Here is a 72089-nt window from a genome sequence, read left to right as displayed (position 1 = left end):
GCTACTTCTCTGGAAGTCTACTGATTCTCTTAAAAGTTTATCTTATTTGTGGCATAAATTTGTAGATGACCATTCGATATTGTCCTTTAAAATTATGTTAAAATCATATATCAAGAAACATAATTTTGCTGTAAGCACAAGTAATTTAAGGATTTTATTATACAAAACTAATATGTTATTTTTCTTTTTCAGATACTGGTGCATAAATCAGTTAAATCTACAAACATTTTCTTTCTTTTCTGAAGACTATTTCACTCAGTTAAATTAAAGCTATCAGTCTCACCTCATTGATCAGTTGTGATAGTTTTTTATAGGACTTAATTTATTTTGAAGTAATAGTGTGTTTTTTTCCAATTCAAAATATCAAAAGCCTACTTCCTAAAGATGTAAATAATTGTCATAGATTTGAGCATATGATGGTAATAAGTGCTTTTCTTTTGAGTTCTATCTAAAAAAATACAATACAAATAGCTTTCTTTAATATTGTATTTCCAAATTCTTCTCCTACAAGTGGACAGGAGGCAGTTAAAGGAAAAACAACCTTCATGGCTTTCCTATCATTCTCTTCCCCCAAAATGTTTCATCTACTTTTAAAAAAAAATATTTAGCATCAATTTATATAGCACTTTTCAATGCTAGGAGCTGTTCTAGGCTCTTAAAAAAAATATTAACCCATGAAGCTCTGGCAGGTGGGGGCGTGGCAGGGGCAATATATGTAGCCCTGACAATATTTGTGCTCTCATAATATGATGAAATAAAAGAAGGGGGAAAAAAGAAAAAAATATTAACCCAAATCTTTATATTATAATAACCTTATGAGGTATGTATTATGATTGTCCTCATTTTAAAGACTGAGAAACTGAGTAACAGAGAAGCCAAATGAGTTGCCAAAGATAGTTACATAGAAAGTGTCAGAGGCAGGATGAGAAAGCATACCAATAAAATGTGGAATTTGAGCTTTATTAGAAGTTAGAAGATGACACAAATTAACATGAAGTTAAGAATGGTGGCTCTATCAGTTCCTTCCAGCTGTTGCAACAAAGTGCCACCAAGTTGGTAGCTTAAAACAACAGAAATTATTCATTCTCTCACAATTTTGGAGGCCAGAAGTGCGAAATCAATTTTAGTGAGCCGAAATCAGCAGGATTGTGCTCCTTCTGTGGGTTTTTGGGGAGATTTTCCTCTTCTGTCTTCTGTCTGTGGCTGCTAGCACTCCTTGGCTTCTCCTCACTGCTCATTATTTAATAGACTGTCACATGATCCCAATGTACTAATAAGTGTACCTGAGTAAAACTAGATTGGTGAGTTATATAGCCAGTCTCCCACATCTTACCCTGTTAATTAAAATACAGGTTAAGCATCCCTTATCCGCAATGCTTGGCACCAGAAGTGTTTCAGATTTAAGACTTTTCAGATTGGGGACTATTTGCATATGCATAATGAGATATGTTGGAAATGGGGCCTACCAAGTCTAAATGCAAAATGCATTTATTTTTTATATGCCCCTTATTTACATGGCCTGGAGGTAATTTTATATAATATACTTAATAATATGTGCAACCTGTCACAAGAGGTCAGGTATGGAATTTTCCATTTGTGGTATCATGTCAACACTCAAAAATTTACAGATTTGGGAGCATTTTGAATTTTGGATTTTTGGATTAGGGGTTCTCAACCCATGCATTGGACTTCACTCTTCCTCCCAAGCATAGAACATTGTCACTTTCTTACCAAGTAATACAAGTCAGGATTCTGATCATCCACCATATCAAAATGTGAATCTACGTGTTTCTAAAAATCGAGCTAAGCTATCTGCCCCCTAAATTCATCAAATGTACGTGGTGAAACTTAGACTGGGTGACCAAATAAACACTCCCATTTAGAAGCAGTTATCACTGTCCATAACATACCTATATGTCATTTTGATAAAATGAGAAAAATGTTAAATTTCCATGGCAAAGTCATCTTTCAATAGGAAAGTTAATTTAGAATTAATTGGTAGTACAGTTAATTTCTTTGTAATTCACTACTTTAGCTGTAATCCCCATCTCATCCCATATTTATCTCATCCATCATTGAAAATGGTATTTAAGGTATTTTATATACCCACCAGTCTTTTAGAAGTTTAGAATGGTTGTTGTAGACAAGTAGACAACAAAGATAATCTCAAGTGTCCTTTAAAAGTTGAGAAGGTGGGGATTTTAGAGCTTTGTAAAGAAACAAGCAGTGATATAAGTGGCCCCTTTTCACCTAACATCAGATGACATTATTTTAGGTAACACTAAGAAAGAAAAAAATCTCCCCAATTAAGCAATGCCACCAGGTCTTGCTAATAGTCCTGCATCATGTAAGATTGAGCCATGCATCTCATTGTTTGAAATTTCTTTTATTAAAAAATATTATAATATTTTTATCTTCATGTGCATGGCTTGCCATCTGGAACAAACCTTTTGTATATATGACAATAAAAAAAACAAACAACCCCCCCCAAAAAAAACCAGTGTAGCTTCTTTTACTTAGGGGTGTTTATATTTTTCCACTGAGAGACAGTACCGCATGGGTTTCATTACTCAGACAACAAATATATGCCTCATTAATGTCAGAATTACAACCTGCCACATCCTGTCACCCTCTTCCTGTGCCTTTCTGTTTATACCTTTTTGTGTCAATGCCAAATCTTATGTAACTTCTTACAAGACATTTAAATGTCAATTTACAAAAGAATTCACTATAAAAAAAGTCAAACTTAACACAGTAAGAAAACATCCATTATTAAATATATCCTCAGTTTGGCCATATTTATTTATTTATTTATTTTGAGACAGAGTCTTGCTCTGTTGCCTGGGCTAGAGTACCTTGGTGTCAGCCTAGCTCACAGCAACCTCAAACTCCTGGGCTAAAGCAATCCTTCTGGCTCAGCCTCCCAAGTAGCTGGGACTACAGACATGTGCCACCATGCCTAGCTAATTTTTTCTATATATTTTTAGTTGGCCAATTAATTTCATTCTATTTTTAGTAAAGATGGGGTCTCGCTCTTGCTCGGGCTGGTTTCAAACTCCTGACCTTGAGCGATCCACCCGCCTAGGCCTCCCAGAGTGCTAGGATTACAGGCATGAGCCACTGCGCCCAGCCAGTTGGGCCATATTTAAATGTGAAAATTGTGCAACAAAGAATTAAAGAAAGGCATCATCATTGCGCCAATGATGAAAGATGATGAAATGGTAAAACAGAGACAATTTATACATGGAAGGTATCAGAGGAATTATTAGTGATTTAAACTTTTCTTACCTGTAGCAGGAATAACTAAAGTATTACCTAATAATTTTCTTAAGATACATGAAGAATAGTAACATATAAGAAATTAACCTCCATCCACACGATGGGGGGAGTAGAATTAAATAGTCTTAATCCAAATAAGAAAAGAACTAAATAAATGTACAACAATAAATATGACAATTGGCACTTGTGGACTGTTCTTCACAAGAGTCTTAATTCCAACCTTTCCACTAACTCTCTGCCAACCACCTAGCTCCTTTGAGCCTCAGGTTCCTTATCTTCAAAAAGAAGACAATGGCTTACAATCTTACAAATTTATATATGTAGAATTGGCGGGAAAAATATTGTATAGAATTTAGCATAGTGTAATCACTCAAAAATGTTTCTTCATGTTAAAATTGTTATTAAATCATTTAACAGGATATAAGCCAACACATATAAATAAAATAAAATCAAAGGTCATTGTCAAGCAATAGTCTTTAAATATATGCATGATTTAATGCCTACCACCCAGTTTCAATGGTTTCATATAAGTTATTTAATGCATATGTGATATAATCAAAACCCTGAAATTATAACAGAAAGTTCTTGGAAAAGGAGTGAAAATAAAAAATTAATGAGTGAGAAAAATCAATAAATTAATTATATCAATTGAATAATTAGATGGTATTATCATGTCCAAGTACCTAACTCTTTTGACAGTGATAAGGTCTTTATAAGTATTTCTCTTGAAATAGTTCTATTAACATTTCACTAACATCCAATTAGCATTCAATGTGAATTTAATATTTTATAAATGCATTGACTAGTTTTATTTACTATGCTGTTTTACTGCTGTTTCTATTTCAAAATATAATTGGAATCTCATTTCTTTTAAATGACAGGAAAAATTGCTTTATGAGCAGATATTATTATTAAAGTAATTTATCAAAAGTATATCTTAATTTCAACTGTATATTTTTAAACATTTCAAAATTCTAACATAATATTGACAAGCAGAAGCTGGAAAAGATTTGTATGGATTCTCGCTGTCTATCAAAGAACTTCATAGGTGAGTCCCTTTCATAAAACATTGTGACGTTCACAATCACGGGCTCTGTGCATGAGCAATTTAACACATTGTTAAAAGTTTTTGCCAGAACTAATTTTTGATGGTCTAATCATGATATCCGTGATCTCTACCTCTCCAGTTAGGTCCCATAGACATTTTAATTTGCAACATCTGTAAATAACGACCATGGAAAATTCAAGTGCCCTATAGAAAAATTTATCTGAAAAATCAATAATAAAAGTATGTTTAAATATTACATGAAACTTAACCATATGTTTTAAATCACAATACCCAGAATAGCTTTACTAAATACACAAAATAAAAGCTGTTGGTACTGTTTCTTTTCTTTTTCTTTTATTTATTTTTTTTTTTAGCGTATTATGGGCATACAAATGTTAAGCTTAAGTATATTGCCCATGCCCCCCTTCCCCTTCGAGTCAGAGCTTCAAGCGTGTCCATCCCCCATACTTTGCACATCTTACTCGTAGTGTTTGCATGTTTCTTGATTTTAGTGCGAAACTTCTCATTTCTCCAATACAGCCCTGGCCCTACTGCCCTATAGCGCCACCTAGCGGGAAACACAGCAGTGAGCTTTCCACACCGAACTTCACTTTTGTAATCGGGAACCTAGAGGGAGTATGTCACACACACTCACACACACACACACACACACACACACACAGATTAATAGTTTACCTAAAATTTAAAAAAGCTTAGCTGAGAATATAGAGTCACTGTAGTAAAACAAAAGAGGTACAATAGCGTCTGACATGCTTTGCAAAACATATCCTTGGAAACTCTGTATCTCATTCTCAAAGATGATTCATAATGTTCTCATCTCATAAAGAAAAATTCCACATTTTGAGGGCATTTCCGTAACCACAGCAGTTTAACATCACATGAAACATCAGAAAACATGCTGGGGAGGTGTTTGAGGTGTCAGAAGATTTCCAGTGGGCTTCTCTGTAGTAAAGTTCTTCGCCTAGTCTCTGTTAACAGTCCACTTCTAGGAAAGCGCCGTGTGCTTACCCTGCCTGCCTCTCACCCATCACAAATCTGTGAAAGCTTCTAAGCAAGATGCAGAGGTTTATATGGAAAACCTCCCACCTTCATGGAAGAAAGGACTGGTACCAACACTCCAGACAGAATGTATTTGAGGATCCAGAATTAAAATTAGCAGACCACATGGGAGAATGTTATTCTATTCGTCAACATAGACATGATATATTTTTCTTTTTTCCTTAGTATTTAAATGACTATGAACATGATCAAAATGATGATCCTATTTAACATCTGACTAAATAATAGACTCTTCCTGGTTTTCTGGTGATCAATATATCTGTTTTGTGCACAGCATTAATGGGTACAATGTAATTTATGATTTATCCCTGAATATGATATACAAGTTCCAAGTTGTTTTGCTTTAAAATGTTGAATAAGTTCAGACTAAATATGTGTAATAGGTAGCATAGTATTCTGGTTTAATGGTTAGATAATAAGGATACCAGAATCTGATAAAATAGGTTAAAATCCCAGGTTCAGCAATTAAAGACAATGTAACTCAAGCATATTATTTCTCCAGTGTTTTCTCAAATACCATTGGGAAAATACTAGCACAACAGGTCCTGGAATAGCATAGTTTAGTTCAATGTTGTTTCATTATAATGTTGATGAGAAAAAAGTCAATTCCCAGTTGGGCCATTGTCTATGTGGTTTCTTCGGGTACTCCAGTTTTCTCCCACATCCCAACAGTGTGCCAGTTGGGCGAATTTGTGTGTCTACACGGTCCCAGTAGGAGTATGGGTGTGTGTGTGAGTCTTTTCTCAACATCAGCATCATTGCAAGAGTGATCTTTTCAGAATATCAGCCATACCTTGTCACTCTTCTAAACTCAAATCCTTCCACGAGGTTCCTATAACAAAACAGAGGTTAAAGTCCCTTTAAATGGGACTTTAAATGGCTCCCTTGGTTCTTTGACTATGTCAACTAGTGAAAATGTGATTATAATAAATTTTCAAATTGCAAAAGAATTAAGTGAACTCAGTCTTCCTGCAAAGAAACAAGTGATGCCTGCGAGCAAAACACAGAGTAGAGACTGTGATTAGCGTGTCTTAACTGTGGCTAAAATTGTCAAATATTTACGGAAAGGAGAAGTTGATCCACTCTGACAAATGCAATGGAAATGCAGGATGATGCCCAAGAAGAAAAAGATTCAAGTACAATGTCTGAAAATTCTTTCATCTTCCTCTGATTGTGCATCTTCCTCTGATTGAAGATTCATAGGTACAAAGGAATTGTCACATGCAAATATATGAAAAATACTTCTTATCTTGTCTAATTTTAATCCCTGAAGTTTCTTTGTAAGGTCCATTTCTATCATAAATTCCTCCTAAAGAAAGAAAACAAATCCTACCGCGGTGGTTAGAGAAAGATCTCAAAAGTAGTTTTCATACTTCAGCACTGGAAGGAGGGTGGTGTGGAGAAGAGTACAAGCATCATTTTAACTTTATGCAATGCAATTTCAAATACTTGCGGTACTTGGAGGACCTATTTTATATGGGCCAAAAAAAATAATGTCAATTTTTTAATCTATATGCATAAGTCAGTTTCCCAGACATTTAATGATCTTAATTATCTCCCTTAGAGTCTCTATAAATCCTCCCTTCAAGTTACAAATCTAGACACAGTAATCTAAAGACTTGGCCTTTATCTGCCTAATTTCAAATGAAATTTCTCTTATCTCAGGAGAATTTTTCTTCAATAATCCAACAGGTCAGAAAAATGACAATACATAAAGGACACTCTTCAAGGATGCCAGCCCCAGGAATAATTGTAAAATGGTGAAAAGATGTCTTTAGTACACGCAGGCTCACTAATTTGTTCTATTTTGCCACGACATTTTCTCACTGTCTTCTTATATATTCCTATCTAAATATGGCCTCTCAAAGGTGCCTTAGCAATATGACTGACCTTTTACAAGGCACTTCTTTCTGGGGGCAGGCTGCGCATTCATCTCCAGCCTTCTGAGATTCTAAGTCCTTAGCACTTATTCATTTAAGTAAATGTTTAAGCATTTCTTTTCAAGAAAAGAGCATTTAATCAGAGCTCAAAGCTCCACTACGCTAAAGCTGCATTTGATCATAGTTCAAAAGCTCCAGTAAAAATGAAATCATGATCTATCATGATCTTCTGGAGGAAATTGGGCTATCCCTGAGCAAGTGATAAGCAGAACACAGGGATGCAAAAGAAATCTGGGCCTTGAAATTACCAAGCCACATAAACAATTGGCAAAAATACAGTTCAACTGTGCCTTGGGGCACATACACAGTTGGCTGGCTTCTGGGTTGTCTAAGCCCTAGTGTACCAATAATAGCATTGTCCTTGAACTACATTGAGGAAGCCACTGGGTGGATTTGGGGTCAATTCAATTCCCCTTAATTTCCTCCTGTCTTTGTTTTCTTTGGCTTTTCTCTGGTTAGCAAACAAGGTGTCTCTGTTCTTGTTTGTGAATGTCTTTATTGATTTCTGTCGTCACACTTATTTTCCTTGTACTAAACATTAATCCCTGGTATATACCTTAGGTGAATTTGTCCTTTGTTGCCATAAATAACCTATCAGTCTATGACCTTTTTAGTGGAACTCCTACGGAAGCTGGATATACCTCCTAATGTTGTCATGGGGCTTGGGGATCGTTTTGTAAGTTTCTGAGTTGGCACTAAATTTCTTCTAGCATTTAACATTTTAAAAACCTATGCATTTAAAAAAATTATGCTTAGACTTTAACTGATTCTCACTGTAAGAGATTGCACTCTGTTACCTCATCTTTCATAATGTATTGACACTATTTAATAAACAGTAAAAACCAAATAAATAGCATGTATCTATCAGATACTAGATTTCATAATTAGATTTGGATGCACAGTTCTTCTAACAGAAGTAGTTTGAATAGTTTATTTTTATACTTCCAGTTTACTTACAGAGAAATTGTTAGATATATATGCACATTTATGATTAACACCCACCAAGCGTAATCTGTCCCTTAGGCCTAGGACTTGTAGCTTTTCACATTTCTTCAGTATATCCAATGGACTAAGATTAAGTTGAGTTATCTATAGAATCTGGAGATATATTTTATATGGCATGGATCTAGGATGTCTGTAAAATTTATAATATTGCATGATATATTGAAGTTTGTATTTTTTTATTATGAAAAATAGAGTAGCTCTGAAGGAAAAGGTAGAACACCAGATATGTATAGATCTGATGGAAAGAGCGCCCTCATGTGGTCATGTACAGCAGAGCCTGAATGCATTGACAAAGGTACCTAACCTGCTTAATGGTTGACAGTTTCATAATATTAATACCAGTCATGGGGTCCCTCCTGTGCTCATTGCAGCCATTAAAATTGATTTAGCCTTAAAATCCATCTCAGCACAACATTCTAACTAGCTACATACAGTCAGCTGTGACAGATACTTAAGACAAAATTTTAATTCCTTTAGTTAGCCACAGGTACATTTAGGTAAAATGCCCAAAGGTAATCAGATTCAACAGAAACTAATAAAACTCATTTGTTCAAGTCTCTCATTTCATATTGCATTTAGTTATATTTTTTATCTTTTAATATTTCAATGGGAAAGACTTGATTGTCCATAACAAGCAGGTCAAAAGAAAAACTTAATTCTGCACTTTGCTAACTATGTATTCTCTCTCTCTCTCTCTCTCTCTCTCTGTCTCTCTCTCTCTCTCTCTCTCTCTGTCTCTCTCTCTGTCTCTCTCTGACACACACACACATACCCTACCCATACACACACCCTACACATATGTGGTTGGACATAATTTCATTCAGGGAATCCATCGGCCTATTACCTGTAGTTCGCTCTTATCAAGATTGTCTGACGATATTTATTCTACCATCACCCCATCAAGCACCTACATACAAATGGAGTCATACAATGTGTAAACTTGACTGGCTCTATACACAGTTCTTGGACCTGAGGATTTTGCATCCTAATGTAAAACTGTTGACAAAGTATCTACCGCCTATAATCATTAATGAGAACTCTCAAGTAATCAGCACTGTTTCAAGACTGAAGTCACAATTAAAAATCATAAAGGACTGATAGTATCAAGACTACCATTAGATCAGTGGCACTCAAAGAATGCTGAGAAACAATAACAGAGTTATAGGACATGAAGTCCAAAGGAGACTGTGATCAGTCACTGAGTAGACTAAATTTTATGAAAAGTCAGCCCCTTGCATTACAAAACACCAAGAGTTGAGAGGTTGAGATAAAGTGGATTTAGCAATATTAATAATAATGACAGATATGGCTACTATTTAATAAGTATTCATTATATGTCAGACAGTACACAAAGTACTTCCTAGAATGTGTTTTAACTCTCAAAATAGTCCACAAAGGCACATATTATTACTCTCATTTTGCAGATTGGGCCTGAAAAAGTTAGATAGCTCACTTGAAGCACTACAGGTAATAATACCATATATCGCAGAGCTCGGATAATCTGATGCCAATGTATTCACTGACCCCACTGGAAGGTAAGAGGGAAAAATCAATGGATAAACCCCTAACTTACGCAATCAATAATTTCCTTACAGATGTCAAGTGACTTCTAGATCTTACAGGTAGTTAATGGCAGAGTTGAAATCAGAACACAGTTGAGTCCTGCGTTCCTGCCACAGCACTAACTCGGGCACACGTCGTGATGGTGTCCTGCCTTCGTGTTCGCTTAATCCAGTCTGTCCATAGCACTCCGCCTGAGTGATCTTGCAAAAATATAAGTCTGACATGGCAATAATTAAAACAAGCTAAATTATGCTGAAGTAACAAAGAATCCCCAAATCCCAGTGGTTTGAAACTACAGGATTTATTTCTCCATTACACTTCACTTTCATTGGGTCAGTTTAAAGCTTAGCTCCACATTGTTCTCACCAGAGGATCCAGATTAAAGAAACTCAAGTTGATGGAAGAGCTACCATCTAGAACATGGCCAGTGGGCACAGCAAAGAGAAGGAGGGAGTGGCGAATTATCTTAAAGTTTCCAGCCAGAAAAGACAAATGCTATTTCTTATTTATATTTAATCGGCCAAAGCAAGTCACTCAGTTCAAGGGCTAGAAACTAGAACTTTACATACACCCAGGAGGAGGAATGGAAATATTTGGTAGACGTAATGAGCAACACCATACATTCCCTTGCTTAATTGATTGATGCCAGCTGCCAACAAGTTAAAACTCAAGCACATTTGTGTTAGAAAAACACTCTGTGATGTGGCCTCCAACTACCTGCCATTCCTCCTCTCTCATGAATTTTCCACAGGTAGTCTATATTGCAATTATCTGGGATCAGTAATTATCCCCCAGAATATCAAGCTATGTCATGCCCTGTGTATTTGCACATGATGTACTCTCTGCTTGGAATTTTCTCTCCACTGATGTCTGCCTGCTAGAATCCTACTTCTCCTTCTTGGCCTAGCTCAGGGCTTTTCTGCTCTGTAAAGTTTTATCAGGTCGCTCCATCCCTGATCCACACACCCACCATCATCCCTCCCTTCCGTCCCCACCCCAGGGTGTCGCGCTCATTTGTTCATGCAGAATACTCACTTATTAAACTGCAAGTGCTCTGAGTGCAGTGTTTCTGGATCATTGCTAATACTCAGTGCATAATTTTTTTTTTATTTCAGCATAGTATGGGGGTACAAATGTTTAGGTTACGTATGTTGCCCTTGTCCCCCATCCCCCCTCGAGTCAGAGCTTCAAACTTGTCCATCCCCCAGATGGTGCGCATACACTCGTTATGTATGTGTATACCCATGCTCTCCTCCCCCCTCCCATCTGCCCGACACCCATTGAATGTTATTCCTATATGTCCACTTAGGTGTTGATCAGTAAAACCAATTTGCTGGTGAGTACATGTGGTGCTTTATTTTTCCGTTCTTGGGATATGTCACCTAGTAAAATGGGTTCCAGCTCTATCCAGGAATATACAAGAGGTGCTAGATCAACCATTGTTTCTTATATCTGAATAGTACTCCATGGTATACATATACCGCATTTTATTAATCCACTCCTGTATTGATGGGCACTTGGGTTGTTTCCACTTCTTTGCAACTGGGAATTGTACTACCATAAACATTTAAGTGCAGATGTCTTTTTGTTGAAGGAAAAAAGTCATCTACACTCTAATAAGGGATCTCAAGATTTAGCAAAATGAATATCTACAAGAAGCAGGAAAGATTTGACAAAAAGAAATGTGAGAGCACGAGAGAGCAGGCACATGGGTGGTAGCTCCTTTTTCTCTAGTGATAAAGCTAACTCTTTTATCTAAGTAATTTTTCAATGCAACCTGGTGATTTTAGATTAGCGTGGAGGATCCCATATAGGTGAATCAGTTTCGGTAGCTCTTTCAAACTCCATCTCTTAGAGACTTCTCCCTGGAAGATTAAGGTGTGTTGTTTCCTCAAAAACAGTTTATTGAGAATCATTAATGTGTTGAGCAATGCGTTTTCCCATTTGGTGGCATTTACTTTCTGTAGATATCCTGAAGATAAGTATATAATTTGCCCCATTTTACAGGGAAGGCAATAGGTCCAGAGTAGTTTAACTTGCCCAGAGTTACATGATTAGCAAGTACCTAAAATGAAGTTCAAATGTAAGATTCTTTGATGGTGAAGCCAGGCTATCCACATGCCATCTACACAATAAATGCAGGTAGATGTAAAGTGTTTATATAAAAACATCATATTCATGCATCAATGGGAGCTAAAGTGGTAATGAATCACCATACCATTTCATCAGGGGTTCTCTCCTAACAACTTTTTTATCCAAAGAACATTGATAAGTCATAAATTTCAGGCATTACCACTTATGTAGATGATGGTTTAAAACTCGCAAATGTTGCTGAAATCATACTTCATGAACAGCTGTTGTCTTTGCCAGTCTAGTGTCTATGATGGCCCGGTGTTACATGGTGGTCACACACTCAGAGATATTCCCAGTCCCGCACGCGTCTTTGGGGAGAACATGTCCTTAAGTTCTTTGATGTTTTTGACATTTAAAGGAAAAGAGCAATGTGTTTGTTTTCTAGGAAACGCTTCTGCCAAGTTTCCTACTATCACGATGGGACTGCCAGAAATTTCTAAAGCACATTCTCCTAAATGTGCACACTTAGACCCAGGCCAAGTCTTTACGACCATTCCTTTTTGGAATCAAACTGTATCCTCCTGTGTGAAAACAATTTTTATCTTCTCATCTAATCCTTGAATCTAAAAGTTAGTTTCTCTGAAGTACCTATGAAATATACAACTAGGAACTTTATTGCTGTCATCCAAGATAAAGTGATTTTATACTCCTTTACAGACATTTTTTTTACAGAGAATTATTGAATGTCTTCAAAAATCCGTAGAATAGAGATTCTGTTTGTTTATTTCTACTTTTGGTGACATCCTGGGCTTGGAATTTGTGTGAATGCCCTAAGCAAAGGCAAATGGCTGGTTTCAAAAATAAGAAAACCCAATAATATGCATGATTCACTGGGGCAAATAATTAACGTGACTACTCAGAAAATTTTGCACTCCAGAGAAATCTGGTTGAGAAATTACTGAAGAAAGTGCCCACGTAGTTAGGCTACTTCTGCTGTCCTTGCAACCAAACAGATCATACTGCCTTAAAATTGTTTCCCACTAATCATTTATTCACTGTGGTTTTTAAGAGTCATTTCAACCAACCTAATACTTATTCAAAGTCTGAGCTTAGACAGATAATCCATCCTCAGACATCTTGCAAATCATTACATAATGTTTATTCATGGACTACTTTAGTCTCCTTTATAGAGAAGAGTTGCCAAATTAGTGAATCTTTCTCAAAAATCTTTTTCATCCATTCATATTTTCTGGTTTAGAATCTATTTTGTAGCACTTTTAATTGATTTATTTCCAGGAGACTACTTCTCTACATTTTTGCCTGGTGAATGAAAGCATAAGAAAATGATATTTTATAAGATATTATAAAGTAGGCATCACAACAGAAAGATTTTAATTATATTATAAATTATTAATTGAGGTTAAATTTCGTCGACTTTTATGCATGAATATTACAAGAGGGTACAAAAGAAGAAAAACACATTTATAGAAATGTAGGTTCATGTCTATCAGATCCATGACAGAGCACCATTCGACTCACTGAGCGAAATTAAAAAGAAAAAAATGTGACATACATGAAAACATAAATATGAAGGTTACAGGTCTTTTAAAATTACTTGTTTCAGTATAGTACCATCGTCAAGAAGAGGATTTTAGAGCTATGCAGACTTCAGTTCAGATCTTGGCCCAGAAACTCATTAACCACATAACCTTGGGAATACTATTTAATCTCAGGGAACCATGTTCCTTGCCCATAAAATGAGAATATCAAACTCATACCTAAAATGAAGGTTGTGGTGAGCATTAATGCAATTGAGCTGATCTATGTCAAAGCACTTAGTGTATAATACCTGACACTACCTATGTGTTAGATAAGCAATATATTATTTCTGTTCTAACCAACATCAGCATTCAGAAAAAGGTGGCGAGTGTGATGTTTCACAGGAGTGTGTAAATACTTGCCTGCATGTCTGAGATACATATCAATATATGGAAAGAGAGAGAACGGAAGAGCAAGAATATGCTCTGAAAGAAAATAGTACCTAGGTTTAAAAATGTGACAAGGTATCCAATGTAGTCATGAATTTCATTTCAAAAAGAAAGTAGGACTCTTTGCAAGTAATATCATCACTTATCAGAATTTATCAGAAATCACAGGAAATTCTTATTTGAATAAAACAGAAATTGATAAATTAAAAATGAAATAGGCTATAGAATCTAGAATATCCAATGAAACAGATACTTTATAAAAATACAATACTGGAGATTTCACAGAGTTTCTATATTTCTGGAAGCAATCCTGGTGAGGAAAGTTGTCTGTGGCACTGGTTTATTAGTTCTTGGCTTATGTTGCCTTAAGTGATTGTTTTCGCAGATGGAAAAAATTCTTGGAAAAAGAATAGAGGAAATCAAACGTCTTTCACTGAAATGTGACCTGAACAATAGGCACTATTATTAGATGACCTTCATGGTTGTTAATCTGAGCTGCAGACACTTAAGCTGTAGATTGGAACCGTCCTGGATCTATTTCATCATATTAAATACAGTGAATTTTTTAAGGCTTTTGGAGAAGCAGAACTAAATCATCTAGCTTAGTACCTTTGTCTTAGAAAATTCCCTAGCAATCTAAGGTAAGCTTCAGAAAACCCAGAAACCAAGAGACATTGATTATATATATTTGTATTTTTTTCAAGAATATTTTTAATGAAAGGGCTAATCCATACTTAATTGTGGCTCAAGGCCTACCTCTACCCTAGTGCTCTGTGGATCTTCTATTTGTAATATTACATTGGCTCTTTGCTTTTCTATTTTCTTTTTATGCACTAAATGCATACCAGTTTACTGTGCTGGCCTTTATAAGAATGGGTACTTGTGTGTGTTCTGCTTCATGCATTCATTAAACAAATAAATATTTAACTTGTTCCAGGCCCTAGACATGGTCAAGGTGCTTATAGTCTAACATCTAATGTAATTAACATCCAGTGCTTATTATGTGCCCAGAATGTGAATCTTCTCATCCATTCTAAGAGGTTATTCCCATTTTTACAGTAAAGAATGGAAAAATAAGCACCACAGGTACTCACTGTCAAATTGGTACTAACTGAACACGTATGTGCACAGATGGAAGTAGTATTCATCGGGTACTGGGCAGGTGGGAGGGGAGTGGACTGGATGGGTAAATTCACAACTAATGGGCGTGGAGCTCACTGACTGGGGGATGGGTACACTTGTAGCTCCGGCTAGGGTGGTGCAAAGGCAATATATGCAACCAAAATGTTCATGCCCCCATACTGTTCTGAAATTTAAAAATAATTGTAAAAAAAAAGAGTAAATGAAAAGGAGAAGGGAAGGAAAAAGGATGGGGGAAATTAGAAAGACAAGACAGAAATTTTTATTGAGCAATAGAATAAAATACCACTACTATCAGAAAGCATAACATCTTAAGGAGACAAGCTTTTAACATAACACAATGGGATGTAAAAAAATCACCAGAATTCCAAGGAAGGCTAAGGCAGAAGGGCATGGGGCACTGCTCTGCCTGACTGGGGCACTCACCAGACAGTCCCATGACAACAGCATGGGCTGGGCTAGAAGTTTCAGAAGGAAGAGAAATCCAGATATTGGCCAAACATTGTGCACTTCTTCCCTCAAGAGCACCAATCTTAAATCAACTTACTAGAACTATAAGACTTTGGTTAAAATGCAGTTGTTTATTGTTTTGTTTTTCTTTTCCAGAAAGTTGTAGTACAAAAACTGGGTTGAGGACAAACTGGTTGCAGGCCCAAAACAAAGAAACAAATGCAGGAGTCATTAGCAGGGCAGATACAGAATGCACAAAGCAAAGGGCAAAACAAATACTATGAAGGTTCAGCAGAGAAAAAAAAAAAAAAAAAAAAAAAAAATTGGGGTCAGGGGACAAAAGCAACTATTTTCAGAGAAAGTAGATGTTGATTTATTCCCAGGCCAGCATTTGAGAGGGTGGTCTCCCACTGCATGCTCTGTGTGCCACACCGCAGGGACTCACAGCAAGTTGACAGTGTCCAGCCCAAGCTCAGTTCCATGCTGGTCTCACTCAACTACTCTGAAACGCATGGATCTTCTGTAAAAAGAAGAGGTATACTCCCCGACACCTTTTATGAAGCGAATATTACTCTGATACCAAAACCAGGAAAGGATGCAACAAAAAAAGAAAACTACAGACCAATATCCCTAATGAATATAGATGCAAAAATTTTCAACAAAATCTTAGCTAACCGAATCCAGACACTTATCAAAAAAATAATCCACCACGACCAAGTGGGCTTCATCCCAGGGATGCAGGGATGGTTCAACATACGTAAATCTATAAATGCAATTCACCACATCAACAGAAGCAAAAACAAAGACCACATGATTCTTTCAATAGATGCAGAAAAAGCTTTTGACAAAATTCAACACCCTTTCATGATACGAACACTTAAGAAAATAGGCATAGAAGGGACATACCTAAAAATGATACAAGCCATATATGACAGACCCATAGCCAACATCATACTGAATGGGGAAAGATTGAAATCATTCCCACTTAGAACTGGAACCAGACAAGGCTGCCCACTATCTCCACTTCTGTTCAACATAGTGCTGGAAGTCTTGGCTACAGCAATCAGACAGGAAAATGGAATCAAAGGTATCCAAATAGGGGCAGAAGAGATCAAACTTTCACTGTTTGCTGATGATATGATATTGTATCTAGAAAACCCCAAGGATTCAACCAAGAAACTCCTGGAACTGATCAATGAATTTAGTAAAGTCTCAGGATACAAAATCAATACACAGAAATCAGAGGCATTCATATACGCCAACAACAATCTAATTGAGAACCAAATCAAAGACTCAATTCCCTTCACAATAGCAACAAAGAAATTAAAGTACCTAGGAATATATTTAACCAAAGAGGTAAAAGACCTCTACAGGGAGAACTATGAAACACTGAGGAAGGAAATAGCAGAGGATGTAAACAGATGGAAATCCATACCATGCTCGTGGATCGGCAGACTCAATATCATCAAAATGTCTATACTACCCAAACTGATCTATAGATTCAATGCAATACCTATTAAAATCCCATCAGCATTCTTCACAGATATAGAAAAAATAATTTTACGCTTCGTATGGAACCAAAGAAGACCCCGAATATCAAGAGCAATTCTAGGCAACAAAAACAAAATGGGAGGCATTAATATGCCAGATATCAAACTATACTACAAAGCTGTAGTAATTAAAACAATATGGTATTGGCACAAAAACAGGAATATTGACCAGTGGAACAGATGTGAGAATCCTGATATAAAACCATCCTCATATAGCCATCTCATCTTTGACAAAGCAGACAAAAACATACGCTGGGGAAAAGAATCCCTCTTCAATAAATGGTGCTGGGAAAACTGGATAGCCACCTGTAGAAGGCTAAAACAGGACCCACACCTTTCACCTCTCACAAAAACCAACTCACGCTGGATAACAGACTTAAACCTAAGATATGAAACTATTAGAACTCTAGAGGAAAAAGTTGGAAACACTCTCCTAGACATCGGCCTGGGCAAAGAGTTTATGAAGAAGTCCCCAAAGGCAATCACAGCAGCAACAAAAATAAATAAATGGGACATGATCAAGCTACAAAGCTTCTGCACAGCCAAAGAAATAGTCATGAAAGCAAACAGACAACCTACAGAATGGGAGAAAATTTTTGCATCCTATGCATCCGATAAGGGACTGATAACTAGAATATACTTAGAACTCACGAAAATTAGGAAGAAAAAATCAAATAACCCCATTAAAAAGTGGGCAAAAGACTTGAACAGAAATTTTTCTAAAGAAGACAGAAGAATGGCCAACAAACATATGAAGAAATGCTCAACATCTCTAATCATCAGGGAAATGCAAATCAAAACCACAATGAGATATCACTTAACCCCAGTGAGAATGGCCTTTATCAAAAAATCTCCAAACAATAAATGCTGGCGTGGTTGCGGAGAGAGAGGAACACTCCTACACTGCTGGTGGGACTGCAAACTAGTTCAACCTCTGTGGAAAGCAATATGGAGATACCTTAAAGCGATCCAAGTGAATCTACCATTTGATCCAGCAATCCCATTGCTGGGCATCTACCCAAATGATCCAGTGACACTCTACAAAAAAGACACCTGCACTCGAATGTTTATAGCAGCACAATTCATAATTGCAAGGCTGTGGAAACAGCCCAAGTGCCCATCAATCCAAGAATGGATTAATAAAATGTGGTATATGTATACCATGGAGTACTATTCAGCTCTAAGAAACAATGGTGATATAGCACATCTTATATTTTCCTGGTTAGAGCTGGAACCCATACTACTAAGTGAAGTATCCCAAGAATGGAAAAACAAGCACCAGATATATTCTCCAGAAAACTGGTATTAACTGACTAGCACCTAAGTGGACACATAGGTACTACAGTAATAGGGTATTGGGCAGGTGGGAGGGGGGAGGGGGGTGGGTATATACATACATAATGAGTGAGATGTGCACCATCTGGGGGATGGTCATGATGGAGACTCAGACTTTTGGGGGGAGGGGGGAAATGGGCATTTATTGAAACCTTAAAATCTGTACCCCCATAATATGCCAAAATAAAAAAAAAAAAAAATAAAAAAAAAAAAAAAAAAAAAAGAAGAGGTATATTACTTTATTTTTTTAACTCCTCTATACCTAAACACACTACCTTTGGAAATTATACTTTATTGTCATAATTTGCATGTACATATACCTACAAATCTTAAATATGATTAGACTTATATAATCAAACTAGAGCCATTAAGCGAGAATGTATTGTCATATGGACATATAATGATTAATTTCTATTAACGTACAGTATCAAACAGAAAGGGACACTTTAGTAAAGTCTCATGAGAGTTCAAAGTAAACATTCCTATATTTTATCTGTTAATTACCTTTATTATAGTACTATTTCTCTCTCTTGTAGTTAGGCATCTGGGTGCCTTAGAAAGGACTACTTAGTTTGGAATCAAAAGACCTGAATTCTAACCACAAGTTTGGTAACTTCTTGACAGTGCGAAAATACCATAAATTCCATGAAGGCAGAAACCACATCTATTATTACTAGCACTAAGTTCTGAAATCCTAGCAAGGACATGGGCTATAGAAACCGGACAACAACTATTTGTTATATAAATAAATTAATGAATGAAGTCATTGAACCTCCTGTACTTCAGTTTTTTCATTGAAACATGGAATGATATCTGCATCTTGCCTTCCTTGGCATGTCATTAGAAATTCCTGAGAAATTAGAGCTCAGATGCATGAAAATTATTTTATAATAAGCTATGATAAAATTTAAATTCAATTGTCATTACCCACAGAATATTAGTCTCCTTCACAATGGCACTCTGTAAGACTCTTATTTTTCAGAAAAAAAAAATTTATTTTTCAGGATAATTGAAGGGGAAAAAAGCAGAAGTAACATTTTGAAAGGACAAACTTATAAGTCATGCTTGCTCACTTCAATTAGGTTATTGGGACAGAGCAAAGATATGGATAATTTCAATGGCACATAATGCAACAGTCATATGTACTTGGCATTGAAATGTGTTTTTGTACTTTTACTTGAATAGAATGTTATCTGGCATTCCGGTAATTGAACTAAAACAAAATAACAAAGTTATAGTGTCAATCTCTGGTTCAGGATTTCCTCATCTTGGGTTCTTGCACCTTAATCTATACAGAACGACATTGTTGTGGACCTATACTACCTACTTTTCTCTCCTGAATGAAGCAAACTATGTATTTAACAAAAGTCATTGGAATACCTAGTGGGTGACTGATACAGGGATAGAAAAATGAGTAAGTTCAACATAGTTGAATGCGAGAAACAGACACATACAGTAGCCACACCACAATGTGATGACAACTGAATGAGCCCCTTGCTACTTCCCTTCCCACTCAGGGGTAACTTTTTCTCCAATGACACAGGGACTTGGAAACTATCAGATAGTAAAAGCATTGCCTGTTCTTTCAGCTTCAACTGCTGTGTAACTGGAGAGTTTCAACTATTTTTCTTTAAAATTTTCTAGTAACAGAAAATAAAAACAAAAAGAAAAGAAGTCTTCCAACTACCCTCATATTTGAGGAATGTAGCTAGACAAAACTATTTAATATCAATATAATTTTTAAACTGTCTGTGTTTTGCCTCTGCAATACTGTCCCTGACCTTTTCAGTACTTGGCTGTGACAACTTTCTGATGTAATAATGGCTGCCCAAGACCCTCCAGAATGCCATAGAAAAATCTCAGGCGAATCAGAACTTATGGGGTATATTAAATTTAATTTGACAATATTCAGAATAGACCCAGGTCATTAACTGTAATGATTGATTTGTATTAACAGTCTAGAAACTTCCACTTAGTTCACTCACTCAACCAATCTGCATTTTTTAGGCGACAACTGGTTACATTAACTACCTTTAAGTTTATGCATTAGTTAAATCTGTCACCAACATCTGGGGGAGGGTCTAATTTTTTAGCTAATCTAAAAAGACATCTTTTTTAAATCTCAGGAAAGTCTTCTTCTTTTGTTAAAAGAAAAACTTTAGAAAAAAATAAATTTAACCGAGTTCAACTGAGCAAAGAAGATGTGTGGGTCAGGCAGCCTCCAGAAGAGAGAAGGTTCACAGCAATGCCAGGGCTGTCCCATGCTCAAATATCATTTTTGGAAAATGGAAAAGAAAAGTGACTACAAAAAATGGAGGTGGAGTAACAGAAAGAGCTGGACTGGTCACAACTCTGAGTTCGCCCTATTCAAACATGGGTTGAAGAGTTGGCCACCTGTGATTGGCTGAAACTCAGCTTCTTATTACAAGAGTAGATTATAATCTGTATTGACATAAAGTTAGGGTACAGTTCACTATGTACAGAGAAACCTTTAGGCCAACATTAAAATATGTATAGAGGCAACTTTAGGCCAAATTTAATTCAATTTCACACTTTCTAACAGATACCAAATTCTAGTGATAGCTGCTTTTCTCTAATAAAGAAAAAGGTCTTATTATTTTAACTAATGGTTTGTCTACTGTGGGCTTTTTGACTAGACAAATAACAAATGGGTATAATCACTTTAGTATTTATGAGCCAAGCAAGTATCTCATTCCATTACAAAAAGACAAATTTGTTAAAAGCCAACAGCTTTGTTTTTCTGCATGATAAGGCTACCATCAGTTATTGAAAATTAAATTAGCTAAAGAACTCTTCCTTACTGAAAATTAATTGATAATACATTATCATAACACTTATGATCCTGGACTACCTATTAGAGTGGAGTCAATATTAACAACATTCACCAAAATAAAATGAACAAAAAACCACAAGATAAACACAAAACTCCCTATATGAAGGCAATTTGAATAACGATGATGTACAGACATTAATACTTAGCTGTATTTTGAATGATGAAGTCATATTTATTAAAAGAGAATTTTTAAAATACAAAACATACATTCACAACTACTTTTTAAAATGTAGGCCATTGGTGCAGGGGGCAATATTTGTAACCCTAACAATATTTGTACCCCGATAATATGATGAAATGAAAGGAAGAAAGAAAAGAAAAAAGAAAATGTAGGCCATCATGCCTCCTCATTTATTCCAAGAATGTGATCATATAGGAATGTATTTCACAGGTATATATAAATTTAGCAATTTTTAAAGGATTTCATTCCAGAGGTAGAAAGAGATCTACTAGCATTTTCAAGGTCAAACCCAAATGAAACTAGCTTACACTTACTCAGCACTGTGTTGAAGAACAAAAGAACACTATTTATTGCCACTACCTAGGTATTGAAGTTTTGTTTTTTAGACCTACGCCTTCTGTCTAATAATTCTGTATTTTACTTTTGAAATAAAAATAATCACCCATGTATCCTTAAATTTAGAAAAGGCTTTTAAGGTTACTTAACTAGGGTATCCACTTTAAAGATGATAAAAGGAGGAATAGAATAAAATTATTCCAGAAGAATTAGTCATAACCAAAGCAGAAACCAGAAATCACCAGAGAAAAACATTTCTCAGGGGATAATTTAATAACATTACTAAAAGTGTGGGAATCCATATAACACCAAGATGATTAGGAAAGGGGTTATTAGCTAAGCCATTGTCTGAAACCCACTGAATCACTGATCCCTTTGAAAAATGATTGGTTCTTTTTTTCTAAAGATGGGTTTTAAAATTTAAGAGAAGCTCCAAGCAGCAGGGCTGAGAGAGAAAAAGAATACAGAACTTTCACGGTTCTAGATTTCTCTTTATAGGTCTAGGTGTAAGGTAAGATACCAAATCTTTGCTTTCATAATTTTAAGAACCAAAATCAGTCAACTCTGCAGGATAGACTAACAAGGTCAACCCAAATGTGTGGTTAGGTCAGTCATTTGAACTAGGGAAGGAACTTTCATATCTAGAGTGTAAGAGATAATATATTTCCACAGCTAATAATATACATCAATATTATAGTTTTATTTCTATAATCTATCTCCCTAAATAAGAAAAATTTGACTCAGAGTATTGTTAATATATTTTTACCATTATTAGACTTTTAAGTGGAAATTATCTGTTACTGGTTTGTCAAATCTTTATTGTAGTACTTTCTTTTTCAACATAGACATTAAAACCGTTTTAATAATAAGGCCCCAGGTGGTTGGCCCAGTCATGGCCTCCCATGGTAGGAAGGGCCTACCTACTTCCTTCCACGCAGAGCAGCACAAGGATGCGACGATCTTGCTCATTAACGCGCTCAGCTGTGTCATATTCACCCAATGAGTCTTTCGGTCAAGTTGAAAGGACAAGCAAACAATTTTGGTTTTTATAAACATCTGCTCTGAGAGAAAAGGATGAGTTCTATTACAAAGATTTATAACTTTCTAAATTTTAAATTCTAAAATATAAATAAATACTATAGAATTCAACTACTCCTCTGATTGAACAATACTTTTGTCATGATTTTGAAGCAGAGTCTTCATACTCAATATCACCAACTTATTTTCTAGGTATATCATCTGAAAATGAAAATTATAATTCTTCTTGGACTTCTGGGAGCCACATTGTCAGCCCCGGTAAGTGATTTCATGGTACCGCTGATCTCATCGTATAAAACCTGTAACAATCCCTTGTTTTATCTGTTGTTTTTTTTTTCCTTTTTTGCTTTTAGCTTATCCCACAGAACCTTTTGTCTGCAAGCAACAGCCGTGAGGTTAGTTTGAATAGTTAAAATGTTCTCTTTTTTTTTTAATGGAAACCCATAGGGAAGAGATAAAAGTCTCTTCACTTGACCTACCCTGAACTCACTAGCTCTTATATGTATCAGAACACATTTCCAATGTTCATGTTTGCTTTGTATACCAGGTCACCTCTGAAATAGTCTGCCTCCCTTGTCTAATTGTATACAGAAATTAGAATATAGAAATTGCAAATAGAAATACCGCAACAAAAAATTAAACATCTTCTATATCTTTTTGTTCTAATAGTATCTAATACAAGTGTATATAGGTGTTTAAAAAGCATAAAATGACTAAACCACCAGAATGGTCAAACATTGTGCAATCTCACACGTAGCAGGGAGAGATCGTTAAATCCCAACCTTATTTTAAATTCTAACTTCTAATCACTGTAATTTAATGTAAGTTTGGTGAGAAAATGTCTCACTTCTAACAGGAAACTGATTAATCAGCTCTTACTTGTTCTGTGTTTGCAGCAAACATTACTCTTAATCATTTTAGCATGTGTAGTAATCTCATTTTCCTATTATCTTTCCTTTTCTAGTTACTTATGAATCTTAATAATGCTCAGCTTGTTCCACTGCAGCTTCAGGTACCTCCGCCTCAATAATCACTTTATGGAGATCATTTTCCTGCTGCTCATTTGTGATAGTATTTTGTACAAGAACAAAATATTTCTGGATTCCATTTCTGAAATCTCAAGTTTTAAAGTCACAAATTTGTCCCATATATTCTAATGACCATTTGTTTGAAGATTAAAGTACGAACTATAATTTGATTTACATTTATTTGTTGAGAACTTGGTATCTGCCAGGCACTAATTCTCACAACCATATGAAAGTAAATTAACTATTTTACACAAAGTGATATCCAGCTAACCACTGGGATGGGGGGGGGGCACACAGATTTGAAACCAGTCTGGCCAATACAGACATTGTGCTTTTTTATCAGTCTCATTCTGCCCCATATTTCTCATGACACTTGGGAATTTAGCATTGTTTCATATTATTTGTGTGGTTTATCATGAGTCCAAGATGCTGTTTTTATAATGCAATGCTGGAAGTATAGATTGCTTACATTTTATCTCTTTCCTGCTCAAGACTGATATGAAATTCTCTTTGGCATAAAAGACAAATGTTTACTTTCTTTCTCGTGTGTCCTTCCAGGGCCCATTTAATTCATGGATTCCTCCTTTCTCTGGGATTCTACAACCACAGCAAATTCAGGCTCAAATTCCGGAACTCTCCCCATTCTATTTACCACCTGTAGACCAGTTTGCTAGACTGTTCCCCAATCAGATACCTTTCCCAGGACAGGCCGGTTTTGCCCAAGGAGCCCCGGCAGGCCAGCTGGACCCTTCCCAGCCCCAAACAGCACCACCCACACAGCAAGGCCCTAATCAGGTGAGTGAGGCTCCTTTCATCTCATCCTAAGGACAGAGAACTGCACATGGAACGTAAAAATAAATATGAATCATCTTTGAAACAGGCAGCAGCTTTTGAACAAAACTTTTCTTCTCATGTTTCTACCATCACTGAAAGTATTATATTTCTTTATATTTTCTCATTTCGAACATGAAAAATGTCATTTAAATCAGCTATTCTAGGATACAGCCACAAATTGAAGGAGTTAAAACAAGTCTGGGACAGGATAATTAGGGAAATTTCATCTTTAAATAAGGCGATTTGTGTTAATGATTGTGCATATAATAGATGACATTTTGTTATAAGAGCCTGATAATAAAAATGATAAATTTATAGAATAAGCTCTTTGAAAGCAGCTCAGGAATTTTAAGTAACAAGGCATAACTTTTTTTATATGATTCTTTTTTTGACAGGCGGTGCCCTATGTATTCTCCTTCAAAATGCCTCAAGAGCAAGCACAGGTAATGACTGGAATACCACTGCTCACAGGCAGTGGGCTGCATACACTTTCAGAATGATTTCTTTTATATTTCTGGCTCTGACTCCTACAGCAGGGCTACAAAATCCCAACAATGGTATCACTGTCTAGATAACATTATTTCTGGGCTGGCATCAGTTTGTTGCTGTTGATCCTTAAGAACAGGCAGCTAAGGAGTCTCTCCAGGACCCCTGAATTTTCAAGGTGTTGCTATGTTGGAAGTAAAGGAGCCCATTAAGCCCCAGATCATGTCTTCTCTGAATCTAAAGCACTGGCAGTTAGGAACAATTCAAGAGAAATCCCATGGGCTGACTTTACCCAATCCTAAATTTTGTTTCAGACGGAGATATATTGAACTGATAAAATGTGATGTAGAGAGAAGAAACACTTCCCCATATCAATTGGCAGTTATGAAGTTCTGCTCAAAACATTTCCAGTTCTTTATTTGTTTCTGATTTAACTCCATGTTACAATTAAATGATGGTGGTTTCCATTAAGAGCATCTTTAAAAAATGCAAACTAATAGAATCATTACATTAATATGAAAAACTATCAATGTTAAGATAATTAATTTTATAATATCCTGGGTTCAAAGAAACAGGGCTATAGCTAAACTATACTGTTCTTCAGCAGAGCATTGACCTTTTTCTTTACAAGAAGTTATACCACTCAGCTCTCCTGTAATTATAATTATATAATTTTGTTCCACTTCCACTCGTATTACAAAAGTTACTTCTAGACATTATCTCATTCTATAACATAAGCATTTCGAGAATTAGATATATGACAAACAGAATTACTTCATTTTAAGGATTAGGAAACGTAGTCTTAATGAGATCAAAATCTCAATCCCTCTAAAAGCAAATAGCTGAGTTGGAATATAATTCTCCACCCCTTACACCTCTCTCTCTAACCACTAAACCAGTGACTCTCCACCCTGGCTTTATATTAGAATCTTTGTTGGTTGTTATGAAAATCACATATGCCTGAACCTAACCCCATGCCTAATGAATCAGAATGGAGCCAGGCAGCCGGGTGCTGTGGTACACATGCTTATAGTCCCAGTGACTGGGGAGGCAGAGGTGAAAGGATCACTTGAGGCCAAAAGTTCAAGGCCAGCCTGGGCAACATAGCATGACTGCATCTTAAAAAAGAAAAAAAAAAAAAAAGAAGAAGAAGAAGGAAAGAAAGGGAGAAAGAGAGAAAGTGGGGGAGGTAGAAAGAGAGGGAGGAAGGGAGGAAGGGTAGGAAGCAAAGTCCAGTAACATGTGGAATACAAGTTGTTTTTAAAGTTTGGGAAGGACTGCTGCATCCATTCCTGCTGCATCCATTCCTGCTGCATCCATTCCTGCTGCATCCATTCCTGCTGCATCCATTCCTTTTCCATTCCTTTCCATGATTCCATATTGAATCATGTAAAGCTTCTAGATATAAAACAGCTGTAATATAATATTGACATTAAAAGATAAAAAAAGTATAGCCTGTGCTGATCTAATGGACTCTCTTGCACAATTCTCTTTTTACACATAGATGTCTCAGTACTACCCAGTTTACATGCTCCTGCCCTGGGAACAACCTCAGCAAGCAGTCACCCCATCGCCTCCACGGCCAGGGCAGCAACTATACGAGGAGCAGGTACCACAAATGTTTGATTTTAATCTGACTAGTTCCACCTCAGCATAGAGAGAATAAGGTGAACTCCCAGCGAAAAGAGCATCTGAGTACATTGAATGAACTGGTAGGAGGAAGAGGGCACGGTGCTGTCTCCTCTATGCCATTTGACAGCTCTGCTGGTGTTCTGTGGCTTGTTCAGCTCAGCAGGAGAACGCCAGGGCCTGGCAGAGAACGCTGGGCGCAGAGCAGGCAGAGCTGATGGGGAGCTGAGTGTCAAAACAAGCTCTGTGATGGCGGGAATTGCTTTACTCTTTTTCAAATCCAAAGTATTATTTCCAAGGCTGGATTTGAAATGCTATCATCAGTAAGAAGACTGATAAAATCAGAGACCAAAAGCTGAATCACGTTGGAAAATGAAGGTTTCTCACATTTAAAATGTATTAGCATCCACCTTTACATAGATATCTGTGTGTGTGTGTGTGTGGTGGTGGTTAAAAAAATAATAAAAAGCAAAAAATAATAGCTACCTGATGAAAGATACCTGCAATAAATTTTTAGAATATAAAAATTCAGGTGGCTCATACATAACTTAGCATTGTTTTTGATAGAATGAAAATGTCTTTTTTAAATAGTTTAATCATCACTCTAAAACCTGCCATGGTAAATTAGAGAAAACTCAAAATTATCCCCTAAATAGCTAGTATTATTAATGCTAAGTAAGCCATGTTGCTTTAAAGGGAAAGAGAGTTTTATCCTAGAAATGATATGGTATTATTAATTTAACAATAAATTAATCCTTACAAATGAGAACAGATGAAAAAATTAAAAAGCATTTAATTAATATATAATAAAAATATATATAAGTTTAAGTAACCAATTATCACAAACTTATGACAAAAATCATCAGAGTCAATTTACGTGTTTTTCAAAAATCTGACAGATACCATTCTATACTCAACTTGGACGCATTCCACAACAAGCAGAACCTGTGAGTAAATGCATAATTTTCATTTAAAAAATCCTTTGAAAGTATTTCTTCATTGTCAATTAAATCTGTAAATGCCCCCCTTCAGCTAAAGGTCACCAGGACCACACCTCTAACTGAACAAAGTTGGATTTATTTACTCATTACAAAGAGGAGAACACACATGAAAAGCCATGGGGTGTCTTAATAGGAAGGTATTCTGCAGTGTTCTTAAGAAGTGGGGGTAGTTCTGTGATCAAGTATCTTAAGAATTCTCACCTAGGAGGCCAGGATAATGGCACAAGTCAAAAGATGCCCTTGGAAAAGAAGCAGCAGTCACTTGTATTAGCCAGGATATGAAGGTGGTTGGTGTTTTTGTGACTTGCACGGTGGCCTTACTTTAGACAAGATTATGATGTTGTCTTGTTTTTTTTCTAATTTTGTCTGATGTTAGTGTTCTGTAGAATTGTTTATGCTCAGCAGGAGAACACCAGGGCCTAGCGGAGAACATTAGCAAACAGAGCTACCGGGACTGACAGAGAGCTGAGTGTCAAGCAGATTCTGTAATAGTAGGAATTGCTTCACTCTTTTTCAAATCTAAAACTTAAGTTACTTAAGTTGAGGAATGCTTAACTCCCTTGGGTGGTCAAAGAGCATATTTTTACATATCACTAATTTAGAATTCTAAAAAAATTTTTTTTTAGGCTATCCCAGGAGGACAGCAGCAAGTAGCTTTTGACCCCATCCTAGGCATAGCTCCTGAAATAGCTGTGATGGTAAGATTCCTTACAACAATTTGCCAACTACTAGAAATCAACAAGTGACAATTAACAGGTCCCTGCACTAATGTTCATTTTAATGCCAACTCTTTTGTGATTCCATCAACAAGTATTGCTTCTTTCTCCTATGATCATTTGCCAGTCAAGATTCAATTCACCCAGTTCATCAGATATATTTTAGAACCCTATCCCAGGTACTCTCCTATGCACCTTTACTTAAAAGCAGGCATGAAGAGACAATTGTGTTTGCTTGTATATATTCATAGTCATTCTATCAGCTTATGATCTAAAAAAATAATAAAGATACTTACTATTTGAATATAATGCTCGCTTTGCATTCCAATCCTGTTGCTTTATATTCTTCCCAATTTTGACCTTCTACTTAAACCTATAACCACTTTGCCTTCATTCTCATTCTTGATAGCCAGCCGGAGTGGTGCCATATTTACAAAAAGAAGTGAAAAACATTAGGTATAACAATGAAGGAGTTTTCATGCCTTCAACTTCACCAAAACCCAGCACAACCAAAGTTTTCAATTCTGCTGTAGACCCAACTATGACCCCAGAGCTCCTGGAAAAGAAGGTAATCAAAATTCATTTTATGCAAGAAATTGTTGTCTAATGGAAAGTACACAAAGTTAGTGCTTAATTTATAAGACTTAGTCATGGAAATAATAAGACAACTAATGATGTGGTAGAATATATGGTCTTATCCCTGAATAAGGTGAGGTGACCAACAATTATTTTTGATTATCAAACAAAATGTAATTTAATTGTAATTTAATGAGAGCTTCTTATGAATGTTCTTTTCTCATCAGACCAAGACTGATAAACTGAAAGAACCATAAGATGTCCTAATCATTCAGTGTTCTTGGTAAGTATTTGCCAAAAGTCATGCATTAAGTCCCATGATAATTCCTAAATCAAAACAAAAGAAAAAAATCGTCAGAGGAACTAAGAGTTTTTACCAAAATAATTATGAAAAATATGTTGTTGCTTATATATAATATCTATAAAATTAATAATTATCAGACTTTAACAATTTTTAAAATCAAAATTCAATTTTGAACATCATGTCTGCCTATACCATAAGCTGATAACCTACTAAATATAGGTTCATTATAAAAGACATTCTACAGACACTCTATACAGAATCAGTTCTTCCAAATCATCATTTCACTTTGCATGCTAAACATTGTAATAATGTCAATATATCTGTATTAGTTTGAAATAAAATAAAATCTCAAAATGATGAAGAAATTGCACAATGACAAGGAAATTTCAAGTTCTGTGACTTTTGTATCAAACTTAAACTTCATTAATTTCCTGTCTGAATCCACTTGGTTGGCTATGAGGCTACAGTGGGAGTTAGATGAAGGAGTAGGCGAGGAATGGCACCAAAGAGTAAAACACGCACATTAAAAAGCAAACAACATAACCAGAAGGAAAAACTAAAGGACAAAGTCTTTTGAAATCTCCTCCCTGCTGCTTTTATAAGTCTCTTCTGATCCCTCCTTCTAGGAAAATGAATACACAGTATCTCAAGATAAAAAAAAGTTTATAAAAATACAATCAAGAATAAATAGCATTAGTACCTTTTTAGGAAAGTCTCGTTAGTGTACTCTTTTGTACAATGTAAGGGAATTCAAGTTATTTAATCAGAAATACTAAAAAGATTTCAGTAGTTCATGACCTTTGCTCTATGTTGTATACCAACACCAGTGAAAATATTCTCTTTCTTTAATAAGCCATTTATAAGATATCTAGGAAATTTTACACAAAACAGTCTAATTGTATCAAAATGCTTTTTTATCTTGTTTTTCAGAAAAAAAGGTGTGGTGATGCTTTGGATATTATTTTAGACTATTTGCTTCCTTGATGCTAATATCAGTTCTTTGGAATATACAAAATATCTTGACTCTTCTCCTGAATTTGTTTTTACTTATAAATGATATTATACTCTTTAAATATGTCATATAAAAATAATACAATCATGTAATCAGTCTTATTTTCACAAAACTATATTTCTTTTCAAATTACTCTGTCATTGCATAATGTAGAATATAACAACACTGACAATAAAGCTAATATCATTACCTCAATTGGATAATTGTATTAATTAAGGAAACCTCTGGAAAATGATGTCATCTATTAAGATAAAGATATACAGTCATTGGATTTATAATGAGTGTTTTGTTTAGGACTGATGAACTAAAATATGTACTGAGCTTTGACATATCATCTATTATTTCCCCAAGACCATTCAGCCAGCTTCCTCCTGATGCACTCCCCATGAAAATCAAAACTATTTGGTGGTAGATATCATAAAGTGCACATTCCCAACATGACACAACTACACAGAGAGGTGGCTGTTCTCACCCAAAAGGACAGATTCCTCAGAAGATGTATGCTTGTTTTGGGAATGCAGCATCCTGTATAGATAGTAGGACATAGACTTTGGATTTTGTCAGATCTAGCTTCCAATCTGGCTTGAACCTTCAGCAAGTCGCTTAACCCAACTGAATGTCAGTTTTCTCAGGTGTAAATTGGAGATAACAATACCATTTAGGATTTCTGAAAGGACTACATGAAATAACATATGCGAGATACCTGGCTCATACAAAGGACTCAGAAAATGTTAATTTTCCCCCTTTCACATGTGAATATAAAACTACCTGTACTCTTATTTCTTCAGCTTTGTACTGTCAGCTGAAATTCTGAGAAATTGGGAAAATTGGTATTCAACATACTACATACTTCTGTGTTGATGGGTGTGAGTAGATATGCATGAAAGAAAAATAAATAAGCTGAGTGAATGAATATGTATTAGGCAGTTTCTAATAAATTTGGTAAGTGTTCTAGACTATACAGATCACAGTTCCTAGAATCTTACCTGTGTCAACATTTAGTGACGTTATGGCCCTAGAATCTGCCACTCACCCTTGTGGAAGAGTAACCCAACACTTATCTTTTCCACCTTCATTGTATTCTGTATTATTTTTCCCTAAATTCATGTGTCGACTGAACGTAGTTCTTGGTAACTGACTAATCTCTTAACATCGGCCATGCCCCAGGGAGCCAGACTACACAATGTCTGAAAAAGACTCAGGTGTCCAACAGCTGTGAACCTTCATTGTGCTCCCAAATCTCAACAGTTCACAGGAGCATTGAAAAAATGACATGACGTAAGTCATATTAAGCTCTTAGAATAAATCCTAAAACAGTACTCCTTTTTTTCTCTTTAAGAAAGAGGATACAAGAGGTGGCCAGGGACTAAAGTGGAAAGATAAGCACAACATAACTATTCTGCTCAAGAGGGGACAGTGAAGAACTCATGAAAAACTATAAAACTAAGTATAAGGCTATGGTCAACTCAAGAGTTTGGCAATAGGAAGGGACATAGTAATAAATACTCTAAAAAATATCATGTGACAGTTAATTTTATGTTTCAACCTGACTTTGCTAATGGATGGCCAGATAGCTGGTAAAACATTATTTCTTGGTGTGTCCATTGAGGGTGTTTCCAGAAGATACTAGCATTTGAGATGGCAGACTGAGTAAAGAAGACCATGCTCACCAAGGCAGGCGGGCACCACCCAACCCACTGAAAGCCTGAACAACAACAAAAAAAATGTGGAGGAAAGGCAAATTTGCTCTCTCTGCTTAAGCTGGGACATCTACCTTTCCTTGCCTCAGACGTTAGATCCCCTAGTTCTCAGGCACTTAGACTGAGCCTGCGACTTATTTTGGATTTGGACTGAAAACTACATCACTGGCTTTCCCGGGCCTCCATCTTGCGTATGGAAGACGCTGGGACTTCTCAGCCTCCATCGTCACATGGGCAAACACCTCATAACAAATTTCTTTCTATATACCCAATATAGGCCTCCCTCAGTGACGGTGTTGAGCTTCGTTCCAGACCAATGCAATAAAGCAAATATCACAACAGAGCAAGCCACATGAATATTTTTGGTTTTCCAGTGCATATAGAAGTATGTTTACCTATGCTGTAGGCTATTAAATGGGCAATAGCATTATGTCCAGAAACAATACATACCTTACTTAAAAAATACTTTATTACTAAAAAATGCTAATGGAGTGAACACATGCTGTTGGGAAAATGGCACCGATAGACTTGCTTGACACAAGGTTGCCACGCCCTTACATTTGTGAAAAACAAAGTGCAGTGTCTGAGAAGTGCAACAGAGCAAAGTGCAATAAAACAAGGTACGCTGTATATTCTATTGGTTCAGCTGCTCTAGAAAACACTGACTAATACATGTGGGGTTATATGAATGCAATACTAAATATATAAGAGCATAGAGTAGATAAGTACTACTACATTAGTAAAATAATGCATTAAGAAGTTAATTCAAGATAATCATTTTGATGGAAACATTAATGTCAAACTAAACATGCTGAATTTATTTATTTCAGGCAATATTAACAGGAATTTATTATTCTGGATAGTTTTAATGTATCCAATTGAGTGATTCTATGCTTGAAAACAAGTTGCCTGATCTCTGACTGTTCAGTATCCAATCTGTGACTGAAAAAATGTTAAGATTTATTTAGGTATTCATCTGCAGCCGCCATGTTTAAATGCCTGAATGCTATGATCACTGTCAATGAGATAATCCACATTTTCAAAATATTTTATAAAAGGGCTTTAAATTCTATCATTATTGTCAACAGAGTTAAGAAGACAAGAGTGTGCAGTTTATGGAATCATCACCAGAATACATGTTTAGAACTGTTTTTTGTTTTAACCCTGGGATCCCAATCTCCCCCTCCCAGCCCAGTAAGAGAAAGGCAAAGAGAAAAGCTATTTGATTTTGAATGGGTTTGAGCAGAAGAGTTCTACATAGAAAAATTTCTCTAAAATCAGCTTTGATTACATTTGCTAATCCTCAAAACTTTTCCTACCAACCCGTATCTACAGGATGCTTCCTATTTAAATGTTTTATAACAGCATTAGTTCAAGACTGAAATATAGGATCTATGCATGACTGCTCTCCAACATTATATCTTTATCCATCTATTATCATAGCCTCATATAGTAATATTTTTAAATGAATACACCATAAGTGTGTAGTGTATAAAAATATATATACCTTGTAACCATCACCTTATCAAGATACAGAATATTCCAACACCCCACACAGGGACTTTGTATTCTTTCCCAGTCAATCTGGTCTCTCCATCGTCATGCCAAGCAACTGCTTTTCTTATCTCTATTAACATGTATTCATTTTGCCAATTTTGGAGCTCTATGTAAACTAAATCATATGCTATATATTCTTTCGTGTCTGGTTTCTTTTATTCAACATCATGCATTTGTGATTCGTCCATGTTATGGCTGAAGTGGTCTATTACATTGTATGGATATGTCAGTTTCTTTACCCATTCTCCAATTGAAGAACATTTGGGTTTTTTCCAATTACTGGCCTTTAGGAATAAAGCTGTTAGGGACATTCTTGTACACATCTTTTTGTAAACACACGTTTTCACATCTCTTGAGTAAATAACCAAGAAGTAGATCTAACTCAAAGCACATGAGACTGTTAAATAATTCCTAATGTGGCTATATTATTTTATCTTCTGGTCAGCAATATATAAGAATTTCAGTTTCTTCACTTTCTGACCCACAATTAGAGTTGTCTGTTTTGTTTGTTTTGATCATTTTTACAAGTTACTCTTTTAATTCTAGGATTTTCATTTAGGTTTTTAACAGTTTTCTTCGCTCTCCAGAAGTTTTCTAACCCTTCCCTTCATTCCATGTATTAATCATATTCATGTCAATACTTTAACATATTCATTCTAGTATTTTAAATGATTTCAATATCTGGACAGACTATAGGCATGTTTCTAGTGACTAATTTAACTTGTGAGTATGGGTCACATTCTCTTGGTTCACATATCTGGTAATTTTTTTTTTTTTACTGTATGCTAACTTTGTAAATAATAAAATAGGAATCCTGAATTTTGTTATTTTCCTCTGCCACATTGATCTCTTTTTTTAATTTTTTTTTATTATCTCAATCTGTGGGTACAAATATTGTTAGGGTTACATATCTTGCCCCTGCCCCCCCCCACCCTGCTGTAGAAGCTTGGTTTTGTTTTGTTTTACTTATTCAAGTATTTATTTAATTTTTTCCCGTAGTGCTGGGGCAAAACTCAGTCCTATCAACATGGTCTTTTAACCTATGGTGTCGCCTTTCTGGTGTTTCAGTAGAAAGCCTGAGGTGTTTATGAAGTCCTCTACGTGGGTAGAGCTCTAACTGCTAACTCAGGATCTACAAAAAAAGAAATTGCTAAAATCTCTGCTCAGCTTTTTCAGTTTTCCAGCTGTTATTTTCACCTGGGCTCCTTAAAATCTTGCCTTATATCTTGCATATTTCAGGGTGAGCCAAGGATTTGGGAGAAGTGAACACACAGATTTCAAGGCTCTCTACTCAGAGGTTCCTTCTTTACGGGACTTTCTTCCTCTCCATCCCCAAACTCCCTCTGTTGATGTCTCACGCTAGTAGGACTGTGACTTCCTTCCTGAGGTTCACCTGCTCCCACATGCTACAGATGGGGAATGTCTATAAAGGAAAAGCCAGACAAATGTGGATCCACCCTTCTTACAAGAATCTAACCTCCTTGAGTTTCTGCCTGCATTTGGTTACTGTCCGATGGCTTCAATCTGTTGTTTTACATATTTTCCCCAGAGTTTGTAACTGTTACTAACAGAAACATTAGTTCAATATAAGCTACTTTGTCACTACCAGAAGATGCAAGTCTATATTCTTCCCAAAGGGTTTCTCTCATAAATATCTCTCAAATCTCTTTCTCGTTCTCTGCACTGTTGTTGCTCTCCTAAAGGTCTCCCTCACAGCCTATGGGGATTGACATGTAACAGCTCCATATTCATTCTGTGCATATAGAGTGATTATTCAGAAATGGAAACCTAACCATGTCCCTCTCTAGCTTAAAACCATTCAATACCTTCCAATTGGTCTTTGTTTAAATTTCAAACTCCTTTACTTGGCTTTAAATGTCCATAATCACTTGGTCCTGGTGATACCTCTGCCATTCAGTACTGCGCCCCGCCAAAGCATGATCATGGCACTCCAGCCAAAGTAAACTCTTCTATATTCCATGGACTATGCCAGGTACCTCCAATCTCTGATATTTCACACTCTGTTCCCGTCTCTCTGTCTAGAACATTGCTCCTAATCCTCTTCATTTGGCTAATGCCTTATTGACCTTCACGTCTTTACTTTTGTGTATTTCTGTAGCACTGTACTTCCTCAGTCATTTCACATACAAATTCTATTGTTATCATTGTTTAATTTGTCTAATAAGCTATGAGCTCTAGGAAGGCATGGGTCACCTATACAGTGCCTTTCATAGTGCTTGGCATATAACAAATACTTAAAAGCACAATAAATGCTTAATGAATTAATGAATATAACCTACATTGGAAAAATCTGATTCTATCAATAATTTCATAAGTTAAATGGCAAGAGTCACAGCTAAGCAGCCTGTTTACCAATTCTCTCCAAATTATAATACATGAGAATACTGCCCATACACTTTGTATATCATATCAAATTATATGAAACATTTTGTATATTTGACACATTTTTAAAATAATTACTAATGTTTGCTTTATAATATATCCCACTCATTATGATAAAAAAATCTTTTTGTGGCTGTTTCCAAAACTTTCCTTGTCCCAATCAAAATGTACCACCTTTTTAAATATTTGGTTGTGATTTAAAGTATACAAAACTAAAAGACTATATGATAAAGTAATCTGCTGTTCAAACAAGTTTGAATGTAATCTCTTTTAATATAAAGTGGTTTTTAAAATAACAGATTATAAAATTAGTTAAGATTTTTACAGTCTCCATATGATTCACAAGGTGGATTTTTCCCTAATTCATTTCATGTTCCTTGTCTTGAGGTTAGAAACTAATTCTGAATTCTAGTTATATAGTTTACTTATAATCTTAGATATCTTTTTTTTTTAAACAGGGTCTTGCTGTCTCCCAGGCTAGAGTTTAGTGGCGTCAGCCTAGCTCACAGCAACCTCAAACTCCTGGGCTCAAGCAATCTTCCTTCTTCAGCCTCCCACGTAGCTGGGACTACAGAACCCACCACCACGCCCAGCTAATTTTTCTAATTTTTATAGAGAGATGTCATCTTGCTCTTGCACAGGCTAGTCTTGAACTCCCAACCTCAAGTGATCTTCCTAGCACCCAGCCACATATCTAACTTTCTGGGGTCATTTTATTTATCTATAAAATAGGTATGTTTATTGTCTATTCCATATAGTTGCTATTGTGAATGTGTGTGTTTGTACATATATACCTATGTATAATTAGAATCTTCATTAGAGGCAGAAAACTTATATTTTCATAATTTAAAGCAAAAAGAAAGAGTGCCAAAACTTAAAATTCTGAACCATGAATGTGGAGATCACATATATAGCTGAAGGAGACTAGCAGTTCAAGTTTGTGCTTTTCATATCAACACACTGTCATTTAGAAAGCATTGCTTTGGTTTAAATTGTTAAAGCAATTAGGAAAAAATGTTATTGTCATTTTAATACTGAATAACTGAGTGGTTATAAAAAGGTTAAGAGACTTGTCCAAGTTAAATCAGCTAGTGAGTGGAAGGAAATTATTCAGACCCAACTACATGACTCTGCAGGCCACTTTCTTTACCTCTGCAAGAGGGGCATGGATCAGGGAAAAATGCCTATTTAGGAGAAGTCACAGGAAGACCACCTATACAGCTCTGTGTAACACAGACATGGTGCCAGTCCTGTAAACCGTGTTCTGTATCAAAATATTTAAGTGCTCGTCAAACATTATAGAAAAAATATGTGAGAGTGCAAAGAAGGAGGCCTTTAATTTTTTGTGGTTTTATATTTAAACCAATATTAGTTTTAACTAGAGAAATTATGTCTTTTACAGAGGGGATGAGAAGTGTAGGAATAGGTTATGTAAGCTATTTGTAGTATATGTCAAGTGTGGCAATTTCTATCATTTAAGCCAGATGGAATGTATCAAATTTTAATAAAATTTGCTATAAATTCAAATTATATTGGTAAAATCATATGTCATGAGTGTGGGAAACAGTTAATACACAGGCTTCTCAGCTGTTGCCCTTTGGGCTTCAAGCTATGGTATAACTGATAAAGAACACAAAGAAATGTGCAAAGCAAGTACTAAAGAGCTTAGTTCATTCACTAAGTATTTATGAAGCACATACTTGGTGCCATTATAAGCTGGGCCCATTCTTTCTCAACTGCTATGTCTCAGAGGTACTGTAGGTTCAGTCCCATACCACCACAATAAAGAGAATATCATAAAAAAGTAAGTCACATAAATTTTTTGGACTTCTAGTGCATATAAAAGTTATTATTACACTATATTGTATGCTATTAAGTGTGTATAAATAGCATTATGTCTAGAAAGACAGTGTATATAAATTAAGTTAAAAATATTTTATTACTAAAAAATGCAAACAATCATCTGAGCATTCAGCAAGTCATAATCTTTTTGGCTGGAGGAAGGTCTTGTGCCTCAGTGTTGGTGGCAGCTGACAAATCAGGCTGGTGGTTGCTGAAGGCTGGGGTGGCTGTGGCAATTTCTTAAAATAAGGCAACATTTCTTCAATTCAGCTAATAATTATTTATTATTCACAATGTGCACAGTACAGATTTAAATATTATAGAATTAACATATTAAAAGTAAATACTTAAAAGACCTTGAAAAAGTTTATACACCAAATGCATGAAAACTGAGTCACCTTGTTTGCCTACACATTTGCACAAGGGTACGAATCAGGATTAATTACTGAAAACTATTTTTAAAATGTCACTGAAAAACAGTGTTTTCCATACAGTAATTCTTGGGTCAGCAATACATCACATTGCCACACTAATATTTAGAATCTGCTACTGAAAGATTATAGTATCAACAATAGCAACCAACAGCAAGTGCTGTGCAGTTGCCTAGTCATCTCCATTGTGGCAACACATACTCTTTCGCACATATCAGCCTTTCTCTTTTTGGATTAGAGTCCTTTTCATTCCCTTCACAAAGCATTTTGTGATCTCAGTTTATCCAAGTACATTTAGAGCAAGTCAAATGCATATTCTTTAAACAACAAATATTTATTGATTACCTACTATAGGGCAGTTATTATGCTAGGTATCGAATATTTAAAGTTTTAATCCCACCTTTAACATTTTTATATTCTATTTTCTTAAAATATAGTACTACCAAACACGATTTCCTATATACAACCAATAGCAATAGGACACTTAGAAATATTTTTAACTATGGAAAATAAAGGAAAAAATTTAAAACAAGAGCATGAAGCAATATCATATGAAGTGATAAGCTTCAAACATACAAGATACACAAAATTTGAAAAAGAAAACCACACAAAGGGAAGTATTTGGTAATTATTCAACCAAAGTGTCTATGAAAATGTAAATGTTGGTTATTCCCCAATTTCAACACAATGTAATAGTTGATGATTCAACTAAGCAATGGCTGATCCCAGGGGAGAGACCTTCAAGCCACAGACTTCCCCATTCCATCCCACCCTGAGTGTATAAAACAGCTGTAATATTCTAGGGCCAATCACTTACCATTTCTCATAACAGCATCAGAGAGAAGGAGCTGAGAGAAAAGGTTGAGGTAAGACAGATCTTAAATATCATTGCAAACTAAGGTTACATGTCTCTTCTATAGATATATTAATATATATTTCTGTAAACTGTCAAAGTTAAAATTATCAAGGCTATCATTAATGATTGCTTGAATTTGTAAACTTAGTAATTAGATGATCATCTTAATTATTTCTGTTTACAAAACTTTTCCTTAAAATCACCATCCTGCCATAGTAAGTGCATATTTTAGAATGACCGTAAATGAATCTTTGTAGGGGTGGAGTGCTCGTGCGGGGGTGGGGCACAATGAGACTTACGGAGAATCAGGTTCATCATTTTGAATTATATGGACCTCAAGTCAGAAAAAGAGAACATGTGCTGTTAAGGATTCTCTAAAGTATGAGCAAGTGTCAATTTCTTTGTAGCCCCCGTTTTATCCTTAAAATGTATGCTGTATTTGCCTTCCATTCTATAACATATCATGTAGATTTTAATATAAAAATTATTTGAGTCTTTTTCCTACAAATCCTTGAAAACAATGTCCCAGGAAGATGCATCTAACTTATCTAGGACATCGTCTATTCTCTAGCACACAGCAACAAACTGCTATGGGTGTCACACCTTGAGAAGCAGAAAAGAGAGAGAGTTGGTAGTTATGCTATATCCCGACTACAAAACATAATCCAGAAGAGTCTATGATGTGATTTATTTATTTCTTAGCTTAATGTGGTTTTGAATAACCATGGAAACTAGTTGAAAATCATTCTATTGTGAAAGTCCCACTTGAATTCTATCCTTTCCAAAACTATTTCCTTGATCTCTTTCTCCTTCTATATACCCTCAATATTTCATAATTTCTACATACAGTGTATATCACACTTTGCTTTACATTATAAAAATATCCATATCTGTCTTAATTAGCTTCTGCATGGAAGAAATCATGCTTTCTCATTATATCCCTGAAAGTGTCTAGCTCAATGGCTTGCACATAGAAAGTAGGCTATGTGTGTGCAAGTATGCCTGTGAGGAGTATATGTGATTCCGTGTGTCTGTGTGTGTATAATTTTTAGTGTTGATTTCCTATACTGTCAATCTGCCTATAGAAGTCTGAACATGACTAGAATTTTAAGTTTCTGTCTTGTCAAAATCATATCATTGGGTATATTTCTGAATGTTAATTCAAATTTTGATAAATATGATCAAAATTGAATACAGGTTCAAATCTTTGCCACATTTTTTTCTTTTACATTTTTATTCTTCTCATAGATATATAGGAAATATTGAGAGGTGACAAAATCTCCCTAGAATCTCTATTAATTGTCTCAAAGCTACCCCGAAATAATAGTGATAATGAAAAATTGGCAATCCTCAATGTAAAATATTAAATTAAGTAATCTTTAGAAAAGTTTGTAATATATTGACCTGTAACAGTATGCTTAATAAGGTCCATAAAACAGGAACTTTCCCAACTGCTGCGTTTCAGAGGTACTGTAGGTTCAGTTCCATACCATCACAATAAAGTGAATATCATAAAAAAGCAAGTCACATAAATTTTTTGGATTTCTAGTGCATATAAGTTATTATTACACTAAACTATACTCTATTAAGTGTGTATAAATAGCATTATGTCTAGAAAGACAGTGTATATATATTAAGTTAAAAATATTTTATTACTAAAAAATGCAAACAATCATCTGAGCATTCAGCAAGTCATAATTTTTTTGGCTGGAGGAAGGTCTCGTGCCTCAGTGTTGGTGGCAGCTGACAAATCAGGCTGGTGGCTGCTGAAGGCTGGGGTGGCTGTGGCAGGTTCTTGAAATAAGACAACAATGAAGTTTGCCACATTGACTGACTCTTCCTTTCATGAGAGATATCTTTGTGGCATGTGATGCTGCTTGCTAGCATTTTACCCAAAGCTGAACTTTTCAAAATTGAAATCCTCTCAAAACCTGCCACTGTTTTATCAACTAAGTTTATGTAATATTCTAAATTCTCTGTTGTTATTTTAACAATGTTCACAGCATCTCCACCAGGAGATTTCATCTCAAGAAACAGCTTTCTTTGCTCATCCATAAGAAGCAACTCTTCCGCTGTTAAAATTTTATCATGTGATTATAGCAATTTGGCCACATCTTCAGGTTACCTTCTTATTCTAGTTTTCTTGCTACTTCTAATACATCAATGAAGTCTTGAGTCCCTTGAAGTCATCCATAAGGGCTGGAATCAACTTCTTCCAAACTCCTGTTAATGTTGATATTTTGATCTTCTCCCAAAAATCACAAATGTTAATGACATCTAGAATGGTGAATTATTTAGAGGTTAGTAGTTGACTTTGCCCAGACCCATTAAAAGAATCACTATCTATGGCAGCTATAGCCCTCCAAATGTATTCCTTAAATAATAAGACTTGAAAGTTGAAATTAAGTCTTCATCCATGGGCTATACAATGGAAGTTGTGTTAGCAGGCATGAAAACAACATTCATCTCCTTGTACATCTCCATCAGAGCTCTTGGGTGATTAGGTGCGTTGTCAATACTTGGAAAGGAATCTATTTTTCCTGAGCAGTAGGTAGGTCTCAACATCTTTTCTATAAGATATTATAATATCTTACAATAATGAAAAAGTTTTAAATAGCCTCAATTTGTAAAAAATGCAATATCTGAAAAATGCAATGAAAAAAGCCCAATAAATGAGATATGCCTATATATGCACAACACCTAGAATAATGTTTAACATTTAATCAGTTACAAGACATGCTTTATAAATAAACAAACAAATAAAAATGAGGGCAACTTCAACAAAAGTCCCCTAGCCAACTCCGCTTTTCAACTTGACTGCCTTTCCCAAACACCCCTATATATTCGCTAACATCTACTACATCCAAACCATGACAAAGAGGAGGAATAATGACTGATACCACGCCATGTAGAAAATTCCTCACTGTTTGAAATCAAGTAATACACACACGTTTATTGTATTTGTGATAAAATATTTTAAAAGAAAATGCAAAAGTTCTATGTTTTATGGTCTACTCCATTATTGATTAAATCTTTAATTTAGCTCAGTTTTCTCAAATATAAACTATCAATATTGTCACTGATACTTTATAATAATGTGTATGATATAAGTAATCTGCAATGAAAATTAAAATAAAATACTTTAAAAATGAACTTTCCCGAACATCTAAAGTAGAATCTTCTAAACACCTTGGATTTTGGGGGGTTGCCTGGAAGCAATGCAAATAATTCTATAACCTAAATTAATTTCAAGGACATAGTTATATGTAATGTTGGCTTAAACTTTCTGAGATCACTAAATAACTACTTCCCTCCACACTAACATTCTCTGTATAAACCAAGGCATTATTTTATTCCAGAAACTTTACTTTTATTACCAGTGTTATTCTTAAATAATATGTGAATGCTTATTTTTTAAAGAATTGATGCGATATAGTTTAAAAATTGCAAAACATCTTTGAATTTCCCTTAAAAATGCTCTCATTAAAAAACAGATTGATGCCCTAAAATTATAAGTGACTTGCTCAACATCCATGAGCTCTTAATGACATATCTATACTAGAAGTGGATCTTCTGAATTTATATTTTTTTTGCTGACTTCTAGGATGTTTCTGAATAAGATGAAGGTTTTCTTTCTGATCACCACCATCTTGGCAGTCACTGCTGCTTTCCCGGTATGTATCCATTTCTACATTCCAGAATGTTTTCATACAGTCATTTGCCACATAATGATGTTTCGGTCAATGATGCACTGCATATATAATGATGGTCCCACAAGATTATAATGGAGCTGCAAAATTCCCATGCCCAGTGACCCTGTAGTCATCATAACATTGTAGCACAACACATTATCAGTGTCTAATGGTGACGCTGGTATAAACAAACCTATTGCACTGCCAGTCATATAAAAGTAGACCACGTACAACTATATACAGTACTTGATACTTAATACTAGTACTTAATACTTGATATATACAGTACTTAATACTTGATAATGATAATGAAAGACTATGTTACTGGTCTATTTATTATACTATACATTTTATCATTATTTTAGAGTGTACTCCTTCTACTTATTAAAAAAAATAGCTAACTATAAAACTGCCTCAGGCAGGCCCTGCAGGAAGCATTCCAAAAGAAGGCCTTGTCACCCTAGAAGATAATAGCTCCATGTGTGTTACTTACTGTCCCTAAAGACCTTGGGACAAGAGGTGAAAGTGGAAGACAGTGACACTGATGACCCTAATCCCACATAGGCCTAGGCTGTGTGTATTTGTGTCTTAATTTGAAACAAAAAAGTTTAAAAAGTAAAAAATAAATAAGTAAATAGAAAAAAGCATATCAAGTAAAGATATAAAGAATGAAAATATATTCTGTACAGCAATGTGTTTGTGTTTGAAGCTAAGTGTTATTACAAAAGAGGCAAAAAGGTAAAAACATTGACATTTTTATAAAGTAAAAAAGTGGCAGTAAGCTAAGGTTAACTTATTAGTGAAGAAATAAAAATATGTTTTTATAGATTTAGTGTAGCCTAAGTGTGTAGTGTTTGTTTATAAAGTCTACAGTAGTGTGCAGTAATATCCTAGGTTTTCACTTTCACTCACCACTTATTGACTTACCCAAAGCGACTTCCAGTCCTACAAGTTCCATTCATCATGTCTGATACAGATATACTATTTTTTATGTTTGTATTGTATTTTTCCTGTACCTTTCATGCTTAAATATGTTTATATAAATAAATACTTACCACTGTGTTACAACTGCCTACACTGTTCAGTACAAGAACATGCTCTACAGATTTACAACCTAGGGGCAAGAGCCTACACTACACGGCCTAGGTGTGCAGTAGGCTATACCTTCTAGATTTGTGTAAGTGCATTCTATGGTGTTTGCAGGACAAAAATCCATTAATGTTGCATTTCTCAGAACATATCCCTTTTTTCGAGCAAAGCATGCCTATACTTTTTGTTTTAATTCATAAATCTTAGGGCTTATTTTCCCCTCCACACACTCTATTCTACTTTCAGAATACCTAACACCTGTCCCTGTAGCATTATAGCCTCAAAAAATTATAAATCATCAAGTGGTCAGTGCATAATCCAATTCTACATAGTCTTGGTGCTGTGGTGGATTTGAGCCATTTAAGAATATATATGAACACTTTTCAGGAAAATAGCTTCTATAATATTTTCTGGACAAATTCTACATTTAAAAAAATGGATACTATGAAACTATATTAGGTAATAACTAATCAAATTATTTTCCTCGTGCTCATGTATATATCTTGTTGTGTGTTTTCATGAGCATGAACTGAATTAATTTCACTGTTTCTGAGTTTTAGGTCACTCCAGACCAGGAACGAGTAAGACGAAGCGTAAGTTACTTTTCCTCTGCTTTCCCTGTGATCTATTCTTAACTGTAGTTAGAGATCGTCATTTATCCAAACTTCTCAAATTCTAGAGAGATTCTTGAAGAGTTCTGGGTAGTAGCACTCAACACAGGTTTAGGCTCCAGGGATTTGAGTGCTGCTTGTATGAAGGGAATTAACTCTGCACCTCATGTCGCCCTGGGCACCAGACTGAAACCTGAATCACTCTGTGATCAAATAGGTTATGGTATTTTCATTAGAATTATCTAGCCTACTAAAGGTTCATAACCGCTTGTTCCTACAAGGCCCATTCCAATGAAGGTAAAAAATATTTAAAACCGTAGTATTTGGCAGTATCTGCCAGTTTTGAAGATCCCACCACAGCAGCAAATTTACACAAGGATTATTTGATCTAAATAATTAACCAAATGTTTAAGAGAAAGAACATAAAATTTGAAGGGAGAAAGCCTTGTTTAGAGATTTGCTTATATTTATGGAGGTGCTGCTGCCAGGAAAGCATGGTTTCAAGTCTAAAACTATAAGCAGAGTGTTAAGGATATAGACACTGATAGGCCATTAGTCTGTCTTCTTTTGAAAAGTTTTTGTTCATGTCCTTTGCCCACTTTTTAAGGGCGTAGTTTGATTTTTTTTCTTGCTGATCTTCCTGAGTTCTATATAAGATTCTAGTTATCAGCCCTTTATTATATGTATAGCATGCGAATATTTTCTCCTATTCTGTAGGTTGTCTGTTTGCTCTTGTGATAGTTTCCTTGGCTGTGCAGAAGATTTTTAATTTAATCAGGTCCCATTTATTTATTTTTTGTTGCTGCTGTGATTGCCTTTGGGTTCTTCATAAATTCTTTACCTAGGCCAATGTCATATGAAAAATGTTCAACACCTCTAATCATCAGGGAAATGCAAATCAAAACCACAATGAGCTATCACTTAATGCCAGTGAGAATTAATTTTATCAAAAAGTCCCAAAATAATAAATGTTTGCATGGATGCAAAGAGATAGCAACACTCATACACTGCTGGTGGGACTGTAAACTAGTACAACCTCTGTGGAAAGTAATATGGAGATACTTCAAAGAGCTCAAAGTAGATCTACCATTTGATTCAGCAATCCCATTACTGGGCATCTATCCAAAGGAAACAAAAACATTTTATAAAAAGACATCTTCACTCGAAGGTTTACAGCAGCACAATTCATAGCTGCAAAGATGTGGAAACAACCTAAGTGCCCAGCAATACATGAGTGGATTAATAAAATGTGGTATATGTATACCATGGAGTTCTACTCAGCCACAAAAAACAATGGTGATCTAGCATCTCTTGTATTATCCTGGATAGAACTGGAGCCCATTCTATTAAGTGAAGTATCACAAAAATGGAAAATAAGCACCACATGTACTCACCATCAAATTGGTATTAATTGATCAACACTCGTGCACATATAGCAGTAACATTCATCGGGTGTCAGGCAGGTGGGGGGGAGGAGGGGGTGAGTATATTCACACCTAATGGGTGTGGTGCACACCATCTGGGAGAAAGACATGCTTGAAGCTCTGACTTGGGCAGAGCAATGGCAATATATGTAACCTAAACATTTGTACCCCGTAATATGCTGACATTAAAATAAAATAAAATAAATAAAGTGATAGGGATATGAACAGATGATAGAGGCAGAGAAGGAAGAAAGAAGAGAGCTATGGAAAGAGAGTGAGTTTTTACCATGTGGTTTGGGTAAAGACCTCGTACAAAGGAGAAGGGAGAAATTTTATAGCACCTTAACACTTCATCTTGGCCTTATGATTACAGAAGAGATTACTGGAAAAATCAAGCTTTGAGTAGAAAGATACAGGAACATGGTTTTCTCTAAACAATTTTCTGACATGGTGCAAATTAATAAAATACTTGTGCATAGTACATGTAGAAAGTGTAAATTATTTTAGAGTTTCTAAAGCTTAACCCTTTGCACTCGCTTGCTTTTTCTCGATTCCTTTATTCTACTCGGGATTTAATTTTTTAAATACCCCACATTTTACAAAGTGCAGCAGTAGAATTAAAAACTGAAGTTTCTTTTCATACAAACTTATTTGGACTTTTTTTATATTTCAAATTATTGATACATTCAAAGAGTAATTTTAATCTCTATAATTTTTCATAGTGTGATATTTTTTGAAACATTCACTCACATGAAGGCCTGGTCTACATTCACATATTTCACAAATATAAATCGTCTCTCTTCTTCCTCCTTTGATTTTTCTGTTAGAACAAACAACACAATCTTTGTGTTTTTTGTTAGGGTGAGGTGTGATTATATGGAGCTTTCCATCTAAACGTTGCTCTAAGTTAGTGGATAATAATCTACCCCTGGAAGTTAGTGTACCATCTCTGAATTCTCCAACAAGATCATGTACTAGTTTCCTAATAAATTTCACATGCGTTATAGGTTTTTCATTTTTTCTTTTTTGGCATTCTTTGTACAATTGTAAAATTCATCCTCGCTGCTTTCTATGTCTTTGGAAAACTTATCCATCCTGAAGAGGGGAAATTCACTCAGAACGTGCGACTGCTAGAGGGCAAACCAATCACCCAACTAACCCTGTGTCATGACATCATCTGTGATATGCCAATAGAAACCTAAACAAACCTAGGTGAGGAAAAGATAAGGAAGGTTCTTTACCAAGGGAAGATGATGCAAGCTCAAAAAGGCTTGAAGCAACGACTCATGCCTTGGACCCTCCTACTCAAGATTGCTGCAGATGCAAAAGATAAGCTTAGGTGGTGGCACCAGTTGAGACGGCATTTACATTTTACTTGTCCTTTCATGCTAATGAAAACAAGAAAAGATACTGGGAAAATAGACAAAAATCCCCCTTCCCCCCGCGGTGAAACTACGTGTCGAGTGTGGCTCGACATACGAGCTGCTACCGATGCCAACCGTGTCGAGTCACACTCGACATCTGAGTGCAAAAGGTTAAAAATGAAGACCCACATGGTAAAAGGCTGTTTTATTTCTCCTTTGTAAAGAATAAAACAAATCTTTTTCATTTCTTTCTTTCAACAGATCAGTGACAGCGATGAATCATTACAGATTTTTGTGCCCCCACGAAATCCATTTCGCCCATACCCCCAATTCCTATATCCTCCAAGTTATTGCTATAGATATTTTGGTTTTCCTTTTCCAATTCCTGCATCTGTCTCTACAAATACCCCTCCTAATGGAAATTAAAGAATAAGGAAAGTCACCGTGCAATTCAAGATGAAATAAGTGGTAAGTATGCTTAGTACAACCATGGGTTTAAGTTTGTTATTTGTTATTGTTTGATTGGAATGTATCATTTCATGAAAAAGTGTTATAATGTTTCCAGTTATCCCCATTAAGTTCCAATTTATTTCAATGTTTTTCTCTGGTAGAAATTGGTGGAATCTCCACTCCAAGATATATATGTGTGGCCTTCCATTATCCAAACAGCATAGCATTTTAAACCCCTCATTTGCTGTGATATAATAGAAACAAGCCCTTTCTTGTTAAAACATTTTTACAAAATATTTCTAACATTTTCTACCATTATCAACAACTGTGTATTTTGGACTGAATTAGAGGGCTAAATAAGGGAAAACTTTAACCAAAATGGAAATCACAGGAGATAAACTTGGTGACCTAGATTTTAAGACAGAGCTCAGCCTAATCCTTAGAAAATCATGTGATTTTTCTAATACTCAAATACCAAACCTACCTTCTGAATGTCTGAGTATAGTAAAATCCTATGTGTTTGACCAATAGCAGGGGGCTCTATTGTCTCATCATATCAAAATCAAAGTGGATTGTCTGTCAATTTGGTTGAATTGAGGGATTACAGCTATACTAAAGACTAAATTAGGACTCAGAGGTTGTTTTAGGAAACTTTCAGCTAACACCTACCACTAAAAGCCTCTTTCTGCCTTCTTTCCTATATCTACTCAGTGTTCTTGAGCAGAAAGTTTCCCAGTCCTTGAACTAAATATACTTTTAAGCCAATATTTATAAATAAAATGCAAATAAACTTATGAATTACCAAGAAAATGATCCATTGAGATTAATAACCATATGCTTGTCATTTATTTCAGGTCACTGTAAAATTAAACGTGAGCCACTTCCTTGAAGAATCAATATTCTTGTTAATAAAAGAAAAAGAAAAGTAATTAAGTAGCAAGCAGTATTCTCTAGTCAATCTCTTTAGTGGTCTTCTTTAGTAAACATAATCGGGGAGGTCTTGGTTTTTTAATTTCCACAAATTCCATGATGTACACTAGAGAAGCAAACCCATGAAGAAGGAAAAGGTAGCAGGCGGTGATGAAAATAAACTGTCCTGCAGTATATGACAAAAGACATCCAACAAGATTTTACTCACACAATCAGCCTTTCATTGGGTCACAATGGCTGCCTTTGTCTCCACAAGTTAATTATGAGGAAATTAGAAAAATTCTCTTTGAACAAAGATTACATTTCTCCACCAGAAGCTTAAATTGCTCACAGATGAGACCCCTGGCATCAATGATGGAAATTTACCATCATTCATCCACGAACTGGCTCCAAATCAAGGCCAGCCTCATGAGCCACCTGGCACGTGAGCAAGGAAACTGTCGTCTCCCTTGGTCGTTTCCAGGGATTAAAGGTTTCAACATTTAAATATTCATTCTTGGTATTAAAGTCAGTGATCCCAGTTAAAATTATGGGAGGGGCAGCAAGATGACCCAACAGTCCTCAATATAATTCGGTACATTAATTTTATAGGGGTTGTTTACCAACCTTACAGCTGACAGACTGGGGGTCACCAGGGAAAGGCAGTCATGGGGAAATACAATAGAGAGGACAGCCACCAGAAGCAATCAGAGCCCTGATGGGGCCCAAGACAAATGTCCTTTGGAAGGACCAGCTCTGCAAGTAACCTGCTGTTATCCCTCTTTCTGTGTTTTTTTTTAAATAAAATCTTTGCCATATTTCCTTAACTCTCAGATTAGAATGTTTATTTTATCTACTTCATATTATGTCATCATAACTTTCTGAGAAAAAAAAAAACCTGTCATTTACTTTTAACTACTAGATTTGTGAAGCAAATATATTCTATTAAAATCAATTAGCTATTCCCCCAGTAAATTTGGGTAACAACATTCCTGTTACTGACACTTTTGATTATTGTATTGATGGGACAGTTTCAATTAAACCTGTCAATCAAATCTCCATTTTATTTTGTAATCGAAAAGTGGCTTATGGGTATAGAGTCCACTAAGGCACTGTTTTCCAAAGTGTTTTTCTTGAAGCATTGATCTCATCAGATGGCCCTCCAAATGAATATTCATCTTCAAAATGTCTCTCTTGGAAATTTTCAGCATACATATATATGATAACATTCTGGAAAATGCCAGTTTAAAAAATCATTTTAGCTTCCCAAACTAAATGACCACAGAACAATCCCCACTCCATCTAAAACAGTTGATAAAACTGGTGTATTCCTGATCACATAATGCTATTTTAAAATGTAATTATCTATAGAAATAGTAGATACCAAATTCATGTAGAGTTTACATACTAATCGTGGAAAGATTTCATGGAAAAGAAAATCAGAGAGCTAAATTTAACTCCATTATTCTGTTAATTACCTGAGAGAAGGACCTACATGTCTCTCATATAATTTTTCAAATTTTATTTATTCATTGAAAAACTGGATATAGTTATACATTGCTTAATGACAGGGATATGTTTTGAGAAATGAGTGGTTAGATGATTTAGTCATTGTGGGATCATAGAATGTACTCACACAAACCTAGGTGGTATAGCCTGCTACACACCTAGGCTATGTGGTATAGCCTATTACTTCTAATACAGCATCTGTATAGCATCTTACTGTGCTCAATACTGTAGGCAGTTATAATACAAACATATATAAACATAGAAAAAGTATAGTAAAAATACAATAAGACATACACCTGTATATAGGACACTTAATATGAATGGAGCTTGTAGGATTGGAAGATGCTCTGGGTGAGTAAGTCAATGAATGAATGTAAAGGTCTAGGGTATTACTGTATACAACTATAGACTTTATAAACACTGTACACTTAAGTGATACTTAATTTATAATAACAAATTTTCCTTTAACCTTAGCTGACTGCAGCATTTTTACCTTATAAACTTTTAATTTTTTTAACTTTTTGACTCTTTTGTAATAACACTTAGCCAAAAACACAAACACATTGTATAGCCATACAGAAATATTTTTTCTTTATATTCTTATTCTGTGAGATTTTTCTATTTTAAGTTTATATTTTTACCTTTTAAACTTATTTGTTTAAAACTAAGACACAAACACAAACATTAGCCTAGGCCTACACAGGATCGGAATCACCAAGATGTCACTAGGTTGTAGGAATTTTTCAGCCCAATTATAATTCCATGGGACCACTGTTGTGGTCCTAGTCAGAGCAATCAGCCAATAACACTCAAAATAAAAGTCAAATCAAAGACTCAATACCATGCACAACAGCTACAAAGAAAATAAAATACCTAGGAATATACTTAACCAAGAAGGTGAAATCTCTCTACAAAGAGAACTGCGAAACACTGCTAAAAAATCGCAGATGACACAAACAAATGGAAAAACATATCATGTTCATGGATTGGTAGAATCAGTATTGTTAACATGCCCGTACTACCCAAAGTGATTTATAGATTCAATGAAATCCCCATCAAAATATAATATCAACATCATAATTCACAGATCTAGAAAAACAATTCTGTGCATTGTTTGGAACCAGAAAAGAGCCTGAATAGCCAAAGCAGTCTTAAGCAAAAAGAACAGATCTGGAGGTATCACATTTACCAGACTTCAAACTATACTACAAGGCGATAGTAACCAAAATAGCACAGTATTGGCACAAAATTAGAGACATAGACCAATAAAAAAGAATAGAGAACCCCCATATAAAACCACTCTCATATACCCATCTAATCTTTGACAAAGTAGACAGCAATATACACTGGGAAAAGTAGCCCCATTCAATAAATGGTGCTGGCAAAATTGGACAGCCACATGCAGAAGAATGAAACAGGATCCATATTTCTCACCACTCACAAAAGTTAATTCAAGATGGATAAAAGACTTAAATATAAGGCATGAAATCATAAGAATTCTAGGAGAAAATTTAGGAAAAACTCTTCAAAATATTGGCCTTGGCAAAGAATTTGTAACTAAGAACCCAATGGCAATTACAGCAATAACAAAAATAAATAAATGGGATTTGATTAAATTAAAAAGCTTCTACACAGCTAACAAAATAATCAACAGAGCAAATAGACAACCTACAGAATGGGAGAAAATATTCACAAGCTATACATCCAATAAAGAACTAATAAGCAGAATCTACAAACAAAAGGAATAAATTGGCAAGAACAAAACAAACAACCCCATTAACAGTGGGCAAAAGACATGAACAGAAGCTTTTCAAAAGAAGATAAATGGCCAATAAACATGAAAATATTCTTAACATCACTAATCATTAGGAAAATGCATATTAGCTTTTATTAAAAAGTCAAAAAATAGATATTGAAGGCCGGGCGCGGTGGCTCACGCCTGTAATCCTAGCTCTCTGGGAGGCCGAGGCGGGCGGATTGCTCGAGGTCGGGAGTTTGAAACCAGCCGAGACCCTGTCTCTACCATAAATAGAAAGAAACTAATTGGCCAACTGATATATATAGAAAAAAGTAGCCGGGCATGGTGGCGCATGCCTGTAGTCCCAGCTACTCGGGAGGCTGAGGCAGAAGGATCACTTGAGCCCAGGAGTTTGAGGTTGCTGTGAGCTAGGCTGACGCCACGGCACTCACTCTAGCCTAGGCAACAAAGCGAGACTCTGTCTCAAAAAAAAAAAAAATAGATATTGGCATGGATGCAGAGAGAATGGAACGCTTTCACACTGTTGGTGGTACTGCAAGTCCGTACAACCTTTATGGAAAACAGTATCGAGATTCTTCAAAGAACTAAAAGTAGACCTACCATTCTACCCAGCAACCCTGTTACTGAGTACCTACCCAAAGGAAAAGAAGTCATTTTGTCAAAAAGACACCTGCATTTGAATGTTTATTGCAGAGCAATTCACAATTGCAAATATGTGGTATCAACCCAAGTACCCATCAATTCATAAGTGGATTAATAAAATGTGGTATATGTATACCATGGAGAACTATTTAGCCATTAAAACAGGATGATAAAACTATTTACCCATTAAAATGGCCATTAAAACAAAATGCCAGCCGGGCGCGGTGGCTCACGCCTGTAATCCTAGCTCTCTGGGAGGCTGAGGCGGGCGGATTGCTCGAGGTCGGGAGTTCGAAACCAGCCTGAGCAAGAGCGAGACCCCATCTCTATTATAAAAAATACAAATAAATTAATTGGCCAACTAATATATATAGAAAAAATTAGCCAGGCATGGTGGCGCATGCCTGTAGTCCCAGCTACTTGGGGAGGCTGAGGCAGGAGGATCGCTTGAGCCCAGGAGTTTGAGGTTGCTGTGAGCGAGGCTGACGCCATGGCACTCACTCTAGCCTGGACAACAAAGCGAGACTCTGTCTCAAAAAAAAAAAAAAAAATGCCTTTTGCAACAATTTGAATGGCACTTGGAGACCATTATCCTGAGTGAAATATCTAAAGAATGAAAAAATAAACACCACATGTACTCACTATTAAAATGGAACTAACCAATGAGCACACATGTGCACAAATAGAAGTAAAACTCAGTGGAAATTAAGGAGGAGGGGAGAGGAAGGGGAAGGGGGAGGGGCAAAAACCTACCTAAGAGGTACAATGAACACACTACTTATAGCTGTGACTCAACCATTATAAAAACCATCCATGTAACCAAAAACATCATACCACTTAATATTTTGAAATAAAAAAAGAACGTAAGCAAAAGTTTTTAAAAAATTATATTCTGTTTTGTTCATATTAATTTGGGGATGTCTATTTATTTATGTTAAAATAGCTTTTGGATACCTGAGTATGGAGTTCAGTCATGTCAACAGTATGTTGATGATATTTAAGGCTGTGGGAATAGAGTAGGTTAACTAGAATGATACTAAAGGTAGAGGGAAAAAGATATAGGGATGATGAACTCATGAAGAATCTTGGGAGGTTCTCCCAAATTTAGAATTAGAGGACAATAAAAGGAACCAAAAGAGAAACTAAGAGCAACTGGTGACTAGAAGAAAACCATAAAGAAAGGGAGTAAAGAAGAAAAACCAAAAGAATAAAACATTACAAGTCAGAAAGAGTAATCGCCATGCCAAAAGCTGCTAAAATATCAAGTAAAGGAGATCTAAATGTTAGCATTGGATTTAACTACATGGAGATCATCACTGACCTGGTTGTTTATTTTGAATAGTGTGGTAGGACAGGGTTACAGAGGGACTTAAGATCATACTGGGGAAATAATGCTTTATATAAATGGAAAATTTTCTTGTATTTTCTAATGTGTGTCTTTACAATAGCCCCAGAAATCCTGGACCCCTCGAAATTTACTAAAGTATCAATTTATGCACTAATGCTAAAGTCATAATGACACTCATTCTGGGCTCCAGATGGCATCAAATGTCTCCTCATAGTCTCAAAATAGTCTCTCTATAAGTGTTCAGGAGGAACTATCTCTTTAGATGGTCTCTACAAGCAGAGATTGTGGCTGTCTACTATATTCCAAAAAGCGCTGTGTTTATAATAAGAACAGTATGTGTGTTTATTGGTTATTTAATTGAATTGGCTACAGAAGAGCAAAATTTTGATATTTCATTTTGCTACAATATTGACAATATTAAGAACATTTTTTTTTACAATGCTTGGAATGTGCACTTACATACCCACAGTTCCTCTTACCCAGTCCCACTGTGTGAACTATTGTATGAATATATGCTGATTATCAGGACTTAAATAAAAGTAAGCTGGAGCTTGACTGAGAAACCCTGCTTGTTCTCGTCCTGTAATTCAAGGATGTTCTAGGAACAGGCCATGCTCCTTAATATGTGACTAGATCAAGACTGGTGAATTAGTTCCAGATTACAAACACTCTTTGGGAGCCTTGTTCAGCATCATCCCAGCTTCATGGAAGATTTCCTGGCATAGGACTTCTGATCCTCCTTTTGCTTTACTTTGGAGCCTCCATTATAGAGTTCACCTAGTTTGTCCATGACAGTCACTCAAAAAATTTCCTTAGATCAATAAATACATATGGGAAATATCCAAAGTCACTGGTATTCAAGTATATGGTAGACTGTGAACTCCACAGAGGCAGGAATGTTTGCCTGCTTTGGTTACTAGTTTATGCCTAATGCCTGAAACAACAGCTAGAATAATACATGTGCACAAAGAATGATTTTGCAGAGCCCCCAGAGGAGCCAGATTAGTGTTTGAAGTAAATGGGGGATCCTACTGTAAAAGTGTTTTTCTTTCAATGGGAGAGAAAGATTCCTAGCATTCCCAGGTGTTCTTGAAATGTGAGTTCTGTCCAGAAAGTATCCAGCCACATAATATTATATATTATATTAACGATGGCTGGATACTTTTCGGACAGACTTCATATATTTTCCTGCTAAAACAATGTTTTTCAAAGTATTCTGAGTCTATGGTATTTGTGAACTAAATAATTAAACACTCAGCTGAAAATCAATATTATTCCCATGATTCTAAATCAATGGCTGAGAAATTACCACGTGAAAGAGAACACTTTCAGAATTTAAGGGTTGACCAGACCATAATATTCCAACTATGTACCCTGACAACCAAAGGAAAACTCTGTGGCTAAATAGTTCAGATAGAATGGCTGGTATTACTACATTAGCAACTTGTTTAGCAGTTCTGAAACTCAGCCATCTCTCCTTGACCGGTAGTAACCAATTATTCTGAGAAAAGGAAAATCTCAACTTACTCTGTACAAGTTGAATAAGTATTCTAGGGTTCAGAACATTGTTTCCAGCTTTCTAAGACATGAAACAATTCTAAGAAACAGACAGGAATAGAGACATAACTACAATGCCAATATTATTTCTTGTTTGTATTCTGGCAGTCCTACATTGATTCCTGTAAATACCTCAGTCTGGTCAGAACTTCACAGCCAAAATGAAGTCACAGTTATTATTATTTTTACAGAAACACAAGTAAGAGCGACTTCTGGGGCCCCTCACTCTTGGGGCCCCAGAACCTCGTCCAAAATAAAAAAATAAAAAAATAAAAAAAAAGAAACACAAGTAAAAGAAAATATTCTTTCCTAAACTATCTAAGCAATTTTTTTGTTTTGGTATATTTTACCCAAATATCCACCATATTGATAGTATAATTTATACTCCAAGTTAGAACAAGCTTCCTTGAACAACAATTATCCCCAACTCAATAATTTAATATTCTACATTCCAAACTGTTCACCAATATTATTGAAATTTAAAACTCTAAAAAAGTTTATTCATAAGAATTAATCAATCAATAAGTAGGTATTAAATTCATACCGAAGAATATATGCTGCAGCTTAAATGCAATCGGCTCCTACATCATATCGATTGAAATGTTTCATGTATGGATTTAATTTGTAAGGAAATGTTTTGAAATATGTAAGAGGTGATCCGTTTTCTAATTTTTAAAAATCAATAGGTGTGATTGTGGAATGAGGAAAACCAACCACAGCCCATCCATGTAGTATCACTTGAAATCCAGGTTCTTAAACTAAAAAAAACTATTTAAAGTATTAAAGTATTGTGGCTATTTTTCCTTTAAGCAATTGTTTTAAATTCAAATCGGTGATATTAGTTGATCATGAATATAAATTTTTAAAAAATTCTTCTATATTTCTTTATAAAAAATTAAAAGATTCATTTTCTAAAAATATATAAATTTTTTTTAAAAAGAATGATACTGTCCTCATAAAATGAGTTAGAAACTGTGTCTTCCTCTCTAAGTTTCTGGAAGCCTTTGTGCAAAATTTATATTATTTCTTTCTCAAATATATGGTAGAATTCATCAGTGGAACAAAAAGATATGAATAGCTTTTTTTTTCAAGCGTTATGAATGACAACTCTATTTTCCCCTCCGCATTTCATTAACTAAGATTGACCCAAAGATGACCCTGCTATTGTCAAATCTTTCCTTTTAGTCATCATCTTATTGGGTAAAAAGTAGGAGGGAAATAGAATAGCGTGACTCAAGGTACTAATAGCCTTTAATTAGTCTCCATTTGTTTATCTTGGTTCTTCTCTACAGCTGACAGGCCAACTCAACCTACTGCCAAGCAAGACTTGACAGGCACAAGGAAAGGTAATGTTACTGAAATGCCCAGAGACAGTGATCCTTGTCACAGTAATTGAGACCTCATCAAAGTTATTTTATAATCATATTTTCTTTATTTTAGCCTTTATTAGCAAGCTCGAATATGTCCCAGCATTGTTTTAATATTAATGTCTAATCTACATCTTAGATTCTGAAGGGTAATATGATTGAATTTATTTTTAACCTTACTTTGTATTAAAGTCAAGGTTTGATACTGGCTAAACTGTAGAAGACATTGTGAATGCTAAATAGGAAGGTATTCAAGACAATGAACCTATTCCTATAGACAAATCTGAAGACTCAACTTCTCAGAAAGTTGGACCCCTAATAATGATCCAAATTGACCCTTTACTTTCAAATTTTATTTCTACCTAAAAGTCATAATTTTCTTTGTTATAGTATAATTATTGTTTTAAAACATACCTTGCAAATACTAATGAGAGCTGAATAGTTCTACCATTTCACAAATCATTTCTTCTTACCAAGGAGTGAGGGCAAATGTAAGTACTATTGGTTTAAATAGCTGATATATAAAGTATGGTCATATCTGTGTTATTTCTGTTTATGCAAAAAAGGGAAGAATTAGTATCATTTTGCAGAGTATTTTCTTGTGTATGTGTGGGAGGGTGGGTTGTATCACTTCATGTGAATTAAAAAGAAGTCTGTGATTGACCACACTGTAGGTGGCTGACTCTGGTGTTATGCCTCCTGCTAATCATTCGCTATGGTCTGTAATGTGCGTGTGCTGCCTGACGCAGTGGTAGTCAGCATTTTCTTCTCAAGCGGCCTCTTGCTGAGGATACCGTCACCTGAGGTGGTGCACAGGAACCCACTCACAACTTTGCTCTGTGGAGACATAAGCATACCTCCGACCCCATGGTAAAACTTTTATTTTAATCCATCCACCAGTAGGGGCAGCAACGTGCACAGGATCCCAGGCCTTTTGCAAAGGAGGTGAAAAAGCAAAATGATGCTCTACTGCTGAGGCATGCAAGTCCTGCCAAAAATTTAAAAATTTAAGGGTATAGAGAGCACGAAGTAAATGTTGATGATGAGATTCCTTGACTCCCCCTCCCTTATTTTTTTTTTTTGTAATATAAGCTTGAGAGTATGATTGGCATGTTTGATGATGGCTTGCCCTTGGCTGTTAAAAGGAATTCCAGTAATATGTTGGATAGAATATAATGTTAAAAAGTCAACAAGTTTTTGAGAGGTATAAGCTGGAGCGTTATCTGTTTATCCCATGACTGCAAAACAGAAATAAAGATGAGTAATAATCCCAAACGATGCAACGTGGGTAACATCCATCTGCGAAATATGATTACTACACAACTCTTGTGGGTTACACCGAGAGGGGAAAGAAGGAAGAGTGAGGGGGCACAGGCAGAACACGAGCGAACAATAGCACAAACCTATTTTTCTGTAAAGAGAAAATCGTTGTTGAAGGCCTTTAGCATTGGTACGATGGAAGGCGCGCTTAGCTGAGGCATTGTGAACAGAAGCTACAAGTAAAGAATCACACATGCTACTTGCCAGGCAGAAGAAAGCTCTAGTTTAGTTAGAATATCTTTGGAACTCAAATTTGTAACTATTTTATTGAGATCTCGTCCAGACCACTGACGGCTTTGTCGTCAACCCCTGGTGATTAAATGAACAAGTTTAAGTTTTTTATTTTAATTATTTGCTAAAAACAACCATTTAAGGATGCTAGCACCTTGGCCCAGGCAACCTGTAGGAGAATGATATTTATGAAAAAGGTAGAGAATAATTGGACAGGAAGGCTGAAGAAAGGTAAGAAATCCAGAGCTAAGACGTTGCTCCATGAATTGCAGCTCTTCTTTAGCTTGTGGGGAAAGAGAGTGAGGACTGTTGAGAGCTGAGCTTCCCTCTAATGTAGCAAATAAATGTTACAAAATGTAAGTAGGTATACCTAATGTCGGTCCCAGCCAATTTATATCTCTAAGGAGCTTTTAAAAGTTATTGAGTGTTTTTAATTGTGCATCACAGAATGTACACAATTTTATAGTGTTATTATATATATCATTTGCTTATATTTTGACATTTATATATGATGTATGATCATATATTTATATACATATTATATAGCATATAGTGGATACTATAGATTATAATTAGTTGTAGTATACATCATATTATATATGATACATAAACATTATAATTGTTTATATAGATTAACATATATGCATACATTGTAAGTATATGCAAATAGCATTACACACATACATATGTTATACATTTGTATGTTACATGTGTATATTTATAAGTTATATACACAAACTTACCAAGGAGTGAGGACAAATATTACATTTGTGTGTATATATAATACTCCTATATTGTTATAGTCCATTTGCCTCTCACTTTTTTAGATTACAAGTGGAATCTGGTATCAATTAATTTAACACTTTATATAAGAAATAATAAAACATTTATGTTTAAGTCTTACATATATTACTTAAAATAGATACAAAGTTTAGTGTGTAATTTTTAAGTTTTACTGCTATATCAAGCTACCTGAAAGAAAATACCTTAGTGGAAAAAAAAATTTTTTTGATTGCCTTGAATAAGTATGACTTTTAAAACAAGTACTGTCAATAACAGTCCACACATATATTATTTAGCAATTAGGTAAGTCAAATGATGTATGAAATTATCTTGAAAAGAAAGAAATATATATTGGGCAGGTAAAATAACATTTGAGACCATTATAATATGCAACTTAGAATGAACTTTAAGAAGTTGATAGATTTAAAAAATTTAACATTGCACAAAGTCATAAATAATTATGTTTAATATTAACCTGTATTACTGAAGCACACTAAGAACAATGAGATGAAATAAGGTAGAAAAAATTGTACATATGATCATTTGCTTGATGGAAACATTGGATTGTTAAAATAGTTTTTTATACATACTTTCCTGTCCAAAAATATAAACTTGTTTGTTTTCCATATATACAAGTATCCTACGAAATCCTGGATTCTGAGAAAAAGAAAAGTTTGAGGTATAGCATTGAATAAAGCATCACCATGCATGATATTCTTGGCTGAAGTTTAGCAAAGTTACTGTCAGAAGAGAAGAGTGGTCCTAGTGTGTTTCTCAAAGTCTCTTAGTGGCCTGGTGGGCAGCGCCCCCACACCGCGCAGGCTCTTACATATTCACCCAGAGTGGGCCACCAGCCTCTAGCGGGCGCAGAATTTTCTGACAGTCAGGATTAGCGTTTTTCACAGCCACAGACTGTAGGATAATAGTAGCAGCCTCTGTGGAACTAACGCTCCTCTGAACCGCCTTTTTAAGGCGAGAGAAAAAATCAGTATATGGCTCAGTAGACCCTTGCATAGTTTTTTAAAAGGCTGGTCCCAAAGTGCCAGAAGTTTCAATGCGCCTCCAAGCGCGCGGATAAAAATGGGCTCAGTTTGTGCTAGAGCAGCATCCCAGGGATCAAACCAGGGGCTCTCAGATTTTCAGTCTAACACCCTCCCAACTGAGCTATTTCGGCTGGGGTTGCACAGCAGGCTCTCGGTTAGGCTTTTAAGGTTTCATATTGTTTTGAGCCTGTAAACTTGTCCCCTGTCGGCCCTGGAGTACCTGGGGATCACCCGGAGTATAGTAAGAAAATCACGGGCAAGTCCCAGGCAGCTCGTCAGGCTGGGGAGGGGCGGAAAAAGAAAACAGCTCGGCCACTGCAGCCATCCTACTCTTTGTAAACAAAGGGATTAACTCCTGCATTTCAGATTGAATGAGCTCTTGTAACTTGTATTAGCTGCTATTTAATAAGACATCTGTTAAGAAAAGACGCTGGATAAAAATTTGGCTTGTTAAATTGATGATACTTGTATCAGATTAACCTTGATAATCTCAACATTTGGCATAGTACCTTGTTCCTAGTAGGTTCTTGGTATATATTAAATGAGTAGATAATTAAACTTGCAATGATAATTCCATTATTATTGTCAAAAATTAAATTCAAAATTTTTTTTACCCCAAGTTTGATTTTCTCACACTTTTGTTAAAATAGATTTTTCACATTGGCTAAATCTACCTGTAAATTTACTTTTTTTTTTCTTAACCAAAGCAAACATTGCATCCAAAACACTCCTAAATTGTTAGAAATAATCCTTTTAATTTTTTAAAATTTATTTTTAGGTGCAATAATGAAGCATTTTCTTCTAGTTGTGAATGTCCTGGTATCAACCCTGCCTTTTTTGGTGAGTTAATTTCATATAATAAATTTTTATTTAGACTTTAAGAAACTTTTATGTAAGGGTTCTAATTATGCAAATTTCTATATGCAGTTGCACTTCATAAAACAAAATAGCTGCATACTTGCTATATTTCCTTAAAAGTAAATTTATCTTGATATTGATTTCTATTATGAAATTAAAATCATATTCTTCTGGATATCCATTTAGTTCTGATGAATTAAGAAATCACATTCATGTATAGAAAACCTTTAAAATTCTCATACTATAGAGAAAATACATTGGGGGGAAATGATATTGAAAATATTTTTAAATTATAAAATAATCTAAAGATAATTCATAAGAATAAATACAGAAATCATAGTCTAGAATCAGAAATTATGTTAATTAAATTTCTATCTCACCCAGACTCCAGTCTCTTTAGGAACTAGATCCTGAAAAGATCAGGAGTTTGGTTAAGCTTTTCCACCAGTTTCAAAGACCTTGACCCTTCTTTCTACCTTTAACATTCAGATAATTATTTTATCTTTTATTAGGCCTTTCCAGGGATCCATGTCCCTAAACAGTTGTAAGGCCTGCAGGCATTATCTTGAATTACATGCATTTTTTAAGGCTATCAGACCAAGAAAAAGGTTTTTTTTTCTTACAATTTTTTGACTTGTTTTCATTGCTGTTTTGGCTATCATCATGTTTTATTTTCACATTCATCCAGGAATTCATGGAACTGTATTTGCCAACAGCAAGAAAGAGGAGGCAAACAGAGACAACAGTCTATGTCTTCCCTCCTTGACTGTAAAATTTTGGAGGACATTAGTCTTTGTTTCTGGATTCAGTTATTATTAAGTTTAGACTGGTTTTAAAGTTAATACCTAGTAAAAAATTCTACTAGGTAAATTCTTGGAGTCAAAATTACTTTTTAAAAATTTTAATTACTATAACTTTTGCATTTCTTCTCTGTCATCTATTCTTTGGAATTACATTTTATTGGTGGCCACCTGCACATTTGGAACTTTGGTTTTCTCTTTGAGTGGTAGCAGTTAAAATTTACATCTTTAAATGATCCACAACCACCTGCTCTTCTGCAACCTCTTCTTGAGCTTCTTGTGCCTACTACTTTATCCCCCAGGCACCCCACATTTTACAAAGGCCTCAAGTCCCATGGACATGAACAAATAACACGAAATAAAAATTAAAGTTTATTGATTTACCACCACTCAATCTTATGAGTAGTCAAAATTGCACAAATGAAATCAACACTGTGATACCATCCTTTAGGTGCTAATTTATCACCTTGCCCCCAAATAAAAATAGTTAAGATAATATTTTTACTAGCAATTATATGATCAACTATACAAACTCACAGCATTATAAGTTGGCACAACTTTTCTGCAAAACAGTTTGATAATTCCTATCAAAGAACTTTTGTCCCCAGTCATATTTTTGGAAAACTAAAGAATCAATAAAAACTATTAAAGGACCATTGGTATACAGATGTTATTCATCTCTCTATCTACAATTAAAATTTTATCCTAAGTAGATAACAATAAAGAAGAAACATTTCATGACATAATCATTGATCACTTATTTTTCAACCATAAAAATATCAGTATGAAAACTATGAGATAAATGGAGACATAATAGATCATGTTTCTTGAGAAAAAGCAGGATATTTTTTATACAAGCAGATAGTGGGAATATATAATATAGGTTGATATTGTTTTAAGTATTTAGTTTATAAAAATTTTTGATTGTAGATAAAGTTTCTATAATACTTATTTATTTTAATTTTAAACTAATGATTTAATACATTTAGAGAAAAACAAGTCTTTGTCTCAACACACCCTGAATTTTATTCCCTTATAAAATCTATGATTTTTCCACACCCACAGCTTCCAAAAGGTTTCTAGAGTCATTTTATACCCAAGGAATATGTGTGAAATATCCTAAACTAGAACTGTCAATTTAAGAATATTTAATATTATCATCTCATCTCAAAAGTTTATAAAACCTTTGGGAGATTTTCAAAGCTTTATATATGCACGTCTATAAAATTGTTTCCACATTCTTGATTTTCTATGCACATTACAATCCAGAATTAAGAAAAAAACTATAAAAACAAATGAAAGATGATTTTAAAAACACTATTATTTATATGTCATTTATATATTAAGGTTATGCAAGAAGCAATATTTTAAATCTTCTAAGTAACGTCATGAATTATCATGGTATGAGAGCAAAGGAAAATATGCTCAATTCTCCTCTAATTTTTAACAACATATATTTAGTACAAACTGATTATAGGTTATCCATATTTTTCATTTAAGAAAATATGTGTATTTGTTGGCAAAAAGGTCATATGATCAGATTATTTTCAACAGAGAATTTTTTTTTTTGTGGGTGGTGATATTTAAGGACAAGTTAAATATGAAGTTCATTATTACTATTTTAATCAGTAGATTGCTGTTGCTTCTTGATTAGTTCGCAGGCCTCATAGATTAAATAATCATGAAAAATATTTTAAAATATTCAAATGGGACCAGGCAAGGCAGTTCATGCCTGTAATCCTTTGGGATGACAACACTTTGGGGGGCTGAGGCAGAATGATTCCTTAGGCCTGGCATTCCACACCAGCCTAACCAACATAGCAAGATCCTGTCTCTACAAAAAATACAAACATTAACCAGGCAGCATGGTTGTGTGCGCCTGTAGTCCCAGCTACTTGGGAGGCTGAGGCAAGAGGATCGCTTAAACCCAGGAGGTTGAGGTTGCAGTGAGCTATGATGACAACACTGCACTCTAACACAGGCAACAGAGGGGGTCTCTGTCTTAAAGAAACAAAAAATGAAAATGAAAACAAAAAAAGCTTTGTTTTTAAGACAAAAGGTATTTTTCTAAGCCAAAACAAAACAAAACAAGTCTGCTTTCCTTTTTTTATTTCTTATTTCTTATTATTTCTTTTTCTGGAACTCCCCAGGCTGCAGTGGTGCAAAACCAGGAACGATCAGCAGTAAGTTTGTTTTAATTATTTCTATTAGAGATATGAATTCTAAGATATAATATTCTAAAAAATCAATCATATTAAAGTGCCTTCTATCTAATAACTAAATATGTAAGGCTGGGCTCAGGGCTCATACCTACAATCCTAGCACTCTGAGAGGCTGAGGCAGGAGGATTGCTTGAGCTCAGGAGTTCAAGACCAGCCTGAGCAAGAGCAAGAGCAAGACCCTGTCTCTACTAAACATAGAAAAATTAGCCTCTACTAAAAATAGAAAAATGAGCTGGGCAACGTGGCATGCACCTGTAGTCCCTGCTACTTGAGAGGCTAAGGCAAGAGGATAGCTTGAGTTTGAGTTTGAGTTTGAGTTTGTAGTGAGCTACAATGACACCACTGTACTCTAACCAGGGTGACAGAGAGAGACTCTGTCTCAAAAGTAAATAAATAATTATTCTCCATAAAGTAATCTAATAATCTTTGCAAAAAAAAAAAAAATCACTTAAGCAACAGATAATGTGAATTAACCTTGATGTTCATCTGAAAGTCTTGGTTTCATTGCATAACCCAACTCATGTATCTTTGGTTTTCATGTATATTTAACAATATGAGAAATATATTGTTTTATTTTATAGAGAAATAAATTTTCTCTATAGGCATTATCTCTGCAGGTATTATCTTGAATTACATGCCATGTTTTAAGGCTATCAGACCAAGAGAAAGGTTTTTTTTTTTTTTCCTTAGCATTGATATTGGGGGGAAAAATGAAAACAAAAGTAAAGCTTAATATCTCTTCTGTCCACTTTTTAAAATTCAGGAAAAGATTCCTCTCTGACTCATTTTTGAATGCTTCTCATACACTTGTTTTTACTTCCCCTTTTTGTTTCCCACATGTTTGAATACCTTTAAATATGTCTCTTTTTTTGAGAAATGGAAGCTTTGTACATAATTTTCTTGATTTATTTCTATTCATATGAAAAATTTACTAACAAATTTTTATGGCTACATGTAATTGATAGAACGCAGGCAGATAAAAATAGAAACTCCCTATCTGATCTTTGTGGAGAAAATTAAACTGAAAAGAAAATCCAAAGTCTAAATCCAGAAATCCCTCCACATCATAGTATTTTACTATTATGCTGTAATTAACTTAGAAAAAAAACAAATGTGCATTCGGACTAATCTCCAGATTACTAAAATCTGTGTGAAATTACAAATATGTGGTGAGATTACATATGTATATGTGTGTGATCATGTGTGTCCACATGTGTATTACATGTCAAAGTTCTCCCTGAGTTTTTTAGACTCTGTACTTAGATCACTTATCACACATATGCCAAACTCTGGGCAGTGTGGTTTACATTATGAATTACCTCATCTAATTTGTCTGAAGCAAATATTTTTATAGTATTGAAAATAGTTTATAATAGTGAAAATCATGAAGTAGAAGGGAAAAGTATAAATCCATACTTTGTAAAATAATATAATTTCTGGGTTCACTACTTCCAATATAGTGCTTTCTCAATGTCAAATACTATATTATCTCAAAAAATGCTGATTGAAGATATCTTTACATTCAGGTTTGTAATATTATTCTGCATAACTTATTTCTTTTTGCAGTGCCGTGAGAATAATGAAAGATTGTTCAATCAGAAAACAGTTTCATATGTCCCAATTCTTTATATGCTGAATAGCTACCCTCATTATGAACCAAATTTCTACCAACGTAGACCAGCTATACTGATTAATAGTCCATATATGCCTCACACATATTATGCAAAACCAGCTGTATATATGCCACATGCCCAGATTCCTCAGCAGCAAGTCCTGCCAAATATTCACTCACCCACCATGGCACGCCACCCACACCGACATGCATCACTTTTTGCCATTCCTCCAAAGAAAATTGAGGCTAAAACAACCATCCCCACCATCACCACCACTGCTACTATTGAGCCTACACCAATTCTTGCCACTGAACCAGTGGTGAACAGCGTAGTCCTTCCGGAAGCTTCCTCAGAGTCCATCACTTCCTCACAGTACCTCACTTCCTCAGACTCCATCACCACAAGCACCCCAGAGACTACTGCAGTCCCAGTTACTTCAACCGTGGCATAAAAACACTAAGGAAACATCAAAGAAGACAACAGGTAAATGAGCAAAAATAAAATGAACAATCCAAAGAAACATGGATTCATCAATATAATCATAAATTTCAAAACAATACCAATTAACGGGAACAGGCAAAATAGGGTACTTACATTTTTGATTTGGCAGAACCACAGCATGGCTATAACACTAGGGTCTGTTCCAAGAAAAAAAAATTTATTTCACAAAATGAAGAAAATTGGAGATTTTGTTATCAAATTTTTTTTGAAAAAAAAAAAACCTATTAGGTTTATTTCATCCCTATCCACGCACAAACTATGACAGTAGAGCAAAACGCTAACACTTTCATGATTTTTTTATCTCAAAAATAAATTTTCTTAGAACCAATTATATAGAATATGAGTTTAAATAAATTTTAATTTCCTAATAATGCTCCTATACTCTCATTTTGGTATGAACATAGTGAAGGGAATAATACATTTCCCATGCATTCCTTTATTTCAGATATCATTTCTGAAAAGACCCTTGAAGTTAGACATTTCAAATTTCTCCTATTCTAAGATAAACCCATGGAAGAATTACCATGCTTAACTTGAAAAACACATAAATATTAAAACGGTGCTTTCAGAAAATTGAGTGTGATGCAAATATCCCTGTTTATTATGTGGATCAATGGATAATGACAGAGCCTAAAATAATTTGAAACTTATGGGAAGAAGTTAAATAAAGAGAAAGATTAATAAAATAGAAAATGGCCAAAAATTCAGGGTAATTTGTGGAGAAAGTTAACAAAATCTTGAATTTCTTTCCAACAAATACTTCCAGTCCATCAGACTGCCTATACGTTTTATGATCTAAAATACCACACAATGGCCTGTCATATGATATGTAACTAGCATTAGACCAGAGAAGGCCACTTCTTCCATCTTCTTGCCTAACGACCAAGGTCTGGTCCTTATTCTCGCTGAACTTTTACTTTCTCATAATTCTGGTTGCTGTGAGGCTCAAGAGAGAATGCATACGTGAAAGAATTTTAAAAACTGATCAATCCATAAAGTGTAATGTATTGAAAAGGTAAAGTAAAATTAATAAATATTAACATTCATTTTTAACTTATACCTTAAGTCTTTACCAAATGATAAGAACAGTATGTAATTATGTTAGCTGGTTCCTATAACAACCATATGCAACAAATTTGAATACCATCTCAAATTTAGGAATAAAGAAGGAATAGGCCTAAAGGTATTAAGTAAATTATCACAGCTAAAAAGTACAAAATGAGAGCCAAACCAAACCTGTTTAATTTCAGATAGTGGAGTATATATACCATGTCATCTAATTCCAAATAGGCTAACTTGCAGGAAAAAAACAGAAAACACCGTGATTTTCTTAGACTATCAATTTGTAAATTGTGTTATTTACTTGCTATTTAACAGAACATCTGTTAAGAAGAAGATAATAAGCTGGAAGAAAATTTGGCTTATTAAATTTTAGAAAACAAAATAAAAAAATGAATGTTGACACATGAAAGCAAGTAATTTAACATGTAGTTATTATATATTTTGTTGATCTAAAATATATTACATGATTATGTTTTTAATGGAGTAATAATTATTTCAATAGTTAACATTTGTATAAAACTCATGAACCTAAGTTTCTAAATTAAAACCACTATATAATATCACTTATAAAGAAGCAGGTAGGCCGGGCGCGGTGGCTCACGCCTGTAATCCTAGCACTCTGGGAGGCGGAGGCGGGCGGATTGCTCGAGGTCAGGAGTTGGAAACCACCCTGAGCAAGACCCCGTCTCTACTAAAAATAGAAAGAAATTAATTGACCAACTAAAAAATATATATATACAAAAAATTAGCTAGGCATGGTGGCGCATGCCTGTAGTCCCAGCTACTTGGGATGCTGAGGCAGGAGGATCACTTGAGCCCAGGAGATTGAGGTTGCTGTGAGCTAGGCTGACGCCACGGCACTCACTCTAGCCTGGGGAACAAAGTGAGACTCTGTCTCAAAAAAAAAAAAAAAAAAAAAGAAGCAGGTAAAGAGGTTGCTTTCTGCAAATATTAGGTGAAGTCTATTACTTTCATTTCACTATATGTCAATCTTAAATATTTAAATTTAATTTGACAAACTCCTTGGATACAGACATAAGAGTAAAATTATATAAGCTAAATAAAAGCCTACATGAGAACTTTTAACACACTATGTGCTAAATTCCTAAACTACCATTATTTTCATAGGTTTTGCTGAAACCAAATGATGACTTCAAACTCTTCTTCAGCCATTTGCCTGCCTTCAGTCAAAAGAAAATGTGATTTTCACAGAGCCAGCTCCTTTCTCTTCTCTCCTTGTGTTTTACATTCACGCCACATTTAATATTTTGATTCTTGCAAAATAAAGCCAATTGAATGCTACTGGATCTCTTGAAATGAATTTGTGAAAATAACTCAGGGATCTTTAAAATCTTGAGATTCTAAGGCAAATTTACTGTGAGTTGAAGTACACAAGTTTACCAGGAGGCAGAGTTCATAGTTTTCAGCAGTTTCTCAAAGTGGCCCACGATCTAATACTGATTAATAATTTCTTCTCTAGGATGACGCTGGGGCATCTAACCTTACCTCTAAGTTACCGGGACCAGAGAACAGCTAACCCACAGTGTTCCACTCCAGAGGACCACAAAGTGATCCTTGGGAGCACATAAACTACAGAGTTAGCATTAAATTTAAGTGCCTAAATGTATTGCTAACTTTAGTCTAAATTATTCCCAACAGCATACTGTAGGCACAGGCAAGCTACAAGTGTCCATCCACAACTGTAGGCACAGGCAAGCTACAAGTGTCCACAACTATAAATGTGGATATGTGGCAAAATTATATGGATTGATAGAGACTCTAGACATGCTTGTCCAGTCTCCTGCAGACTGGAAGCCACAGTCTCACCTCTGTCCAAACACACACACACATACACGTGCACAAACATCCCCTATACACCAAAAAGCTTCTGGAATTGAGATTCTCCAACCTAGAAAAACTGATGAATATTCAAAGTCCAAGCATATGACATAGTGTTTGCCCTAAACAAATAGAGTAAGGAAAATCAGAAGGTCAGTTATGTGCTTGGTCCATATGTAACATGTCAGGTGAAATACAAATCACTCAGCCTTTACAAACTCATTTCTGATCATCCATCTAATTCTCTGCTGGAACCCTCAACAGATGTGCTATTACTAGATGTGATTCAGAGGCTTTCACCTGCTCTCTCATTCAAATGTGGGAGTCTGGGAGAAAGGCATGATCAGAAACATGGCATGGCTAGGCCTCACTTGCTATGACCATTAATAATAATAATAATTTCTTAAAAAACAAAGTAAATATGTAGAAGAAGTAAAATTTATTTCATTTATTCAAATTATCACCTACTATATACAAAATGCCATAAAAATTATTGTGATGATACAAACAATATTTCATAATAATAAACAATCAACAGTTATACAGCAAAAACTATATGCCAATCTATTTGTTTATACATGTTTATTCATTTAATATGTACTCATGAACTACATGCTATTATCATGTTGTTATTAATATGAAAGAAAGAGAAATGAAGTAATTTTGATCAAGTGGAGCTGAGATTTGTACACAGATAGTCTTTCTTTAAAGTCTAGGCTCGTTAAAAACTGATATATGGTCCATATATATATGGAACACCATAAAGAGCCTAGAAATAAAGCCAGGCATATATGGTTAACTAATTTTCAACAAAGGCACCAAAAATAAAGGACACTCTCTTCAACATATATTGCTAGGTAAAATGAATATCCACATGCAAAAGAATGAAATTGGACCTATGTCTTACCTTATATACAAAAATCAACTCAAAATGGATAAAAGATCTAAACATAAGATGTGAAACCATAAAATTCCTGGAAGATTACACAGGGGGAAAGCTCTTTGACATTGGCCTTGGCAATAATTTTTTGGATATTACAACAAAAGCTCTAACTATAAAATCAAAAATAAGTAAATGGGACTATATCAAACTAAAAAGTTTCTGCACAGCAAAGAAAACAATCAATAAAATGAAAAGGCAGTCCAGGGATTGGGAGAAAATATTTATAAACCATATATCTGATAAAGGTTAATATCCAGAATATATAAAGAACACACAAAACTCAATACCAGAAAAACAAACAATCTGATTAAAAAATGGACATGGGACATAAATAGACATTTCTCCAAAGACAAAAGAGTGGCCAACAAGTACATGAAGGGTTGCTCAACAACACCAACCATTGGAGAAATGCCAATCAAAAAACCGCAATGAGATTTTAACCCACATGTTAGTATGGCTATTAAAAAGACAAGATAACAAGTGTTGGTGAGGGTATGAAAAAGAGAAAAATTTCGTATGCTGCATGTGGGAATACAGACACTGTGGAAGATAGTAAGGAGATTCCTAAACAAACTAAAAATAGAACTACCCATCAACAATGTACAAGTGTTCCTATCTCTGCGCATCCATGCCAACATTTGTTGTTTTAGGACTTTTTGATAAAAGCCATTCTTACTAGAGTTAATTGGTATCTCATTATGGTTTTGATTTGCATTTCCCTGATGATTAGAAATGTTGAGCATTTTTTCATATGCTTCTTGGCCATTAGTCTATCTTATATTGAAACGTTTCTGTTCATGTCTTTTGCCCACTTTTTAATGGCAGTGTTTGATTTTTTTTCTTGCTGATTTGCTTGAGTTCTTTATAGATTCTAGTTATCAGCCCTTTATTAGATATGTAGCATGCAAATATTTTCTCCCATTCTGTAGGCTATTTGCTCTATTGAATGTGTCCTTCGCTGTGCAGAAACTTTTTAACTTGATCAGGTCCCATTTATTTATTTTTGTTGTTGCTGTGATTGCTTTGGAGTGTTCTTCATAAATTCTTTGCCTAGGGCTGCAAACTAGTACAACCTCTATGGAAAGTAGTATGGAGATAACTCAAAGAGCTAAAAGTACAACTACCATTTGATCAAGCAATCCCACTACTGCTTATTCACCCAAAGGAAAAAAAGATACTCTATAAAAAAGACACCTATACTCAAACGTTTACAGCAGCACAATTCACAATTGCAAAGATGTAGGAACAACCCAAGTGCCCATTGATACATGAGTGGATTAATAAAATGTGGTATATGTCTACAATGGAGTTCTACTGAGCCACAAAAAACAATGGTGATCTAGCACCTCTTGTATCATCCTGGATAGAGCTGGAGCCCATTCTACTAAGTGAAATGTCATAAGAATGGAAAAACAAGCACCACATGTACTCACCATCAAATTGGTATTAACTGATCAACACTACGTGCACATATAGTAGTAACATTCATCAGGTGTTGAGCAGATGGGAGAGGGGAGGAGATGGGTATATACACACCTAATGGGTGCTGTGTACACCATCTAGGGGATGGACAAGCTTGAAGCTCTGACTCTGGTGGGACAAAGGCAATTTATATAACATAAATATTTGCACTCCCATAATATGCTGAAATAAAAAATAAAAATAATTTTTAAAATTAGTTTATAGAAAATAGAACTATTATATGAATAAGCAATCCCACTGCTGGGTATATATCAAAAGGATGTGCATTCAGTATACTGAAAAGATATGTGTACTCCCATTTTTATTGCAGTGCTATTCTACTTTCCTAAAACTTCCTGGATATTCTTGAGTCCACATAGCAGAAGGCCTGAGTAAATTTATATAAACATTAAGCTTAGAATGTCATGTGATAGAGTCCATATGAGAATCTGCTGTA

General features: G+C 35.2%; 3 protein-coding genes across 3 annotated transcripts in view; all 3 read left to right on the top strand.

Annotated features, from left to right (window-relative positions):
• The window catches only part of PRR27 (proline rich 27), a 15439-nt gene extending 15161 nt beyond the window's left edge, over nucleotides 1-278 (top strand). The window contains exon 8 of the mRNA XM_075997829.1: nucleotides 193-278. The gene's annotated coding sequence lies outside the window, so the exon portion shown is untranslated. The remainder of the gene's footprint in view (nucleotides 1-192) is intronic.
• A 22789-nt stretch (nucleotides 279-23067) lies between these two features.
• ODAM (odontogenic, ameloblast associated) lies at nucleotides 23068-60672 on the top strand. Its single transcript, XM_012785940.3, has 13 exons — nucleotides 23068-23118; nucleotides 23214-23255; nucleotides 23825-23872; nucleotides 24447-24683; nucleotides 25118-25165; nucleotides 26713-26817; nucleotides 27737-27784; nucleotides 28465-28536; nucleotides 28964-29122; nucleotides 30365-30372; nucleotides 42840-42909; nucleotides 44577-44609; nucleotides 60520-60672. Exons 1-13 carry the CDS (start codon nucleotides 23068-23070, stop codon nucleotides 60670-60672), a joined length of 1074 nt encoding a protein of 357 aa, XP_012641394.2.
• A 447-nt stretch (nucleotides 60673-61119) lies between these two features.
• CSN3 (casein kappa) lies at nucleotides 61120-66277 on the top strand. The gene is made up of 3 exons (XM_020284230.2): nucleotides 61120-61173; nucleotides 64142-64174; nucleotides 65780-66277. Exons 1-3 carry the CDS (start codon nucleotides 61120-61122, stop codon nucleotides 66275-66277), a joined length of 585 nt encoding a protein of 194 aa, XP_020139819.2.
• Nucleotides 66278-72089: the final 5812 nt, after the last annotated feature.

The sequence above is a fragment of the Microcebus murinus genome, chromosome 26 (genome assembly GCF_040939455.1).
Source record: "Microcebus murinus isolate Inina chromosome 26, M.murinus_Inina_mat1.0, whole genome shotgun sequence".
In the NCBI taxonomy this organism is placed as follows: Eukaryota; Metazoa; Chordata; class Mammalia; order Primates; family Cheirogaleidae; genus Microcebus; species Microcebus murinus.
Note: the sequence above shows the minus strand (reverse complement) of the source record. Positions and strands in the feature narration are given on the sequence as shown.

Excerpts from the sequence above, each read along its gene's own strand:
- CSN3 (XM_020284230.2), top strand. The coding sequence starts at position 61,120 with ATGAAGCATTTTCTTCTAGTTGTGAATGTCCTGGTATCAACCCTGCCT. Across the intron at positions 61,174-64,141 it reads TATCAACCCTGCCTTTTTTG|GCTGCAGTGGTGCAAAACCA; the intron begins GTGAGTTAATTT and ends GGAACTCCCCAG. Across the intron at positions 64,175-65,779 it reads AAAACCAGGAACGATCAGCA|TGCCGTGAGAATAATGAAAG; the intron begins GTAAGTTTGTTT and ends TTCTTTTTGCAG.
- ODAM (XM_012785940.3), top strand. The coding sequence starts at position 23,068 with ATGAAAATTATAATTCTTCTTGGACTTCTGGGAGCCACATTGTCAGCC. Across the intron at positions 23,119-23,213 it reads GAGCCACATTGTCAGCCCCG|CTTATCCCACAGAACCTTTT; the intron begins GTAAGTGATTTC and ends TTTTGCTTTTAG. Across the intron at positions 44,610-60,519 it reads AGGAACGAGTAAGACGAAGC|CCTGTAAACTTGTCCCCTGT; the intron begins GTAAGTTACTTT and ends TATTGTTTTGAG.